Raw genomic sequence first — 71,562 nt, 5'->3', positions numbered from 1 at the left:
GTGCCGCCTCCTGGACATCACCAGCACCTGGGTCGTGTCTGCGTGCTGCGCCCACCACTCCGCCAGCATCCTCGTCCTCCTCCTCCTCCTCCTCCTCCTCCTCCTCCTCCTCTGTGCTAGCACCACTGCCACTAGCTTCTCCCTCCGCCTCCTGCAACAGGTCATCTCCCCTCTGCATTGCGATGTTGTGCAGCGCACAGCAGACCACTACAATGCGAGCGACCCTGTCGGCCTGGTACTGCAGGGCCCCTCCGGAGCGGTCCATGCACCTGAATCTCATCTTCAGGAGGCCAAGGCAGCGCTCCACCACACCCCTGGTTGCTGCATGGGCCTCGTTGTATCGTGTTTCCGCATTGGTCTGAGGCCTCCGTATAGGCGTCATCAGCCAAGACCTCAGCGGATAACCCCTGTCACCTAGCAACCAGCCCCTCAGCCGGGGGGGGACGTCCCTCAAACATCGCAGGTATGAACGACTGCGCTAGTATGTAGGAGTCATGCACACTCCCTGGGAACCTTGCACAGACGTTCATGAACCTCATGTGGGGGTCGCATACCACCTGGACATTAATGGAGTATGTCCCCCTCCTGTTTGTGAACACTTCCTTGTCCACAGCAGGCGGGCGCATGGGGACGTGAACACAGTCGATTGACCCCTGAACCCTCGGTATCCCGGCCACACTGGCAAATCCACGGGCTCGTGAGTCTTGACTTGCTTGGTCCTCGGGGAAGGTGATGTAGCGGTCCGCGATGGCATAGAGGGCGTCGGTCACATCCCGGATGCACCTGTGCACCGATGACTGGGAGATCCCAGAGATGTCCCCGCTCGGAGACTGGAAGGAGCCGGTAGCATAGAAGTTCAGAGCGGCCGTCACCTTGATGGCTACCGGGATCGCGTGTCCTCCCCCCGTTCCACGTGGGGCGAGGTGCGACAGGAGTTCGCAGATATGTATCACCGTCTGCCTACTCAGCCGGAGTCTTCTCCTGCAGGTGATGTCCGGCATTGTTAGGAAAGAGACCCGGACACGGTACACCCTCGGCTTTGGTCGTCGCCTCTGACGCCGTGGCTGCACCCTCACTCTCTCCTCTTCCTCTTCCTCCTCCTCCTCCTCCCCCTCCTCCTCCTCCCCATGCTGCTCGACGACTGGCAACTCCTCGGCCCTTCCCTCTGCTGCTGCAGCTGGCCCTGCAGCCACTGCGGGTTGTGGGTGTGGATGCTGCTGCATCTCCAAATCCAGTAGAGCGGCCCCAACCACTGCGCAGAACATAGGCGTTCTGTTCACAGACATTGTGCTAACCTACAGAAGGGTGGTGGGAGGCAGAGAAACGGAACATGTTAGACGGACGTTAGTCGACACCTCGGCAGCCGCCAGCCATGGGATACCAGTGTGTCCCGGTGGCCTAGCCGCGCTGCTGACACGCGGTCATCCTAACCCCTGGTCACTTTCTGCATCCAAAGGCCAGTAAACTATGGCCTCCTCACGGGTGCGTCAGTGGCCTGTGGCCGGAAGCCACAGGGGAACCAGCGGCCGTGTCCTCGTCACCTGCACACCATGGCATGCTGGCAGACATATTGTTACGGGGTTGGACGGCTCACTCTCTACCTAACCCCCCCCTCCGTCGCCCCCCACTGCCCCCTCCGTCTCCCCCACTGCCCCCTCCGTCTCCCCCACTGCCCCCTCCGTCTCCCCCACTGCCCCCTCCGTCGCCCCCCACTGCCCCCTCCGTCTCCCCCACTGCCCCCTCCGTCCCCCCCACTGCCCCCGTTCTGGACCCCCTCCCGTTCCCAGGGATGCCTTCCCCGTTGCGGCCAGTCTCGAGCGGTGCGCTGAACGGTGCGCTGAGCGGTGCGCTGAGTGGTGCCCTGACCTCCTCCAAGCAGTCGTCAGCCAGGCCGACTGGTTGACGAATTTAAAAAGCAGGTGTGTTTCACGACGTCCAAACAGGGCGCCATGACGTCGGGACTTCGGCCCATCCGGGCCGGTGAATAGCGGGGGGGCTCTCAGTGGCGATTCTGGTCGTGTCAGGGGCGGGAAGGAGGCGTTTGTCGGGAAACGCGACTCCGACAATTTGCGGGGTTCGGAGAATAGCGGGAGGGCGTCGGAACAGCGTCGCCGTAAAAATTTCCGACGCCCGCTATTCTCCGAACCATCGTGAGTCCGGAGAATCGCGCCCTGTATGTTTTCAAGAAGGAGTTAGATAAAGCGCTTGGGGATCAAAACTCTGACGGAACCAAATGATATGGAGGATAATGGGAACAGGTTATTGAGGTGGATGATCAGCCATGATCAGAATGAATAGAGGAGCAGGCTCGAAGGGCAGAATGGTCCACTCCTGCTCTATTTTCTATGCACTGTATTACATCAAATCTGTTTATTCTCATGTTAAATGAGACCCTGTCTTTATTTCTATTAAAGTAATCCCTGTCCCTGTCTATACTACACTACTGTTTGTGCTACACTCAGTTAATAATACGCTAGAATATGCATAGGATTATATTACATTAAGTTCCGTCTCTATTATATTCCACAGAAATTTGTTTCTTTACATCACACCAGGGCCTGTCCCTGTTGATATTACACCGGACCATGTTCCTGTTGTCTCTCGATATTACAAATGATTGTACATGTTCGCTTGTTTCTCCAAGTACAATCATCGTTGATTTTGAGATTATGTTAATTCCTGTTAATATCTATAAGTAGTTGTATTAAATGTGCATTTGCTCTGCTATCATGTGGGCAATATTGAGTTGAATATTTTACCAACACCCCAGGAATGAACTGGTCTTGGTAGACATGTCTACATGTGAACACCGGTGCACAACAATTTCCAAAATTTAGAGGAAATCTCTGTTTTGTTCAAAATTCTGAATTTACTCTTGTGTTATGCTCTATCGATTGGAAAGTTTTTTTTCACGATGGTGATTATTTTCATGCCTCGATTTATATTAACCAATCACCTGTTCGAATCCCGGGCCTGGGTCACTGTCCGTGTGGATTTTGCACATTCTCCCCGTGTCTGCGTGGGTTTCACCCCCACAACCCAAAGACGTGCAGGGTAGGAGGATTGGCCACGCTAAATTGCCCCTTAACTGGAAAAAATAATTGGATACTCTAAATTTATTTTTAAAATATATTAACCCATCACCTAATGCACTGGCAGAGTTAGACATAACCGTGTTCTCACAGTATCGCCACGATGGTAATGGTGGGCACTCATAGGAGAAATGCCCACCCAATCATACAACACTCATCTGGTTAAGAAGAAAAACTAAAATCGCTGCAAAAACATATTGACCGTTCGTGTAGGTGTGCATATGAAACATTTTTCTTATTTTTTGCAACTCCAATCGATCAAGATGTAATGTTATCTTCTGGATTATTTGGTTCACTTTTCGATGTCTTCATATGTCTCTGTCCTCAGCTCTGGTATTCATTCCCTACTTGTTGAAGAAATTAATAGTCAGCACGTCGAGTTTTCGCCACAGGTCTTTATTTAACACAAAGTTCGTGGGGGGATTAGATAGACCACAGTCATTCCAAATGTCCCCGCTTTACAGAGGTAAGGCAAGCAAGTTACAGTAAGCAATATCTAGGACAGGCCTTGAGTTCCTTGCCTAAGAAAAAAAAGTTGTCTGCTGTCAGCAAAACAGTGTGCAGCTGTATGCTTGTTTAAACTGACTGTTTCATACAGAATTTCTTGACTAAAAATAAGGCTAAATATCCATCATGCTTTGCCAAGTGCCTATTTCCATGAAATATAGTGAAGCAGCCAGTTAAAATGAATACAGAGTATTCAGGCAACTAATCCGCAAACTAAAGTCCCTTCTACACTACTCCTCTTTACGTCAACTCCCTTATTAAAATCATCCCATAACCGGCCTCGTCGACCACGTTTTTAATCGTCTGGCCTATTAACTGTTTACACATATATTAATCCAGACCCTGAGCAGGAATGACTGCAATAGACCCTGCCTCAGTTTATAATATTCTAGATACTGTATGAATAATCACCGCTTTAGATGCTATCTCATTTAAGGTTAATCAAACTTTGTATCAGTAATCGCTGCACTACAACGTGTCTCGGTTTATGTTAATCTAGACCCTGTATCAGTAATCACTGCACGAGATTCAATCTCAATTTAGGTTAATCTACACCCTGCATTAGTGATCATTGCTTTAGACCCTGTCATAGAGTCATGGAGTCTGAGAGTTTCACAGTATAGAAAGATGCCCTTCCACCCACCATATCTGTGATGGCAATCAAGCCGTCCATAGATGGTCTTCCTACCATAAAATCATAAGACATAGGAGTGGAAACCAGCCTTTCAGTCGATTGAGTCTGCTCCGCATTCAATCATGACTGTTATGTTTATAATCCCCATTCTCCTGCCTTCTCTCCACAATCCCTGATCCCCTTATTAATCAAGTACCTGTCTATCTATATCTTAAAGACACTCAGTGATTTGGCCTCCACAACCTTCTGCGGGAATGAGTTCCACAGATTCAAGACCCTCTTGCTGAATAAATTGCTCCTCTTCTCAGTTTCGGAGGATCATCCCTTAAATCTGAGGCTGTACCCTCGGGTTCTAGTTTCACCTAATAGGCCTCTCGCTGTTCTGTAAGTTTCAATGTGACCCCCCCCCCGCTCCCCCCCCCCCCCGCCAATCCCACACTCCGCGTCCCCTCCCCCCACATCACTTCATCCTTCTAAACTCTATCCAGCACAGATACAGAGCCCTCAACCGCTCCTTTTATGAAAAGTCTGTCATTCCGAGGGTCAGTCTTGTAAATCTTCTCTGGAGCTTCTCCAAGGCCTTCTTTAGAAAAGGGGACCAAAACTGCTCACAATATTTCAAATAGAGTCTGACCAGAGCCTCGTGGAGCCTCAACAGTTGCATCCCTGTTCCTGTAATCTAGCCCTCGCAACATGAATGCTAAAATTGCATTTGCCTACCTTGCTGCCAACCGATCCTGCAAGTTAACCTTAAAATAATCCTCAACTAGAATTCCTAAATCCAATTGAGCTTCTGATTTCCTCAGCCCTACCCCAATTAGAAAATACTCTGGGCGAAATTCTCCGACCCCCACGACGGGTCGGAGAATAGAGGGAGGGCCTTCCCAACATTTTTGCCGCCCTCCCGCTATTCTCCCCCCCCCCCCCCCCCCGCCGAAGTCCCGACCCGAATCGCTGCCGCCGTTTTTTTACGGCCGGCAGCGATTCTCAGCTGTTAGATGGGCCGAAGTCCCAGCCCTTTCCGCCGTTTTTACGAACGGCAAAGACACCTGGGGCGAGATTCTCCCAAAACGGGAGAAATCGTAAAGCTGCCGTAAAACCCGGGCGGGTTTTACGGCAGCGCGCCCCTTCCCGACCAGGGACCGATTCTGGTCCCCGGTCGGGGCTAGCAGCCCGACGCCGTAGGCTCCGGCAAGACGGGCTTAACGAAAATCGTTAAGCCCGCTTGCTGGAGTTAGCGCCGGCTGACGCATCATATGACGTCAGCCGCGCATGCGCAGTTTGGAAGACTCCAACCCGTGCATGCGCGGGTGACGTCATCGCGTTTTTGCGCGAAACCCGCGCATGCGCGGGCCGGGTTGCCCCTCAGCCGCCCCGCGAATGGATACTGCGGGGCGGCGGAAGGACAAGTAGTGCGCGGGCATCGGGCCCACTGCCCGCGATCGGTGCCCACCGATTGCGGGCCCATGGCACCCTTGGCACGGCCGTGGTACTGCCGTGCCAATCGGTGCCATGGTTATAAAAAGCGAGTTTGTGACGCCGTTTTTACGAACGGCAAGACCAGGTGTGTTTGCCGGCGGAAAGGGCTGGGACGTCGGCCCATCTAACAGCTGAGAATCGCTGCCGGCTGTAAAAAAACGGCGGCAGCGATTCGGGTCGGGACTTCGGCGGGGGGGGGGGGGGGGAGAATAGCGGTAGGGCGGCAAAAATGTCGGGAAGGCCCTCCCGCTATTCTCCCACCCGTCGTGGGGGTCGGAGAATTTCGCCCCTGGTCTTGCCGTTCGTAAAAACGGCGTCACAAACTCGCTTTTTATAACCATGGCACCGATTGGCACGGCAGTACCACGGCCGTGCCAAGGGTGCCATGGGCCCGCGATCGGTGGGCACCGATTGCGGGCAGCGGGCCCGATGCCTGCGCACTACTTGTCCTTCCGCCGCCCCGCAGTATCCATTCGCGGGGCGGCTGAGGGGCAACCCGGCCCGCGCATGCGCGGGTTTCGCGCAAAAACGCGATGACGTCACCCGCGCATGCACGGGTTGGAGTCTTCCAAACTGCGCATGCGCGGCTGACGTCATATGACGCGTCAGCCGGCGCTAACTCCAGCAAGCGGGCTTAACGATTTTCGTTAAGCCCGTCTTTCCGGAGCCTACGGCGTCGGGCTGCTAGCCCCGACCGGGGACCAGAATCGGTCCCCGGTCGGGAAGGGGCGCGCTGCCGTAAAACCCGCCCGGGTTTTACGGCAGCTTTACGATTTCTCCCGTTTTGGGAGAATCTCGCCCTCTATGTTTCCTCCAAAGTGCGGAACCTCAAACATTTCTACATTGTATTCCATCTGCTACTTCTTTGCCCACTCTCTTGGCCTGACCAGGTCTTTCTACAGCCTCTCTGCTTCCTCAGCACAACCTATTCCTCTACGTATCTTTGCATTGTCTGAAAACGTAGAAGCAGTACCCCCAGTTCAAAAGTAATAATAAAAATCTCTATTAGCTTTTACATTACATCAGCTTTTAAAGGCTTCTGTATGCTCTGGCATCCCATTAATATTCGCCACATTGTCTGCTTATTCCTTTGCTTTTATGTTGTCCTTGACTTCCCTTGTCAACCATGGATGCCCTGTCCTCCCCTTAGCATGGTTCCTCCTCCTTGGGATTAATTTGTGTAGTGCCTCGCGAATAATCCCCATAACGTCCTGCCACTGCTGTCCCACTATCTTGCCTGCTTCCCATCAACTCTGGCCAGCTCCTCTCTTTATCTTTGTAGTTACCTTTATTCAATTGTAATACCGTTACATTTGACTCCAGATTCTACCTCCAAATTGCAGGATGAATTTAATCATATTGTGGTCACTGCCCCGTGAGGGTTCCTTCACCTTAAGTTCCCTATTCATGTCTAGCTCATTACACATCAGCAAATGCAGAATTGCCTGTTCTCGACTGACCTCGATCACAAGCTGCTCCAAAAAACTTCTCATCGAAATTCCACAAATTCAATTTCTTGGAATCTACTACCAACCTGACGTTTCCTGCCCTCCTGAATATTGAAGTCCCCCATGATTATTGTAATATTGCCTCTCTTATATGCGTTTTTATATCTCCTGATTTATTTTGTGCCCCACATTCTCACAACGGCTAGGGGGCTGTACGTAACTCTCATCAGCGTCTTTTTTCCTTTGCGATTCGTCAACTCTGCCCACAGGGATCCTATGCCTTCTGATCTTAAACTGCTTCTTGCTGTCGAGTTAATTTCATTAACACACAATGCAACCCCGCCCTCTTTTCCCATCTGCCTGTCCTTTCGATAGGACACATATCCTTAGATATTTAGATTCCAGCCCTGGTCCCCTCGCAGCCACGTCTCTGTGATGTCCACAACACCGTACCGGCCAATTACAACGCACGCAATGAGTTCATTTACCTTGTTCCGTATACTGCGCACATTCAGGTACAACACCCGCAGCTCTGCGTTGACAACCCCTTCTCATCGTTCTCCACTTTTCTGCTGTGCCTGAAGTTGTATACCTGCCACTTTCCATACTCCCTCCTCTAGTACGTGTTCTGTAAACTTTACTACCCTCCCCTGAGCTCACGGCCCGTTTTACTCGGTCAATATCCTGATAATTAACCTGCACTCTCGCCTTCTCTTTGAACTTTGGTTTTCTAATTTTTGATACAAACGACCCCCCCCCCCTCAAAAATTTAGTTTTAATGCATCACTTCTCAGCATTGAATTTTATCTGCCACCTATCTGCCTGTGTACATGAAGCAGTCAGCGATTGTTCTCGCTGGTGTTCAGAAGAATGAGCGGGGATCTAATAGAGTTATAAAATTCTAACAGGACTAGACAAGGTAGATGCAGGGAAGATGTTACAGATGATGGGTGTGTCCAGAACCAGGCCATAGTCTGAGGATTCAGTATTCATTTCGGACAGAGATGAGGAGTTATTTGTTCACCCAAAGAGTGGTGAGCCTGTGGAATTTATTAGCACAGGAAATAGTTAATCCTAAAACATTGAATATGTTCAAGAGGCGGCTGGATATAGCACTTGGGGAGAATGGGATCAAAGGCTGTGGGGAGAAAGCAGGATTAGGCTATTGAGATTGATGATCAGCCATGATCGTGATAAATGACGGAGCAGGCTCGAAGGGCCAAAAGGCCTCCTCCTGCTCCTAACTTCTATGTATCTATGTGTGTAATCCTCTTCCCTGTTTACTACATTGTCAATTTGGGAGACAAATGCAACTTTTCAATTCATATCCTGTGAACCCGAGTCCCGAGTCCTGTCTATTAATATATAACAGAAAAAGCAGTGCTGCTAATATTACCCACTGGAGAATAACACTCTGTACCCCACCCAATCTGAAACAATTGTTACCAGCTACACTGTATTCTGTCCCTTAGTCACTGTTGTACACATTCTGCTCCTGCCCCTTTAATCACCTGAGCATCAATTTTCCCCACTTTTCAAATATGACACAGACATTAAGATAGTTGTCCCAGACCTTTCCATTCCTCGTGTCCCATCAGAATTCCAAGGACAGCTTTAGTAACGCTCTGCTTGCCTAAACTATTCCGTCAAATTCTCGCAGGCCAGGTACAGAACGGGGTTATATACAGAGTAAAGCTTCCTGCACACTGATCCACTAAACACTCTCAGGCCAAATGCATCACAGGTTTCGATAAAGAATAACATTTCCGAAAACCTGTCCCATTATATACTCCCAGAGCCCCAACAGTAAAGATTTAGTTACTGAATAAACTTCGCTTTACAATCTCCCCTCAAATACTCGAAGGACAGGTACAGTACAGATCAAAGCCCCCTCCACAACATCCGCCATCTAACATGTGAAGGACAGGTAAAGTGCATGTGAGGAACAGAGTAAAGCTTCCTCTTTGCCGTACCACCAGATACCTGCAGAGCAGGAGAAACGCAGGGTATGTGGAGAGTAAAGTTCCCCATACTCCGTCCCATTAATTGGTGTATAAAACAAAGGAATTATTTGTGCAGGAGTTTGGTGTGAAAATGTCCACATACACTAACACTCAGAAAAAAACGCACATATGTCTTAATGTATATAATCTCGAACGTGTAACGGCGAACATCACACTCGGCCCTACATTGATTAACATTAATCTTGGGCCGACCCTGCAATTGACCCTGTCTCGCTTTGTACGAATGTATGCCCTCAGTTAGTAATCTCTGCATTAGACCTTATCTCAGTTTTCGTTAATCTAGACCCTGCATCAATAATTACGGCCGTAGAATCTGTCTCACTTTATATTAATCCCGACCCTCTAACAGCAATTAGTGCCCTAGAACCCTGTCAAAATTCACATTACTGAAGACCCCTCCCCCCCCCCATCAGAAATCACTGCACTCAACCTTGTCTCGGTTTATATTAATCTAGACCCTGTATCAGAAATTACTGTACTAGACCCTGTTTCAGATTATATTTAATTTAGGCTTTTTTGCATTACATAGAACAATAGAAGTATAGAAGCACAGACAATAGGTGGAGGAATAGGCCGTTCGGCCCCTTGAACTTGCTCTTCCATTCATTCTGATCGTTGCTGATCATCCAACTCAGTAAACTGTTCTCGCTTTCCCTCCATATCTTATGATCCCTATAGCCACAATAACTATATATAATTCCTTCCAGTAAACATACAATGTTTTGGCCCCGACTGTTTCGTTAGGTAGAGAATTCCACAGGCTCACCACTCTAGGTCAATAAATTTATCCTCATCTGTATCCTTAGACTGTGTCCCTGATTCTGGACTCCCCTCCATTAATCATTGCTGCACACACTGTCTCCGTTATTATGAATATTTAGCCTGTAACAGTAACCAATGCATTAGAACACTGCCCAGCTATTGTGAATCCCGGTCTTTTCAAAGAATCATAGAATCCCGACAGTGCAGAAGGAGGCCAGTCGGCCCATCGAGTCTGCACCCGCCCTCCAAAACGGCAGTCCACTGAGGACCAATCCTCCACCCTATCCCCATAAACCCACCTAACCTTTGCACACTCAGGGGAAATCTTTTAGAATGGCCAATCCACCTAACCTGCACTGCACTGTCTCCACTTGTATTAACCAAGGCTCTGTTTTAGTAATTCCGGTACACCGCCGGCTCTGTTTATTTAATGCCAGTTTCTGTACCTGTAAATGATGCGCTTCTCCCTGTTTTAGTTATTACTGTGCGAGACCATACCAATGTTAATCGTGATGTGGAGATGCCGGCTTTCGACTGGGGTGAGCACAGTAATAAGTCTTACAACACCAGGGTAAAGTCCAACAGGTTTGCTTCAAACACTAGCTTTCGGAGCACTGCTCCTTCCTCAGGTGAATGAAGAGGTAGGTTCCAGAAACATATATATTGATGAATTCAAAAGATGCCAGACAATGCTTAGAATGCGAGCATTTGTAGGTAATTTCGTTTTTACAGATCCAGAGATAGGGGTAACCCCAGGTTAAAGAGGTGTCTCAAACCAGGACAGTTGGTCGGATTTTGCAAACCCAGGCCAGATGCTGGGGGATGAATGTAATGCGACATGAATCCCAGCTCATGTGTGCGGAACTTGGCTATAAATTTCTGCTCGGCGATTCTGCGCTTTTCTGCATCCTGAAGACGGCCTTGGAGAACGCTTACCTGGAGATCAGAGGCTGAATGCCCTTGGTGCTGAAGTGTTCCCCGACTGGAAGGGAACATTCCTGCCCGGGAACCCCCCCCCCCCCCCCCCACCCCCCCCCCCCCCCAACCATCTGGCCAGGGCTTGCGAAATCCGACCAACTGTCCTGGCTTGAGACAATTCACACCTCATACCCTGGGGTTACCCCTATCTTTGGATCTGTAAAGACTTAATTACCTGCAAATGATCGCATTCGAAGCATTGTCTTGCACCTTTGATTTTGTCTATATATATATATGTTTCTGGAACATACCTCTTCATTCACCTGAGGAAGGAGCAGTGCTCCGAAAGCTAGTGTTTGAAGCAAACTTGTTGGACTTTAACCTGGTGTTGTAAGACTTCTTATAATATTAATCGGGCAATGGGTTACCTCTCATTTATTACTACACTCCTCCATATCTCTGTTTAAAATAAAATAAGTCCTTTCTCAGTTCTCTCTAAATTAGATCCTCTCAGTGTTTATATCGTTTGATATTATTCCAGTTACTAATGCATTAGTTCATGCTTCTGTGGCCTCTATAATTTACTCTAGTTGAGTTTTTACTTGTAGTTAGACGATATATTTATTTTAATTTTACGGCACATTGTGTTTCGTAGTATTACATTCATCCCTGCTTCAGTTATCACTGTACTTAACCGTATAACAAGTATTGTTACCCTGGGTCTTGTCTCTGGAATGATTGAACAGGACGATGTTTCGTTTTATCTTTCCCTCAGCATTGTACCTGTGTAGAGAATGCTTTCGACAGTTAAACATTTCAATAGTAGGGCCATGTTTCTATACATGCCACAATACACCCTTTCTCAGTTATGACTGCACGAGACTGTGTTTACTGCTTTAGCAAATAGTTGCAGTCTAATTCAGAAATGCACTGAGCAACACCTCTCCCTACTGCAATTGACTCTTTTTAATCATTGCATTGATATGTTAATATTACATTATGTGCGGATTAATTAATTGATGCATGAATCCATGCTGCTGTACATGTTAGAAGTTGCCATTTCGGAGCAGTTGTTCAACTGAACCAAGTCTCCATTTATATTATGTTAAGCCTACTCTCTGATATTATTTTGTTAGACTCTGTTTCATTCACGGCTGAAGTCTTGCCCCACAGAATAATGCAACAGATTTATTTTCATTGATTACCGCACAATCAACATCCTGGGGGTTGTCATTGACCGGAAACTGAACTGGACAAGCCAGACGAATGCTGTGGCTGCCAGAGCAGTTCAAAGGGTAGAAATCCGGTGGTGGGTAACTCACATCCTGATTTCCCAAAGCCTGTCCATCATCTGCTAGGCAAAAGTCTGAAGTGTAATGGAATACTCTCCACTTGTCTGGAGTGCAGCTTCAACAAATCTCAAGAAGCTTTACACCATCCAGGACAAATCAGTCGCTTGATTGTTGCCAGCAACAAGATTTACTGTTGGAACTAATGAAGGTTTCATATTCAGCACCTATCAGACCCACGGCTACAACCATCAACAAGGACAAGAACAGCAGATACTTTGGAACACCAACACCTGGAGGTTCCTCTCCAAGTCACCCAACACTTTGACTTGGAAATATATCGCCGTTCCTTCACTGTGGCTGGGTGAAAATACTGGATTTCTCTCGCTAATACAGTATGGGTGCAACTGCACAATAGATAGATAGATAGACAGACAGCTAGACAGACAGACAGAGAGACAGACAGAGAGACAGACAGACTGACAGACAGACAGACAGACAGATAGATAGATAGACAGACAGACAGACAGACAGACAGACAGACAGACAGACAGATCGATAGATAGATAGATAGATAGATAGATAGATAGATAGATAGATAGACAGACAGACAGACAGACAGACAGACAGACAGACAGACAGACAGACAGGCAGACAGACAGACAGATAGATAGATAGATAGATAGATAGATAGATAGATAGATAGATAGATAGATAGATAGATAGATAGATAGATAGATAGATAGACAGACAGACAGATAGACAGATAGACAGATAGATAGACAGATAGATAGACAGATAGATAGATAGATGAAATTGTATTTTCAATATACTAATTGCTTTTTATTCGTTCATGGGATGTGGATGTCGCTGGCTGATCCTGCAGTTCTTACCCATCCCTGAAGGCATTTAAGAATCAACGACATTGCTGTGGAGTCATCTGGAGTCATATGTAGGCCAGACTAGTTAAGGGTGACAGATGTCCTTCCCTGAAGGACATCAGTGAACCAGATGGGTTTTGATTACACAGAACAGTGGTTTCATGGTCATCATTAGACTTTTAATTCCAGATCATTCTTGATTCAAATTTCACCACCTGCCGTGGTGGAAGCCCGGGTCCCCAGAGCTTGACTCTGGGTCTCTGGATTACTAGTCCAGCGACAATACCAGTGCAACACTGCCTTGTGCGTGGAAAGGGGAACTCACTTGTGTTTGGAAGAATACATTTTGTCGTGTCAATAACTATTAGCTGTTATGGAAGTTCGTTACAAAGGCAAATACATCTTGAAACCTCCTGAAGATCTGTTCTCATATCTTTGTTTAAGACTACACCTAGATTAATTAATGTCTCTGTTCTCTCTCAGACTTAATTCACTTACAAAAGCACAATGAATAACTATTTGGTGTTGTGTGATTGGTCTGGTAATGGGTGTGTAATATTTTGCTGTAAGGTTGAAGCAAATCTTGTGACATTCACTTCATCACCAGGCTGAGGAACAGAAACACAGGAGTCATATTGAACTTCACATTGCACAACACAGTCACAAACTCCATTGTGTTGGATATGACTAATTCAGACTTGTGTTCATCTGTGGCAATTACCCACTGTTCCTTTAATGGTCCGAATTGTCCTTCGCCCTTTTGGCTGAATGGATGTCTGTTTGCTTTTGGTGTGGCCACTGATTGTGAGAGACAGAGTCTGAAACTGTGAGTGTATGAAATGAAATTAAATGAAAATCGCATATTGTCACGAGTAGGTTTCAATTAAGTTACTGTGAAAAGCCCCTAGTCGCCTCATTTCTGCGCCTGTCCGGGGATGCTGGTACGGGAATCAAACCGTGCCGCTGGCCTGCATTAAAAGCCAGCAATTTAGCTCAGTGAGCTAAACCAGCCCCTATGTGTCTGTATGTGTGTATGGATGTGTGTGTGTTTGTATGTGGATAGGTGTGTCTATGTACGCGCCTGTATGTCTATATCGGCCGGTTAATCTGGAACACATCATTATTCATTATTTGCAAAATGGCGTTGCCAATAATTGCAATTATTTTTCAGCGCAGGACAACTTTTTATTGAGATTACCTTCCACATCCTGGGCTGAACTCAATGTGTACTTGTAATGTATTGTCCTGTGTGATCTAGACAGTAATATCATGCTGCCCATTCCATTGAAAAGGCAAATATATCTTTCAAATTACTTACATATCGGTTCAGCTCGCTTTCTCTGTCTCAGGCTGCACCTAAATCAGTTGAACCCTCTTCTCTCTCTCAGACTTAACTCACTCACACAGGCACACAGCAGCCGAGTCTGGAACCTAGTGTTTAACTGGCACCTAGTGTTTAAATCTGTTTTGTTGAAGGCACTTCTGACAATAATTAAGCACCAAAACGGCATCAGAGGAAAATTCTGTGCCAGAAAGGCACCAGCTCATTCACTTAACCGCGCTCTCCCCCCCCCCGCCCCCTCCCCTCCCCGCCCCTCTCTCCCCCCCCCCTCTCTCTCTCCCCCCCCCCCTCTCTCTCGCTCTGACATCAAGTGACTTTAAACTTTCTACATTAGTATAACCTCTGTTAACAGATTGTTGTTTTAATTTCCCTTCATCTCTCCAGATTATTATTTGTATTATGACCAGTGAAGATCATCTGTGCACCTCCCGATCGGTTACTGTGTTTTTAAACAAATAATCTAACTGTTTAAAGGGAATGGGAATGGATGTGAATGTAATGCTGAGACCGGCAGCAATCTGTGTGGGTGTTCTTGATGCTGTCAGAGTGAGTTCACCCTCACAGGCAGGAAGACTGTTCACGGTGATAACATGAAACTGACGCCTGCTGTTTCATTCTCAGGTAACACAACTTCCTGTTTCTATGCTGCCGGTTCCAAACCGCGCATCTCACTTCTGAACAGAAAATAAATCCAGGGACCACAATCTGGTGAGAACATCTGTTAATGCGCTTATCGCTGCGCACAGAGTCAGTGCAGAGTCACACAGATCACTTTGCGGTGACATTTACAAATGAACCTGTTGTGATCTGTTCAAAGCTTCCATTCCAGGACATAACTGGATGGTCAGTGGATCAGTCACTGAGTTTCCCCGGTTCTCTGAAGCCAGGAAATAATATCTTGTTCCATTTCACTATTTTTCATTCTCCCTCTCCCTGTGTAATTTGACTTTACTGTTTCTCAGTTTTTATCTCTCAACCCCGCTTCTCTCTTTCTCATTTCTTCGCTCAGTTTCACTCTCTCTCTCTGTATCTTTCTCCATCTTTATGTGTGTCTATTTAATTAAACTTCTAAAACAAAACCATCAAGGTTTGAATAGAGTAATTAAAGAGAGACTATTACAACTGGCTGGAGGGTCTGTAACCAGAGGACACAGATTTACTGTATTGAACAGGAGGATTATTTTTACACAGCCAGTTGTTATAAACTGGAACACACAAGGGGAAATTATGATGGAATCAGATTTAATAGCAACTTTGGAAAATGATGGATAAATATTTGAAGGTATTAAGATTTGAAGGATGAGAGGGAATGGGACCAGTTGGATGGTTCAACTCTAATCATTGTCCCAGCACCTTTTCTGTATCTACCTCTGTCCTTCATTGAGGCCGAATATAATACAACCATTACACAGCTTTGCTCTTGTGCTAATCCTGTCTTTCGGCAGAACCTGGGTGTGTGTCGATAATTGCCACGAATCTTTCAGAGGGTCGTTGCTGTTTGCAATCCACTACTTTGGACAAAATAACAGTGAATAGCACTTGTTTCGAAAAAGAACAATAATCGTTAACATTTGTGGCACTAATTCTTCCTGTGGTGAGGCTTTGGCTTTTAGTCTTTGTATCATAATCTGATGATTTAAACCTAAATGCCCATAAACTGGGACGGTAGGTTGGTGCAGTGGTTAGCACTGCGGCCTGCGCTTCTGAGGACCCGAGTTCGATCCCGGTCCTGGGTCGCTGTCCGTGTGGAGGTTGCATGTTTTGCGTGTGATTCACCCCCACAACCCAAAAGTGTGAAGAGGAGGTGGATTGGCCACGCTAAATTACCCTTTAACTGAAAATATAAATAAATGCGTACTCTAAATTTACAAAAGAAATGTAGTGCTCATAAGCTGCCGGAACCGGCTCTCGCGTGTCTGTGTAAATGGAGAACTGTTCGTAACAATAAAAAGAAACAGATGTTTTTGTTTCCCCCGACAGATGCACCATTATAGGGTCTGCCATAATTGTCCTCCCATTGGGTGTAAAGATCCTAGCTGAAGTCAATCACACGCACCTCACTCAATGAAGTTTCCAATCCGCTTTTCCCACACACATCCCTGTCACTCAGCATGATGCCTGGGCTCGGGCCCGGAGCATCATTGCTTTCTGATAGTTTCACTTCCTATTAAAATCAGCTGTTCATGGGATCCCCCGCCTCCCTTCACCGAAAATTCTCACTAGTCTTTGTTATTGATACACTGGAGCCGTTCTCTGTGATTATTATTATACCAGACCCCAGCCTGACCCCGCGCCGGCAGTCTCTGTTACTGATACACTGGAGCTAGTCTCTGTGATTATTATTATACCAGACCCCAGTCTGACCCCGGGCCCGGCAGTCTCTGTTATTGATACACTGGAGCCGGCCTCTGTGATTATTATTATACCAGACCCCAGTCTGACCCCGGGCCCGGCAGTCTCTGTTATTGATACACTGGAGCCGGTCTCTGTGATTATTATTAGACCGGACCCCAGTCTGACCCCGGACCCGGCAGCCTCTGTTATTGATACATTGGAGCCGGTCTCTGTGATTATTATTATACCAGACCCCAGTCTGACCCCGGGCCCGGCAGTCTCTGTTATTGATGCACTGGAGCCGGCCTCTGTGATTATTATTATACCAGACCCCAGTCTGACCCCGGGCCCGGCAGTCTCTGTTATTGATACACTGGAGCCGGTCTCTGTGATTATTATTATACCAGACCCCAGTCTGACCCCGGGCCCGGCAGTCTCTGTTATTGATACACTGGAGCCGGCCTCTGTGATTATTATTATACCAGACCCCAGTCTGACCCCGGGCCCGGCAGTCTCTGTTATTGATACACTGGAGCCGGTCTCTGTGATTATTATTAGACCGGACCCCAGTCTGACCCCGGGCCCGGCAGCCTCTGTTATTGATACATTGGAGCCGGTCTCTGATTATTATTATACCAGACCCCAGTCTAACCCCGGGCCCGGCAGTCTCTGTTATTGATACACTGGAGCCGGTCTCTGTGATTATTATTATACCTGACCCCAGTCTGACCCGGGGCCCGGCAGTCTCTGTTATTGATACACTGGAGCTAGTCTCTGTGATTATTATTATACCAGACCGCAGTCTGACCCCGGGCCCGGCGGTCTCTGTTACTGATACACTGGAGCCGGTCTCTGTGATTATTATTATATCTGACCCCGCCCAGCAGTTGGAAATCACTTGACAAATCCAATGAGATTGAAGTTGTTTGTTTTTTTCGATGTTGGCAGTAACGTAAACTTTAATGATGTTCCAGGAGAGCGTCAGGGTGGTGCGGTGCTTAGCACTACTGCCTCACCGCGCTGAGGACCCGGGTTCGATCCCGTCCCCGGGTCATGTCTGTGTGGAGTTTGCACATTCTGCCCGAGTCTCATTCCACAACCTAAAGACATGAAGGATGGTGGATTGGCCTGGCCAAATGCCCCTCAATTGGAAAGAGAAAAATTGTTATTTTAAAGTAATTAAAGAATGATGTCCCAGGAACCCGTCTTTCGCTGGATGCAGAGATTGTTCAGAGTTGTTCTGTCCTTCACCCAGTAGATTCTGAGGCGGGTAGACGGGGTACATCGAGGGAGGATGTTTCCACTCATGGGATGGTGTAGGACCAGAGGGCAGGGACACAGAATAAGCCGGATTTGAGGAAGGTTTTGTTCTCTGAAAGAGTGGTGAATCTTGTGAATTCGTCACCCCAGGAAGCTGTGGAGACCGAGTCCTTGACCATTTGCGAGGCTGAGATCGAAAGGTTTTAACCAGTAAGGAATAAAGGTTCATGGAATTTATGCTGGAATGCGGATTTAGTGAGTGTTCGATTAGCCATGAATGGGAACCGATTAAATGGTGAAGCGGGCTCGAAGGGCTGAATGGCCGACTTTTGTGCCTATTTCTTCTGGTCTTCTTGTCCCCTCAATGCAGTTGAGTCGACGAAAATAATGGATACAAGTAAACAGAAGGATTTTGATCCAAACTATCACCGTGAGAATTGAGAGTCAGGGGTGAGAGTATCACTAACGAATTAATGGCAACAAAACCTGTTTGCATTTCCCATTACATTAGTACAAAGGTAACACACCACACATACGAGAAATCTAAAATGAACACATAAAGTGCTGGAAAGTCTCAACAGGTCAGAAAGCGGATGGAAATCCGTTTGTTTTTCATACATTCATTTTATTTCCGCTCTCACAATAAGGTGTAGAGAGGGTGAAGGATTTTGGAGGCTGATTAATAACCCGTTTCAGTTGCACGAACACTCCTTCCATGGTCACCAAACCCTGGAGTGGAATTTGAACCCAGGTCAAACAGCTCAGAAACAGAAGTTCGGCAAAATGTGCTGCTCTGGCGGGTCGTATTTTCGGAGAGAAATACAGTTAGTTTCAGGTGGATGAACCTGGTGCTGATATTCTGTCAGTGACATGGAACGTGAACTCTGTTTCTCTCCTCACATTCTGACTGACATACAGAGAAATTCCAGCAATTCCGGGTGTTTTTTTTGCCATTACACTAACTTCATCCAGTCCATATTGAAATGGTGCTTGATTCTGTAATTAAGCATTTGCGGAAAAATCTGATATATCAATAGGCGCTGAAACATTGGCGACGATGCAATGGGCGCTGTCTCTCTCACATACACATGGTTATTTTATACCTAACTTTGATTGGCTGTACTTCATCATCAGACCGGGGCCAGTGATGTGTTCAATAATGTACTGCAGGTTGTAACTTTTAAAATTGCATTAATCTCTTTATTGTTTGCATTTAAAGCAAGTATGCAACAAGGGTGGACACAAAGACACTATCTATGTGATGGTTAAACTAATAGCCTATCTGCCATTCAGGTTTTAATGCGTTGATTCTCTATCATTAGTCCCATTATTATTAACGTCCCCGAAGACGTGTTTGTTAGGTGAATTGGACATTCTGAATTCTCCCTCAGTGTGCCCGAACAGGCGCCATTGTGTTACGACTAGGGGATTTTCACAGTAATTTAACTGCACTGTTAATTTAAGCCTACCTTTGACAATAATACAGGTTATTATTATTCTTATTATCATTTCCGAGATCATTGTCCCTGTCGGCTCTAACAGGCTGTTTCCTGTATTACTATTTTGACCTATTCCAATTATTATTGTACAAAGTATTTTTACGATTATGACCACCCAAATACACGCTTATTCCAATGCTAGATCAGGTGCCATCTTTCTTATGCCTACGTAATCCATATATCAATAATGTTTATTACTCTCACGACAAGTTCATGTGATCACTACTTTAGCATATATATCTGTCTATATTGGACCAGCCCCTGTCTCTGCACTGTATTATCAATTCATTGATGGGATGGGAGCGTGTCTGGTTAGGTCAACATTGCTTTTCCATCCCTAATTGCCCTTCAGAAGGTGGTGGTGAGTTGCCTTCTTAAATCACTGTAGTTTCTAACGTATAGGTACAGCCACAGAACTGTTAGGGAGGGAATTCCAGCCTATTGACCCAGCGAAAGTGACGTAACGGCGATATATTTCCAAGTCAGGATGGTGAGTGGCTTGAAGGTGATCCCAGGTATCTGCTGCCTTTGTCCTTCCAGGTGGTAGTGGTCATGGGTTTGGAAGATGCTGCCGAAGGAACCTTGTTGAGTTGCTCTAGTGCATCTTTTAGGTGGGACAGAAAACTGCCATTATTCGTCGGTTGGAGGGAAATAACGTTTTTGGAAGGGTTAGCAATCAAGCGGCCTCTTTTCTCCTGGATGGTGTCTTGCTTCTCGAATGTTGTTGGAGCTGCACTCATCCACACAAGTGGAGAGTATTCCATTACACTCCTGACTTGCACCCTGATGATGTTGGACGGGCTTTGTGGACAGGAAGTGAGTGACTCGCGGCAGGATTCCTCGTCTTTAACCTGTTCAGATCGCAACAGTATTTATATGGCGAGTCAATTTCAGTTTCCAGGCAACAGCAGCCCCCTGAATGTTCATAATGGGGATTCGGTGATGGTAATGCCATTGAATGTCAAGGGAAGATGGTTAGATCTTCTCGTGTTAGAGCGGGACATTGCCCGCACTTGCCACTTGCCAAGCCTGAATATAGTCCAGATCATGTTGCATTCTGACATGGATTGCATCTAATGAATCGCAAAAGGTGTTGAACATTGTGCAGTCATCTGCAAACACGCTCACTTTTGTCCTTGTGATGGACGATAGGCCATTCACGAAGTAGCTGGATATGGTTGAGCCCAGACCACTACACTGAGGAACGTGGCAGCTTCAGGCAAAGCAATAATTGAGACAGTGGCTCAGGTAATACAAACAGTAACATGTTCTGGTTTAGTATCCGTGGAGATTGAATCTAGTGAAGTAACAATTGAGACATAGACTATGACACTGGTTAGCACTATTCCTTCACAGCGTCAGGGCCCAGGTTCGATTCCCGGCTGGGGTCAATGACTGCGTGGAGTCTGCGTGTTCTCCCCACATATGCGTGGGTTTCCCCCGGGTGGAGCACCGGAGCGGTTTCCTCGCACAGGTCCTGAAAGACGTGCTGTGACATGAATTGGGCATTCTGAATTCTCCCTCTGTGTAAGAACATAAGAACTAGGAGCAGGAGTAGGCCATCTGGCCCCTCGAGCCTGCTCCGCCATTCAATTAGATCATGGCTGATCTTTTGTGGACTCAGCTCCACTTTCCGGCCCGAACACCATAACCCTTAATCCCTTTATTCTTCAAAAAACTATCTATCTTTACCTTAAAAACATGTAATGAAGGAGCCTCAACTGCTTCACTGGGCAAGGAATTCCATAGATTCACAACCCTTTGGGTGTACTCGAACTGCTGCCGGAGTGTTGCGACTAGGGGCTTTTCACAGTAACTTCATTGCAGTGTTAATGTAAGCCTACTTATGACAATAAAGATTGTAATTTTAATAATAATTGAGATATGATCCAATGCTATACTAACTTCCTAAGTACTTAGTGTAATATAAAGTGGCCCTTGCTTCAGCATATTAACAGCTGGGATTGAGACGAGTACAGTAACAACTGTAACCTGCTGTCATAAAATCAGAAAGCTGACCTAACTTAATAGAATCAGAGACGGTGTCTGGTTAGATATGAATAGGGAGAGGGTCCTTGGCAGTAACAATGGAGACAATCTCTGCTTCATGTAATGTCAGCAATCGCGGTGTCACTGCCATCAACTGGCCAAACGTTGCTATTGCAGTTATTGATTTATAAAATATATTTCATGAGATGTGGCCTCATTCGCATTTGTTGACCATCACTAACCTCACGAACTGCTAAGTTACAGGGCCTCTATTTGCATTTTTAAAGCACACTATCAGCTGCAGCAGGATTTGAACACGACCTCAGTGAATGAAGCTGGGCATCTCAATTACTGACCCAGTGATATTACAGTTAACACACTGCAGTCTCTTTAAACATAGTCGGGGGTGTTTTCAGTGCAGAAGAAGGCTGTTTGGACAGATATGTATGTGTTGGCCCTCTATAGGTGCGATTTGCTGAATACCATTCTTTTCCCGCAGTCTAGCATTGTTTTTCCCTTTGAGATAATAATCCAAAACCGCTTTAAAAGCATCAAGTGACCCTGCCACCGCTACACAAATGTCCAGTCCACCCTAATCACTCACTGGGTGAAAAGGTTTCTCCTTATGTCTCCGTGCTTATTTTCCCAATTCCTTCAATCAGGTACTCGGCCCTCCCGCCAGTGGGATAGGTTCCTCCATATCTACTCTGTATAGAACCCTCATGGTTTTGAATATCTCCGTCAGATCACGTCGTAACCTGCTCAAGAGAAATAGTCGCAACTTGTCCAATCTATCTTCGGAGATGAAGTTGCTCATCTCTGGAACTATTCCCGTGAGCATTTTCTGCACCCACCCTAATGACTCACATTGCCCCGTACTGTGATACCCACAATGCTTCAGTTCTGTCGGTTCAGGATTTAGTACAAGTTTAACATAACGTCCATTCCTCTGTATTTTATATACCCATTGATAATTTCCTTTATTAATTATTTTAATGACCGCGCTCTCAACTGTCCTATCCCCATCAGTAATTTATCTACATATAAACAGGCCCCTCGGGTAAAAGCAAATTACTGCGAATGCTGGAATCTGAAACCAAAAGAGAAAATGCTGGAAAATCGCAGCAGGTCTGGCAGCATCTGTAAGGAGAGAAAATACCTGACATTTTGAGTCCAGATGACCCTTTGTAAAAAGCTCCCTCTGATCCTGCATTGCCTTTTGAATTATTCCCTTTATTTTCTTTTGTCTTTCTGCGGTCTGCAAGACACATGAATTACTTCAATCTTTACAGCACTAACTTTAATCTGCCAATTTCCCACCCATTCCTGTGTTTGCTGTTTGGAAGTTGTACATTATCCTACCGATGGTTCGCAACACCGTCACATTGTGTACCATTCGCAGATGTTGAAAATCTCCCCTATCAAACAAGGTCCAGGTCATTAATGTGTCATATATAAGGCCGCAATACAGATCCCTGGAAACTTCACCACAACGTCCCTCCACTCCGAGAAACAGCTGATCCCTACAGCTAGTTGTTTGCTGGAAAGTTCGTGTCCACGTTGCTACTGTCCATTTTACCTCAGGAGCTCCATTATTGCTCACAAGGTGGCGCTGCAGCACGTTATCAAATGGCATTTGGAAGTTTATCAACAGCAATACTCAGATCAACCATCTTTGCTATTCATCAGAAAATTCAAGCAACTTAATTAAACATGATTTTCCCTTAAAAAATCGTCGCACAGCTTAATTTATCAACAAAGCACTGATGTACCAGCTCATAGTCTTCGCTGATGGTCCCAAAATGTAAACTGCAGATTAATGTGAGTTAAGGTCAGCGAAATTGCAAAGTGCCTCAATTGCTGTTAATTTATTTTTTTGATTATCTTATTTGAAAGGAGGAATGTGGAGCCATGGGAACCGCACGTTGCAATGTGATGATTTGTGCAAGTGAGTGGACCTAACAACCTAAACCTGACGTGAGATTAATCAAATTTACAATGCTGATGAATTATTCCGCTTGCTGAAAAGGAAATGAACATTTACTGCTCTGCAACGTGTTTCACATTCATTTCCGATCCACAATATCCAATCTTAACGCTTGAGCTTCATTTCCTCCCAACGCCTTCCAACCTCATAGAATCATCGGATCTTTATAATGCAGAAGGCCATTCAGTGCATCGAATCATCACCGACCCTCTGATAGAGAAGTAAAAAAAATCCTTGGGTGACATCTGGTGCAGGAATAATAGAGAAATTGTTGAACATAAAATAAAACCTGTGGTGTTCCTGCGTAATATAACAAAACCAGAATCTTAGAAATATATAAAGTATGAGCCGGAATCGGATATTCGGTCCTTCGAGCCTGCTTCGCCATTCAATAGTGTATCGGGTGGTCCTCTATCTCGATCCCAGACTCCAGCTCTGTCCCATACCCCTTGTCGGCTTTAGAGACGAGGACTTTATTCATTTCCTTCAGAAATATATTCGGTAATTTGTCCTCTGCACCAACCTGTCGTAGATAATTCTGCGTGTTCAAAACCTTTGAGTGAAACCTTTCTCCTCATCTCTGTCCTAAATGGCTCACCCTGAGACCGTGACCTCTTGTTGGCCACTCCCAGAGGAAACATCTTCCCTGCATCCAGTCTGTCCAACCCTATCAGAATGTTATACTTCAACGAGATCGCCTCTCATTCTGCTAAACTCCAGGGAAATCAGGCCTGGTTCATCCAATCTGTCCTCACACGATAATCGTGCCATCCCAGGCATCATTCTGATGAACAGTCACTGCACTGCCTCCATGGAAAGCATTTCCATTCTGAGGTAAGGAGTCTGAATCTGCTCCCAATATTCCAGGTGACGCCCATCAATACCCTGCATATCTGTTATAAGACAGCCTTGCTCCTGTTCGCAAGTCCTCTTGCAATTAAGGGCAACATACCACTTGCCCGCCAAACTGTTTGATGGACCTGCATTCTTGTTTTCAGTGATACATTCCGCCAAAGATCAAGTTAATTTAAAACATTCTGCAACTTTTGTCTGCAGAATTGTTCATAACAGTGAGCTAAGTTTCTGAACGAAGAAGCTGTGAGACGACGTTCATTGTTACGTCTGAATTGTACCAGTTGTTACATTGAGAACGCGTCAGTCAGTATTGGTTCCTGCAACGTGACAGGCGGTGGGATGCGCCACCTGGTGGTAGGTTTGAACGAATCTCTCTTCAAATTACGTCACAGACAGGGTAACGGTCCCAGTTGTCCCGGGTCCTTTGTGTGTTGACCTCAGCAGACAGCGCTGTCAGTCAGCTGCAGCCCATTCAATGTGAAAATTGTGATATTCTTTGGCGTATTCAGCAGAAAAGGAAACGGCAGCACGGTAGCATGGTGGTTAGCATAAATGCTTCACGGCTCCAGGGTCCCAGGTTCGATTCCCGGCTGGGTCACTGTCTGTGTGGAGTCTGCACGTTCTCCCCGTGTCTGCGTGGGTTTCCTCCGGGTGCTCCGGTTTCCTCCCACAGTCCAAAGATGTGCCGGTTAGGTGGGTTGGCCATGCTAAATTGCCCGTAGTGTCCTAATAGTAAGGTTAAGGGGGGGAGTTGTTGGGTTACGGGTATAGGGTGGATATGTGGGTTTGAGTAGGGTGATCATTGCTCGGCACAACATCGAGGGCCGAAGGGCCTGTTCTGTGCTGTACTGTTCTATCTAAGAATGTTAACCTCTTTCGTTCCATAGAAATGTATATGAAGTACGAACGTGGAAGCATTGTTCTGGGTCTGACAATAAAAGTAGAACAGAAAAGTTCACATTTGGAGGTTGAACAGATACAATATAAACTCAGCAAATTGAGCTTATGTTACTCACTGCCCGACCCGATCTCCAGGAACCACTCCTATTTGTGGTTAACCCACACAGCAGAATGAAGAATTAATAGAAAGTTGATGGTTGCGTCGATATATTAGATTGATATATCAATCGATTGCTCGATAGATAGATACGTAGATAGACAGACAGATGGAATTAATATTAAAGCTGATAGCATTTTATCATTTTCAAGAACCCGTCGGACGGGTGGACTAATGGAGAGACAGGGTGAACCAACTTAATACAACCTATAACGTAATACAAAGGATAGTCGCTTTTATAAATCGATCCTCACGGTTAATGGGAAACAAGTTCCGGGTTGTGCAGTTTGATCGCTATGAATATCCAACATGATATTATCGCACTGACACAAACTCGGGGATTTCCATCCCAGAAAGCTCGCTCGGACAAGTCCAAGGTTTTTGAAAGTGTCTCTAACGGAATTTCTCCTTTGTGTTTCTATGGCTGTGTTAATCTGGCTGCTTATTTACTTTAATGGTTGTCTGTGTGTCTGTTTGAGAGATCAATTTGTGGGTCGATCACTGTGTTTACCTGTCTCCGTGTCTATGTTTGTGCTGATTCTGTGCTGTAAACGAGGCGGCTGGGAGGTGGACATATTCACTTACTTTCATCATTAGCAACTCAGACTAATGTGCACTCAAAAATCATGTCAACGAATGTTGGAATTTATTGCAGTGTCTGTGCATGTCTGGATGACGTTTTCTTACATGTCGTTGCACGTGGCCGTGTGTGTTTCCAATAGGCGGTTGCGCTGTCCACAGGAGGGCGCTCTCTGGTCACATATCAAACATCACCGACCGGTTCCAGAGGAAGCGACCGCTTTAAGACGTGAAGGTGGTCGGAGCGAAGAAATCGGATTCGAACTCATAACATCTCGCTAATTGTTTCATCTCCGCCAATTACAGGGCTGGTCCAGTGAGTGATACCTGTCTCTGTATCTGGAGTTCAGATTCGAACCATGGGGCTGATACTCTGCCTGTCTCTGGTTATTGTCCTGATGACAGGTTGGTTATATTGAACTTCTGTACTGAATCCTCCAATTCCCAAATGTGTTCTTATTTCCATCTTCGGGTGCTCATCCGCTTCACGTTTCTCCTTCTAACCAGCTTTTTCTTTTCAGGGATGAGTAAGGGAGACTCGGTGTCTCAGGAAGAACAACGAGTCGACGCAGAAGAGGGTGATGATTCAGCCATACCCTGCAGTTATTCGGTATCGAGTTCAGCTGCAAGCTATTACCACTTCTGGTATCGCCAGTATCCACACCGAGCTCCGCGATATCTACTCAGAGCCGATAGTTATGGGTTCAACGAGACGGCTCCCGGCTTTGAACGCTTCAGCGGGAAACTCAACCCGACACAAAGCACTTTTCACTTGTCCCTGACAGATTTGAAGATGACAGACAGCGCCGTGTATTACTGCGCGCTGAGACCCACAGTGGATAAGGGCCCGGCGGGGCTCATACACAAACTGGCGCAATTTCCGTATCAAGTAAGCACAAGGAGTTGCATTGGTACAGATAATAAACGGGACAATCCAGCTCCATCTGAATGGGTTTCCCTCAATGAGGTCAATGGTTCTCACTATTGGGCCATTGGACAGTTGACGGTCAGAATTTCCAGACAGCTCGCGATACTTACATTGTGATCCACCCTTAACTGTAATATATACAATTCCATGATTGCATGATTTCTAACAAAGTAATACAAAGTTTAAGCTCGGATTTCTATTTTTTGCAGGTATTATCGGTGCAGATATGGTTTCACAGGAACCTGTTACAGCGACAAAGTTTGAAGGAGAATTGATTACTATTGATTTCAGCTATTCGACCACAGCTGGTACATATTATTTGCAATTGTACCGTCAGGACCGGGACGAAGCCCCCATATTCTTGATGTACATTCCTAATTACGGAGATGTTTCCAGAGCAGTGGGCGTGGGGAGTCGATTTTCTGCATCTTTAGACAGTTCGAGGAGTGAGGGTAATTTCAACATCCGGGAACTGTTGCTGTCTGACAGCGCGGTGTAGTACTGCGGACTGAGAGACAGTGACAGCAACCAGAGGGAGTCTGGTACAAAATCACTGTCGCAGTGTGACACTGTGAATGGAACTGGGTACAGATTGGGAGATAAACCTGCAGATTGTTGTAATTTGAAAATATTGAAATAAGTATGACGCCGAAAGTAATAGTGCTGCATTGGGAAAGTTCTGTTCCATTCCATTCACATTAAATACATTCTAGACAGAATGAAAAGAAATGTTTGGAGCATTTGTATCATTTTGTAATTGAACAATGTCGCGAAAGAAATGTTGAAAACAACACTTAACGATGTGATGTAGCGGTTACAGGAAGTAACACAACAAGTAAATGCAGCCGCAATAGCAGGTATACAAGCTGGATTCAAAATAGCTTCTTCCCCGCTATTACCAGACTTCTGAATGACCCTCTTATGAACTGAACTGTGCTTGTGTGGCGACATGGGGATTTTCACAGTAACTCCATTGCATTGTTAATGTAAGCCTACTTGTGACACTAATAAAGATTATTAATATTATTATTATACTACACTGCGTATGCTCACCCGATGTCTGTGCCTATAGATTTATATTGTGTATCTATCGTATATCCTGTTTTTCATTAATGCAACGATCTGACTGGACTGTACGCAGAACAATATTTTTCATTCTACCTCGGCACTTGTGACACTAAAATCCAAATCCAAAGCTGCAGAACATGTAGTGAAGAAAATGTTTTGATTATTCTTCCATTTACTCCTTTTCCCGACCATTCGGTGACCATTCCGCTACCGAAAACGCACAACGCCTGACCTCACAGTTTACTATATTATTTTCATTGGCCTCTAATCATGTCCTGAAAATGCCCCTTTATAACTCTTCATGTGACTGTTCATTCTTAGTTTTAATATTCGTTAGTGTATTTAACATTGAGAGGAATGTTATCGGCCTATTCTATTGATTAGGAGTTTCCTCACCATGCTGCATTCGGTTTCCATTACAGCCTGGTGTCACAAACATAAAAGTCTTTGCTCTCACTCGGAGTTTTTTTTTCCTCATCAGAGGTGCACGGATGTAAATAGTTCCAGACCCACGGGTGGCAGTACTCGCAATGGTAATAGCGAGTTCTCCGAGACTCGAAATGAACAGCAGCAAGTTCCTCCCTCTCACAGTTAATGCAACAATCAGACTGAATCAGTATTCAATGCGAACCATTTTAGGCGGTGTTGCTATGGCTTGTGCTGTAGTTTATGTGCACGAGAATCTATTAACTTGTCAGTAGCCGATCTGCTGTTTAAAAACTCTTCAACAGACAGCAGCTGTGACCCAGAAACTTGCGGCAGTTTTTGCTCGAGACTTTCACTCGCTCTCATCACTGTTACACTCTGTGCACAGTATCAGACCGCTGTGTTAGACAGCCGCAGCTCCGAGATGGGCAATGGGTACAACTTGTCCGACTGTTGCACTGAATTGAAAAATAATTTCTGCGCGAAATCCGCCTTAAGTGAATCCCTGCCGTTCTCGTGCCTCCAGGCAGCAACCCCAGGCTGTCTGTCAGGGTACTGACGGTGACAAGAATAAGTAAAATGCATCGTCGGTATAAGTGCAGGTTAAAGTGACATCTTGCCCTCTACGTGTGCGAGTGAGGATTCCCGCTGAGTAACAGAATCTCCATTGCTTAGAGCTGGAATACACGGTTATAGAAAGCGGAAATCATTGCTTAAAAATTCAACTGAACTGACAGTAAAAACTCGCAGACTGTGTTCTATAAAATTAAATAGAATTTATACCCATGAAAAGAACATCTGACTCAGTACCGAGATGCTCACACGTCCTACCAATATCCTCTAACCAGTTTCATCTCACTCGAGGATATCCTTCCAAACCATCCTGCCTCCTTGGTCCCTTAAATGCATCAATTCGCCTCTGTCAGTACTTGTAATGGACATTTCCATATTCTAACCTCTACTGGGTGAAGACATTTCTCGTGAATTCCCGGATCTGCAATTGATCCGAGAGGCAGCTTGATTTCTAATTGAGTGTCTCAGAGTTCCGGGGAGCATATTTTGCCTGATGCTTCTGCTCCCTCCTTCCTGGAACACGTGGTTTGGTGAAGTTGTTGACATGGCAGACTGGGAGAAAATGAATGTTCCACATTCTGCACTTTCCTTTGTTTTAATAAATTTAAAGTACACAATTCATTTTGATTTCAATCCAGGGGCAAATTAGCGTGGCCAATCCACCTACCCTGTACACCTTTGTGTTCGTCGGGGTGAGATCCTCACAGACACGGAGAGAACGTGCAAATTCCACATGGACAGTGACCCGAGACCGAGGATCAAACCCGGCAGCCCAGCACCGTGAGGTAGCAGTGCTAACCAGTGCGCCACCGTGTCGCCCCATTCTGCGCTTTCCTGACACAGGGTAGAAGGAGAGAGAGGTTCCGAGACACAGAGGAAAGAGATTGGCACACAGATATACTTAACGATTGAAAGAGCCAGACAAACATCGAGAAGAACAAAGGACGCAGAAAAAGACACAGTGCGATCTAGAGAAAGAGTAAGTCACTGAGCTGACACTAATACTGAGTGTTAGCCAATTGCTGACAGGGAGCACATGTGTTCACTTGCGTGATCAGCAGCAATGAGAAGCCAACCAATCCTACCATTGGGCCACGCCCCTTAGTTGCCCAATAAATGAAATCTGCCTTTGAATTTCCTTTTTCATGTCAGACTATAAGAGTTAACATGTTTTAACAATTCTGTGACTTCTGTGAAATTCTAAAGCAGCAGCCATGTTCTCTCGATGTTCTTTTCTAATACTGTTGGTCTTGCTGCCCGGTGAGTCTATGTTCAAATGGTCATTGTCTGTTCCCAGCGTTCGCTCCCAGGTATTTAATAGATTCTGTAATTTGTTGCAGGCACAAATGGCAAAGATGAAGTGTTCCAGGATCCCGCTGAATTAACAGTTCTGGAAGGACGGGCAATAACACTGGGCTGCAGCTACTCGACAACTGGTACTCTAACTCTGTTCTGGTACATCCAGTCTCCCGGGGAAGCTCCGAAATATTTATTCAAGATATATAGCTCAGGAGCTACGTCTCAAGATTTGCCAGCCAGGTTCTCGGCTATTTTAAACAATGAAAACAAAACGGTTCCTTTAAATATCGCCGCGGCGCTTCTCTCCGACACCGCCGTGTATTTCTGTGCCATGGAGCCCACACTGATGCAGAGAAATAGTGGAGCCTGTACAAAAACCCCAGCGTGAGAGTTCCAGTTATTGTCAGCAGAGGGCGCGCTCGCACTGAAAACATAAACAATAACTGAGCCTGTGAGGGTCATGATTAAGATATGAGAACAAAACACAACACCCAACAATAACGTAAGCAGCAGCTGAGGAATGTTATTAGTTCGATTTTTAACTTGCAGCTATACTGTAAATTAATTTCAAAAATTAATTTGTGGTGCGTTCACACACTTTCTGCCTTTTTGTGATCTTGTCCTGTCTTTCGGAATCAGTGAAATCCTTTCCCCATTCACGCTCAGTTTCTGGGTCTCTTCGACCACAGCCGGCACATAGTGTCTATTTGGCTCGACTAATTTGCTGGTAACAAGCCAAAAGCTCAGAATTACCTCAATGTTTATTTACAAATGTTTATTTGAATGTTTTCTGACACAATTCACAGCCTAATTCTTCCGCCTGACAATAACCAGATGACCGGGGCCATTCCTACCCCGTGCCTAACGGTGAAACCTGTATTCTTATAAGGATACTGACTAGATCTCTGTTCGGGTTGTTTAGATTCACTGACAGCCTGTTCCCCAAGTCCAGATGCTAAAGCACCATTGGGCTGCGGTGGAACAGCGGTTAGCTCTGCAAAAAGCAGCTGAGACGGACCTACAGTTTATAACACTGTCGCTGGAAAACGTCCCTCAGTCGCCAGATAAGTGAAATCTGTTTCTGATCTGCGTTTAATAACAAGGATTCTTTTTCCGCTGAAGTCTACATTAGACACCGTGTTCTCTCCAGGGCCGTTTCTGATAATGGCCGTGCTGCTTGGTAAGACTATGTTCAAAGGGACATTGTTTATTCCATGTGTTAGTATCCATCCCAGACTCTGACACAGCCTGTGTTCTTTTGCCGCAACAAGTAACACAGACTCACTACTCCTGGGTCGCCTCTGTTGGAACATCAATATTCAGGGTAAGCTCCGAAATAATTGCTGTGGTGATATAACTCGGACCATGCAGATAAGTCTCAGGGTTTCCTAGACCGGCTTTCTGTTCAGGTGGACAAGGATAAAGACATCAATGCAAATGTGTCTTACATAAACCTGTCAGTTTTGTTCACTGCGAGCACGCAAATAGACTTTCGCAGTTAGAGGCATCAAAAACCCTCAGCCGAGAAGAAAGGAGGTCTTTGTACGACTTCTTGTCTTGTATCAGACACTGTGCCTCACTGAACAGTAATAAACCGCTCCGTCTCCACATTCAGGGCGCTTATGTTCAGGTAACCAGACTTTGTAGACTAATCATCAGTCGCCAGATATCGTCCTGAGATTTTATCTTTCTTCAGTACTGCTACTTTGTAAATTATGCAAATTGGAGGATGTGCCTGTTTCTGCCGATACCACTGCATGGTGTTTATACCCTGATCTGTATACTCGCAAATTAACTGCGCCGAACGCTCTTCTAACACAGTTAATGTCACTGGAGACTGAGTCAATGCACATAATCCGCCTGTGAAAGTCGATGAACAAAAGAGCCCGAGATTAAATAGAGTCAAGCGAAACGTGTGTCTATCGAGACGTAAGTGTGTAAACTCTCATTTGCCAAGCTACACATAACATGTATATATCTTATCGTCAACGATATTAATGTTGAGTGCAAACTATTTGCAATCAATATGCTAAACTGTCACGATGAACCTAATCGTATACTGACCGTCCCAGAGCGTCGCCAGTATTATTAGAAACATGTCTCATTAAATTTCTCAGTGAATGGGAATGAAATGAGTCAGAGAATGAGAAAGAGAGAGGGATCCCAGGCTCTGTTCAACTCATTGTTCCAGCCACACACCGCAGGGGGCCAGGCCTATTGTGACATCACTCAGGATACCATCATGATTGGACTTTAACCAGGTTGTTGTCAGACTTCTTACTGCTCGCCCAGTCCGACGCCAGCATCTCACGTCACTATTGGCTTTGGCATTGATCTCACGTGACTTTCTAATTAGCATACCGCTGCCTGCCTCCCTCTGCTGACGGATTCTCTTCAATCCAATGTATAACTACTGAGTGGGTTTATTGAAATACACATCAAAACACAAATGTCAAATATTGTCGAGAAACCTAAATAGAAGGTAACTAAACGCAATCTTCATTTTTCTGCACAAAGAATCAGCTGTCCCACCCACTGAGTTAAAGCGCACACCAAAACTCTGAATTCCGAGCCAGCCAGAAGTGGAACCTGGAATTCGTAGTCAGACGCGTTATCCTTTGCGACACTGGGCCACAGCGGTGCACGTCATTGGCTATTCCTCGTTGATGGAGACCAGTTATGAGATTGAGGTAATATTCAGCAAAATACAAAATTGGAAGCACGAGATGTTTCTGCCTGGTTTTGAAAAGGGGACCTTTCGCGTGTGAGGCGAATGTGATAACCACTACAGTACAGAAACCGCTGACAAGCAATGGACGTGTACAATGTACAACGTCACTGTGTTGCTGCAGATTGTAATAGTGAGGCTGAGAGGCCACGTCACTTATTCCAAGGCGACAGCTGTTTCTTTAAAAAACAGATGTTTCAACATATAAAACCATGAGTTGCAGAAATTATATCGAATTTAACATGAGTTATATTTTACTGAAGCTCCGTCTGAAACTTGTGTTCTTTGGTCCCGAGGTGTGGTTCTCGTTTAGGGATTTTCAATCAATGCCCAAGGGAGCGGTCCTGGGTTAAATCCGGGGCAAGCCCTTTACTCCAGGTCAGACATTATGAATTGTTTGCGATGCTGACGGCGGGGTTGATTTACATTGGCCCACTCTGAAAAAGATTTCTCAGGACTCGCGATGTTTACGTCGTTTCTCTCCCCACAGCTGATGCTCGAGAGAGACAGTGTCTGAGCTGGAGTGAGTTTGGATAAAATTGATGCTCCAGATCTGTGTTAACCACAGGGACGTGACCCATCTAATCCACAGAGCCAAAGTGGAGAATTGAACTGACTGGGGAGCTGGATCTTAACGCTGACCTCCCGGACCTCGGCGTCGTGAAATGTTCCAAAGAAGCTCAACAGACACTCGAGGAACAGCAGCGCATCTTTCAAACATGTCTAAATGTACGATAAAAGCAATTTACTGCGGATGCGTCAATGGGAAACAAAAACGGAAAACACAGGACAGCCTCAGCAGATCTGACAGGCTCTGTGGAGAGAGATGGCAAGTGTCGTTTAGAGTCTGGGTGACTCTTTGTCGAAGCTGGACAACTGGATCTTTGGTTAGGTTTAGATTGGCGGTGGGGGTGGGGGTGGGGGTGGGGGGGGAGGGGAGCGTGAAGCATTGGGCCTGGGGCCTGGAGGGGGGGGGGGGGGGGGAGCGTGAAGCATTGGGCCTCGACAGACGGCCAGCGATGGGTGGAGAATAACAAAAATGTGTTGGGCCGAAAGAAAAAGGGAATGTAAATGTTTCTAATCAAAGTTAAGAACGGTGCTGACAGAGACGATTAGAAGATTAGAATGTGTTAATGGCAGAGGACAGTGAGGAACAAAGGGCGGATTTCCCAAGAGGGATGGGATTGGCTAGGGGAATGGGGAGGGGGAGACAATGGGAGAGGAAGACATATCAATGGCAGCAATGAAAATAAGTTGATGGAAAAAAACATGTGGTGAAGTGGGAAGAGTGATTTCACGGTGCGAAGTTGTTGAGCCTACTGTAAAATCCGCAAGGCTGTACCGTGCCTATTCGGAGGATGGGGGCTCTTCCTCGGCGTTGTGCTGAGCTACATGGGAACATTGCAGCAGGCCAAGATCGGACATGTGGACATGAGAGCAGGACAGTGAGTTCAAGTAGCAAGCGACAGGAGAGTCTGCCACCAGTTTGTCGATGGAGCGAAGGTGTTTTCCAAAGCGGTTACCGAGTCGGCATTTAGTCTCTCCAATGCAGAGTAGATGGCATTGGGATCAGCAAATGCAACAGGCCAGATTGAAGGATGTCTTATAGTAATGTGTACTCAAAACACATAATTATCAATTCTTAAACTCAACTCACGCATTGAATAAGGAAACAAATATTGTTTAAAGTCGGTTGCTTTTTTCTGTAGGATTTAAGAATGCTGCATTAATAATAGAGAGCATTTCGCCGTTAGAGATTTGCTGAACAAATGCTTCAGTTCAATATAGATTCTTCTTCTGGCTTGTAAGTTAAGACATCTGGTTTGACGAAACAGACGTATTCTTATAAGAAGCGACATGGCCTCTCAGCCGAACCATGCGAAGCTGCAACAAGGTAGTTGAGTTGAAGGTTCGCAGGTTCGTTGGAGTCTGTGCTGCCAGCTGTTTCTGTAGTGTAGTGGTTATCACATTCGCTTTGCACGCGAATGGTCCCCGGTTCGAAACCGGGCCGAAACATCTGGTGTTTCCAGTTTAGACTGTTGCTAATATTACCTCAATCTCGTAACTGGTCTTCATCATCCGAGGAATAGCAAGGACCTGCAGTGGCGCAATGGATAAAGCGTCTGACTACGAATCAGGAGATTCCAAGTTCGACTGCTGGCTGGCTCGCAGTTCCGAGTTTTGGCGTCCCCTTTAGTTGGATGGGTTGGACAGCTATGAATGCCGCCGTCTACGCCGCAAAGAAAAGAAGAAAACATGTTGCTTGACCAACGGAAAAGCTCATCGAAGGGCTCATTCAGGATTTGAACCCGGAACTTCTCGCAAATTCCGACAGCGAGACACACATATCATACCCCTAAACCATCGAGCCCCGCGGAAAGAGCCAACGCATACTGTCATTGCCATCGAAAATCGATCTAACATCTGCGGAGAACGCCAAAAGTACTGCAACATCTCAGGTAGTCAGTCGGCATTTGTCGACAGGACAACAAGTTCGTCTTTCACCATCACCTTTCAATAAAACCGGGACAGGTTAGAAATGTGGTACGTCTTAACCAAGTGAACTCCCGGAGGGAGGGAACAGAACAACAGGAAAGGGCTCTAATAGGGGGAAAGTCAGGAGAGATTAAATGAGAAGAGGCCTTGGGTCCTTGGCCACAGAGTTAGGTTAGCATCGAATCAGAGAATAATGACACCACAGTATGAGGCCATTCCGGCCGCCGTGTCTGTGCCAGCTCTCTGTTAGCGCAATGGAAGAAACAAAGAAACAAAAGATTTGTCTGGAGGAGCTATCGATGGCAGATCAACAACTACCGCCCAGACACAAAGAACAAGTGGAAACAAGATTGAAACCCAAATCTGCGATGTAAGGACACACAAAATGGTTGCAGCATTTACAGTGTGAAACTGCTGAACACACACTGAGTGTGAAAGCTGTATTGAGCCCAGTGGAAAGATGCGCTGCTGTTCCTCGAGTGTCTGTTGAGCTTCTTTGGAACATTTCACGACGCCGAGGTCCGAGAGGTCAGCGTTAAGATCCAGCTCTCCAGTCAGTTCAATTCTCCACTTTGGCTCTGTGGATTAGATGGGTCATGTCCCTGTGGTTAACACAGATCTGGAGCATCAATTTTATCCAAACGCACTCCAGCTCAGACACTGTCTCTCTCTCTCTCGAGCATCATCTGTAGGGAGAGAAACGGCGTAAACATCGCGAGTCCTGAGAAATCTTTTTCAGAGTGGGCCAATGTAAATCAACCCCGCCGTCAGCATCGCAAACAATTCATAATCTCGGACCTGGAGTAAAGGCTTGTCCTGGATTTAAACCAACGACCACTCCCATAGGCATTGATTGAAAATCCCTATACGAGAACCATACCTCGAGACCAAAGAGCACAAATTTAAGACCGACATTAAGCAAAATATAACTTATGTTAATTTCAATATAAGTTCTACATCTCACAGCTTTATATGTTGAGACATCTGTTAATGTAAGAAACTGTCGTCTATAACAAGGGACCTGGCCTCTCAAACAGACCATCAGAATCTGCAGCAACACAGTGAGGTTGTACATTCCGCACCTCCATTGATTGCCAGCGGTTTCTGTAGTGTAGTGGTTATCACATTCGCCTCACACGCGAAAGATCTCCGGTTCGAAACCGGGCAGAAACATCGAACATTTAGCATCTCGTGTGAGAAAAGTTTGCACAATTATTGGGCATAAAATAATTCTGTTCATGAATGTTGCCGGAATCTCATGTGTTCCAGGACTATGAGATTTCGTCTCACATGAGCCACTAAACTGAATTGAACATTAAAGCACTGAATTTTCGGCAGGCAATGAGAGGTGAAGAATTTTCATACCTTGGCACAGCTCGGATATTAGCAGCTAGTTCATCCACAACAGAATTTCAGCGATTTACAAATGAACATATTTTTTTTTAATGTAATTTTTATTAGAATTTTTTACAGAAAATATAAAACATAACAAATGAACATATTTAATCACCATGTCAAACATGTCTAAATGTATGACAAATGCAACTTACTGCGGAGACTTCAGACGGAAACAAAAATAGAAGATACTGGATAATCTCAGCAGGTCAGACAGCCTCTGGGGAGCGAAATGGCAGCTGTCGTTTCCAGTCAAGTGGACACTTTGTCAAAGCTGGAGAACTGGAACAGGAGATTCAGACGATTGTGGGTGGGGGGTGGGGGTGGTGGCGTGCTGTATTGGGCCTCGATAGAGGGCTAGCAATAGGTGGGAAATGACGAAATTGTCTCGGACAGAAAGAAAATGGGAATGTAAATGAGGCTAATCAAGGCTATGAAAGGTGCTGATGGCGCATCAAGCGGTCAGAATGTGTTAATGGCAGAACAAAGGTAAGCAATGTGTCAGAGAACAATTACAAACAGGGATCAGATTGCTGAAGTAGGATGGTATGGGCTGGGGGAGGGGGGCAATGCTGAGGGTAAAACATATCAATGGAAGGGATGATAAGTTGATGGAAAAAACATGTGGTGGAGGGGGAAGTGAGAGTTCACAGTCTGAAGTTGTTGAACTGATAAAATGAAAGGGACAAAGAGCTGTCTGAGTCCACCAGAAATAGTCAATAGAAATGTGAATGCCCACACATAGACAAGCTTCTCGGGAACGTACTGGATCCATGCAGTTTGAGCTCAGCTTCTCAAAGCAAACCCAATGTGAATGAATCCCGCCGTCTCCGCTGCAAAGAAGTGAAGGAAACATGCAGCTTGACCAACGGAAAACCTCATTGAAGCGCTTATTGAGGATTTGAACACGGGGCCTCTCGCAAACTCCGACAAAGACAAACCCAAAGCGAGAATCATACCCCTAGACCAACGAGCCCCACGGAAAGAGCCAAACCATACTGTCATTGCCATCGAAAATCAATCTAACATCTGCGGAGAACGCCAAAAGTACTGCAACATCTCAGGTAGTCAGGCGGCATTTGTCGACAGGACAACTAAGTTCGTCTTTCACCATCACCTTTCATTAAAACCGGGACAGGTTAGAAATCAGAAGGGGGTTCAGTGCAGTTAGATTGCGAATATACAGACCGGACGATGTACCACATGCTATGGTATCAGCAAAAGCCGGCACAGCCGCCGAGATTGGTCATCATTAACATATTGACGATGAAGAAAGAGGAGATCTCAGGACGATATCTGGCGGCTGCCAACAAGTCTAAAAAGAATGGTTACCTCAATATAAACGCGCTCAGTGTGGAGGACGGGGCGGTCTATTACTGTGCAATGAGCACAGTGTCACAAAGCAGCTACAACCACGTACGAAAGCCTCAGAGAGTATTTTCAATTCCAGTAAATTTGCGTTCCTGCCCTTGTACCGGAGGATGGTTTGATCTGGATTCAGAAAAATACTCAGGTCTATTTCTCCACAATTGCATTGCCGTCTCTGTCCTTGTATAGGTCAATAGAGGATCCGTTTCGGATTCGTGAGATTAATCAGCATGTCGCGATGCACAGTAAATTTAAGCTTGGAATATCCACTTCCGAGCAGCAGTAATGAAAGTTCTCAGATGTGGGGATAATAAAATCTTCCAGGACCGTTAACTTAGGTCGACCTTATGCCAACGAGTCTGAGCCCCAGTAGTCTTCAGTAGAACATCGACTTTCCGATCGAAAATACATCAAATCTATGTTGACACTTCCTGCTTTCTGTTATGGAGGTTCCCAGATAAGGGACGTGTTTCAAAGAAAGTGTGGTGCTGTCCAAGTGAGTTCTGTAAAATCCACGGGCCTGTGATGATTCCACGTCTCACAAATGTCCATGCCCGCGGGACCATGTGTACGCTCCTTCCAGATATTTTCCGCACTGCCTCAGGGGACCAATATTACCAGCATTCTCATTCGGTCCCTGGCAATCAGAGGATTGGCCGTCACTGTTGAAATGCACAGAGTTGTGATCCTGTTGTCGTCTCCGTGGCGCAATCGGTTAGCGCGTTCGGCTGTTAACCGAAAGGTTGGTGGTTCGATCCCACCCAGAGACGAATTGTTGTTCCACTCCTGGATGATATGTTTTTAGGGGCTGTTTAGGACAGGGCTAAATCGCTGGCTTTGAAAGCAGACCAAGCAGGCCAGCAGCACGGTTCGATTCCCGTAACAGCCTCCCCGAGCAGGCGCCGGAATGTGACGACTGGGGATTTTCAGAGTAACTTAATTTGAAGCCGACTCGTGACAATAAGCGATTTTCCTGTTCTGATAACACGTACCGTGCACCGGCTGCGGCATGGAGTTGCCTCTATCGCTGTAATATCCTTCATTGCTCCGAGCTGGGGAATAGCTCAACGATGCTGTGTCTCCCTCGATAACTCAGGAGATTGTGACACCTCCTCACGGACCTGCTAACAGACGAACGTTGAGCAGGAGTTGGCTATTCATCCCCTTGAGCCTTCTCCAACATTCAATAAGCTCGTGACAGATGCGAACATGACCTCAGATTCACATTTCACCGACCCCGGATAACCTTTGATTACCTTTTCAGTTGAGAATCCAACCACATCTGTCTTAAAATCTTCAACGGGCCTATCTCAGCGGTCTCTGGAGAAGAATCCCTCAGAAAAAAAGCCCAAAGATCTACATAACCGGACCGGGTCGAGCAGTATCTCTGGCCATGATGTGGAGATGCCGGCGTTGGACTGCGGTGAGCACAGTAAGAAGTCTTACAACACCAGGTTAAATGATTCTGTTTTGTGATTCACCTGAGGAAGGAGCTGCGCTCCGAAAGCTCGTGTTTGAAACAAACCTGCTGGACTTTAACCTGGTGTTGTAAGACTTCTTACTGTATCTCTGGCAGCAGCGCATCCCTTCCCGACGAACTTAATGCATTCTATGCTCGGTTTGAGCAGGTAACCAACAATCCGCTGTCGAGTGCCCCAGCAGCTCTTAATTCACCCATACCCACCATCATGTTTCCGAAGTCAGATCGGCCTTCCTGAAAGTGAACCCACGGAAGGCGACGGGCCCGGACGGGATCCCTGGTCATGCACTCAGAGCCTGCGCATACCAGCTGGCAGAGGTATTCACAGACATCTTTAACCTATCCCTACTCCACACCGAGGTCCCCACCTGCTTCAAGAAGACCACCATCATACCGGTACCAAAGAAGAACGAGGCAACATGCCTCAATGACTACCCTCCGGCGGCCCTGACGTCAGTTGTAATGAAGTGCTTCGAGAGGCTGATCATGAAGCGCATCACCTCCATACTCCTGGAACGCCTTGACCCACTTCAATTCGCATACCATCGCAACTGGTCCACATCAGACGCCATTTCCCTGGCCCTACACTCATCCCTAGAGCATCTCGAAAACAAGGACTCCTACATCAGACTCCAAGGGCTGGTGAAGCTCACCAGGCTAAATCGCTGGCTTTTAAAGCAGACCAAGCAGGCCAGCAGCACGGTTCGATTCCTGTACCAGGTGCCGGAATGTGGTGACTCGGGGCTTTTCACAGTAACTTCATTGAAGCCTACTCGTGACAATAAGTGATTTTCATTTTTCATTCATTTATTTATTGACTACAGCTCCGCCTTCAACACCATAATCCCAGCCAAGCTCATATCAAAGCTCCAAAACCTAGGACTTGGCTCTCCACTCTGCAACTGGATCCTTGACTTTCTGACCAACAGACCACAATCAGTAAGAATGAACACCAACACCTCCTCCACAATAGTCCTCAATACCGATGCCCCACAAGGCTGGGTACTTAGCCCCCTACTCTACTCCCTGTACACATACGACTGCGTGGCAAAACTTGGTTCCAACTCCATCTACAAGTTGGCTGACTATACGACCAGAGTGGGTCGGATCTTGAATAACGACGAGTCCGAATACAGGAGGGAGATAGAGAACCTAGTGGAGTGGTGTAACGACAACAATCTCTCCCTCAATGCCAGCAAAACTAAAGAGCTGGTCATCGACTTCAGGAAGCAAAGTACTGTACACACCCCTGTCAGCATCAACGTGGACGAGGTGGAGATGGTTAGCAGTTTCAAATTCCTAGGGGTGCACATCACCAAAACTCTGTCCTGGTCCACTCACGTCGACGCTATCACTAAGAAAGCACAACAGCGCCTACACTTCCTCAGGAAACTAAGGAAATTCGGCATGTCCACATTAACCCTTACCAACTGTTACACGTGCACTACAGAAAGCATCCTATCGGGCTGCATCACAGCCTGGTATGGCAACTGCTCGGCCCAGGACCGCAAGTAACTTCAGAGAGTCGTGAATATCGCCCAGTCCATCACACGAACCTGCCTCCCATCCATGGACTCCATCTACACCTCCCGCTGCGGGGGAAAGAGGGCAGCATAATCAAGGATCCCTCCCACCCGCCTTACTCACTTTTCCAACTTCTTCCATCGGGCAGGAGATACAGAAGTTTGGGAACACGCACGAACAGACTCAAAAACAGCTTCTTCCCGACTGTCACCAGACTCCTAAATGACTCTCTTATTGACTGACCTCATTAACACTACACCCTGTGTGCTTCAACCGATGCCAATGCATATGTAGTTACATTGTATATCTTGTGTTGCCCTATTACGTAGTCCCATGTATTTTCTTGTATTTTGTTGAATTTTGTTTAATTCCCTCTTCTTCCATGTACTGAATGATCTGTTGAGCTGCTTGCAGGAAATACTTTTCACTGTACCTCGATAATAAGCAAATCCAACCCAATAACCCGTCTTGCTCCATTTTCACATAATAATCAATGGCAATGGTCTTTCTGACCGCCCTCTCGCATCCACCTTGAGAGATGAATATCACCCCCCCACCCCCCCCCCCCCCCCCCACACACACACACACACATATACCCCTACCCCTCTCGGTGTCGGTTTGTTTCTGGGACCCACTGTCTTTCTGCTATAATGTGATTGACGGCACAGACACATATAGCGATCTCTATATTTGTGTGCTGGTATTTCTCTATATATGTGTCATATTGCGATCACTTCTACATTTGCTGCTACGCAGATTCTCTCCAATCAGACGGAATATGAACCGTGGAGGCTGCCCGGATGCTGACTGTGTATCAGGATCGTCAGTATCGATTGTACTGCTGTGTGGCGTCAGTATCCTCTTCAACCCTCATTTCAGCGTCCAGATGTTCCACTGGGTCTTGGTGGCTCCAGTCTGATAGAAACGAACAGAAAACAATAATAATCTCAAAATTCAGAATCAGCCTCATATTGACCAACGTAACGGTCACCTGAACCATACTCATTATTATTTAATTAACAATAATATCTGGTTACTCAGTAAGGGGAGAATGGGGGTTTTGCAGTGAAGGAAATACTGAGTAGCGAGATCATAACGAAGAGGGTGAAGAGGCAGTTCCCCGTGACAGTTCCTGAATCAATCGCTCTTTAGCGCAGGCAATTATCTGTCAGAGCAGCAATCCAGATTCAGGTCCCACTGCATTGCTGATCCAACCAATGACAGGAATCGAGCAGCGGCAGCAATGTCTAAAATATCCCAATGGTGTTGGAGCGAGGCCATCAAACGGAAACTGTGACCGGCGCACCGCAGACTCAAAGCTGAAAATTGTGCGGCGGTTATCAGCTGCAGTCACAAGTGATGGAGCGGAAATAGCGACAGTTGAGCACCCAGCATCCCGTGACCATCCTGCACCTGCTCAACTCACTGAGAACAATATAGTGTCGGAGGGGTGGGGGCAGATTGAACTGACGCTACCTGCGCCGATTTGAAATAACTTTTTCTATTGCCCTTTTCACCCTGCATTTAAATCCCGCGGTGTTTTCCGTTCTCAAGTTCTGACAATACTTTTTGAAATGTTCTATTGATTCCTCATCTCTCATCAATTGTTGCGCCAGACTCCAAATGATAACAACTCACAGTGCAATCAACATCATTTACTTGCATAAGGTGCGGTGGCCAAGAGGAAAAGCGCTGGTTTCGTAAACAAAAAATCGCGGGTTCGAATCCCGCCCGTGCCTCGGTGCTGATCCATCCAAAGTCCTCTATAACGTTTCTTTGTCTCGCAAACACTTGCAGCATGAAATATCATTCACCTATTTTCTTCATAGGACATTTCACCTTCAGCTAATGAAAATAATTCCAGACAATTTGGTCTCTGAAAAAAGCGATGTTCAGAGCAGTTCCCCTTTTGTACCTTCTTCGTCAGAACCAAAATAAAGAAAACTAGTCTGTTGAGCCCTGCTATTATTCTGAGTTCTAACCTCCGCATGTCCACCAAAGTCTTGGCATTCTTTCGACTTCGTCCTAAGGTGTGAACCGAGAACTCCAGGGATGATTTGCACAGATTAAGCATAGTTTTTTGATTAGAAACACCTATAGTGACAAAGATAGTGTATAAACAGCTGAAATTTAGATTTCTGTCTAGGTTTCCCGTCCTGATATGCATTGCAGTCAACACCGAATCCACTGAACAGCCGAATTCCAACACGGAGTAAACCGAATCCGGCAGCAGAGGGCGCCAAATTCAAGCACGGGCGTCAGAAACTCACCTGATGGTGTCGGCCAAGCCGATAGGATGGGAGGCGAGTGATGTCACAATAGACCCTCTCCCTGCACTGCACTAAATTCCCTCTCTCCTACACAATCCCTGACTCAGTCTCGTCCAGTTCACTGGGAGAGATTCAGTCAGACATGGTTGTGATAATACTGGCGGCGCTTTGGCACAGTAAGTAGTAATAGTGTTAATTAAACCAGATTAGCATATTAATACACGTAGGCTCTGTGTAATTAACGATCGGGAATGTCTATGAAGTGCCTGCATCAGAGATCCCAAAAAATGCCGCAGATACAAGTAGATTTATATCAACTCTGTTTAAACTCAGGGCGGCACGGTGGCGCAATGGTTGGCACTGCTACCTCATTGCACTGAGAACACGGGTTCGATCCCGGTCCCAGGTCACTGCCCGTGTGGTGTTTGAACATTCTCACTCCCACAACCTAGATGTACAGGCTAAGTGGACTAGCCACGCTAAAAAACACCTCTTAATTGAAAAAACTCTAACTGTGTAAAGGAACAACAATCTGTTCATTTCATTCCTTCACTTTCGCAGGCCGGCAATGTTCAATCCAGTAGCCCAGTCAGCAATGACAATAACAGTCCCACAAGGGGGTTCGGTGAAGTTAAATTGCCAATATAAAGGCCCCAACATGTACAAAATGCAATGATATCAGGAGAAACCAGCACAGCCACCGAGATGGATTATCACCAACAACTCAGCAATGAAGAAAGATGTGGGTTCAGGACGATATCTGGCGTTTGCTGACAAATCTAAACAGAACGGTTACCTCAGTATAAGCGCATTCGACGTGGAGGATGGGGAGGTCTATTACTGCGCACTGAGAAACAGCGTTCGAGAAAACCTAAAGCCCCGTACACAACCCTGAGTGAGTGTTTACAGCATCACTGAGGTTCCTTTCCGAGAAGGAATTGATCCCAGACTCAGGCAAGCAATCATGTCTATTTACCGGGCATGTCTCTGTCCTTGTGTCTATCAAGAGAGGAATAGTTTGGGAAATCTTGAGAGCTATGGTTGAAAACATCAGCCATGATTGAATGGCAGAGCGGACTCGATGGGCCAAGTGACCTAATTCTGCTCCTATGTCTAATAGTCTTATGGTCTCATTATGGTCTATCATACCGCAAATTGTATTGTAACTTTAAAACCAGAATATCTACCTACCGGCAGAGGGTGGCACTCAACTGAGGAGATGGACGAAAATCATGGCCTGCTCTTGCAGAAAGTCCAAGGACAAAGACTCCTCGTTATCTGTTCTTTTAACGCAAAGCAGAATGGATCAATACGTTCTGCGGTACAAAATGTACAAGGTACTTAATGGGCGGCACTGTGGCTCAGTGGGTTGCTCTGCTGCCACATGCTCCTAGGACCCGCGTTTGATTCCCGGCTTGGTTCTCTATCTGTGCGAAGTCTGCACGTCCTCCCCGTGTCTACGTGGGTTTCCTCCGGGTGCTCCGGTTTCCTCCCTCAAATCCCGAAAGGACGTGCTGTTAGGCGAATTGGACATTCTGCATTCTCCCTCTGTGTACCTGAACAGGGGCCGGAGTGTGGTGACTCGGGAATTTTCACAGTAACTTCATTGCAGTGTTAATGGAAGCCTACTTATGACACTAGTGAAGATTATTATTACGACAATGTACGCTTAATGTATAATAACCGCCGAGCAACATGAGAATTACTATCAGTTGGGACATGGGAAGCACATGGTGCCAGGTTTAGACTTTAATAGAAATCAATTTTTCGATCGAAAATACCTGAAATTTCTGTTGACACGACATGTCTTCTGTTCGATTCCCACGCAGATCAGGGACATACTTCGCCCATTTATGTTATGAAGAGACGTTGCATAGTTTTGGGTGTACAAGATTATGAGGGGCATGGCAGGGTGGATAGGGAGCAGTTGTTCCCCTTAGTTGAAGGGTCAGTTACGGGAGGACACAAGTTCAAGGTGAGGGGCAGGAGGTTATGGTGAATTTGAGGAAAATCTTATTTGGCCAGAGGATGGTGACTGTTTGGAGTAAACTACGTGGGAGGGTGGTAGAGGCAGTGTGCTTCACATCCATTAAATAGTACCTGGCTGAACACATGGCACGTCTTCACATTCAAGGCTATGGAACACGTGCTGACAAATGAGGTCCTGTAGTTAGTCCTGTATTTTTCACATGTTGGTGCAGACTCGATTGACCGGAAGGCCTCATCTGAATTGCTTGGTTCTGTGCATCTGTGATTCTGAGTGCTATAACATTCCTGGCACTATAATAATTCCGCGAGTGACAAACTTCCAGGATTTCTACGTACATATTTATGTCCAGGTATTGGCTGCCCAATTTTACTGGCCTTGTCTTTCACTGGGGTGTCGCTGGCAATCAGAGGAATGCATTTCTCTGCTGCAATAAAGCAAGATGTGATAATGTTGTGATAACAAGTACCGTGAGCCGGCTGCGGTATTGGGATCGCCGCACCATTGAAGGATACGGCCTGCTGGACCTCCCGCAAATTCCGACAGCGAGACACCCAAAGCGAGAATCATACCCCTAGACCAACGCCCTTCTAATCCACAGAGCCCAAGTGGAGAATTGAACTGACTGGAGAACTGGATCTCAACGCTGACCTCCCGGACCTCGGACTTTGAATTGTTCCAAAGAAGCTCAACAGACATTTGTTGCTTCCATTGATCTGACAGAGAGCTGGCACAGACACGGCGGGCGGAATGGCCTCAATCTGTGGTGTAATCATTCTCTGATTTGATGCAAACCTCCCCTTGTGGGCAGGAACCCAAGGCCTCTTCTCATTGAATCTCTCTTGACTTGTCCCCTATTAGAGCCCTTTCCTGTTGTTCTGTTTGCTGCCTCCGGGATTTCACTTGGTTAAGACGCCCTACATTTCTAACCTGTCCCAGTTTTAATGAAAGGTGATGGTGAAAGCCGAGCTTTATTGTCCTTTGGACAAATGCCGCCTGACTCCCTGAGTTGTTCCAGTATTTTCCGCTTTCTCCGCAGATGCTAGAGTCACAGACAGACTCTCGGCGGTTGTGGCAAGGACTAAACAACATAACGGGCTACAAAGCAAAGCCGAGCAGTATCTCTGGCAGCAGCGCACCCCTCCCCGATAAACTAAATGCATTCTATGCTCGGTTTGAGCAGGTAACCAGCAATCCGCGGTCGAGTGCCCCAGCAGCCCATAATTCACCCATATCCACGATCAAGTTTCCGAAGTCAGATCGGCCTTCCTGAAAGTGAACCCACGGAAGGCGATGGGCTGGGACAGGATCCCTGGTCGTGCACTCAGAGCCTGTGCATACCAGCTAGCAGAGGTATTCACAGACATCTTTAACCTATCCCTACTCCACTCCGAGGTCCCCACCTGCTTCAAGAAGACCACCATCATACCGGTACCAAAGAAGAACCAGGCAACATGCCTCAATGAATACCGCCCGGTGGCCCTGACGTCAGTTGTAATGAAGTGCTTCGAGAGGCTGATCATGAAGCGCAGCACCTCCATACTCCCGCAACGCCTTGACCCACTTCAATTCGCATACCGTCCTAACCAGTGCACATCAGACGCCATTTCCCTGGCCCTACACTCATCCCGAGAGCATCTCGAAAACAAGGACTCCGACATCAGACTCCTATTTATTGACTACAACTTCGCAACGTAAAATCACTCCTCCCACTTCACCACATGTTTATTTACATCAACTTAATTTCATTGCTTCCATTGATATGTCTTCCTCTCCCATGGTCTCCCCCTCCCCATTCCCCTAGCCAATCGCATCCCTCTTGGGAAATCCGCCCCTTGTTCCTCATTGTCATCTGCCATTAACACATTCTAATCTTCTAATCGCCACTATCAGCACCGTTCTTAACACTGATTTGAAACATTTACATTCCCTTTTTTTTCCAACCCACACATTTTTGTTATTCTCCACCCATGGCTGGCCGTCGGTCGAGGCCCAATGTCCAGTTCGACAAAGAGTCACCCAGACTCGAAACGACACTTGCCATCTCTCTCCACAGAGGCTGTCAGACCTGATGAGACTGTCCTGTGTTTTCTGTTTGTGTTTCCCATTGACGCATACGCAGTAAGTTGCTTTTATCGTACATTTAGACATGTTTGAAATGGTGATTAAATATGTTCATCTGCATCTGTAAACCCAACAGATTCTGTGGTGGATGAACAAACTGCTAATATCCGAATCGTGGCAAAATAGGGGAGGCTTTTCTTCCCCTGGCGTCTTGTAAATTCAGTATTTCTGACTTTGTTGCAGGAATTTTAATATATCATGCGGGACCAAATTTCATGTTCCTCGAACGTGCGAGATTGAGGAAGAAAGTTATTTTGTGCAAACATTCGTCACACAAAATGAGAAGCACGCAATGTTGTTGCCCGGTTTCGAACTGGGGACCTTTCACGTGTTAGGCGAATGTGATAACCACTACACTACAGAGACTGCTGGGAGCATCACAATCAGCGGCCGTGTGCAATGTTGAACCTCAATGCATTGTTACAGCTTCTAACGGTTCCGCTGAGAGACCATGTCACTTATTGGAAGAAGCCGTTTCTTTAAAACTTTAAAACTCAACTTTTCAAAGGATCAACTTTGCTGAACTGCACATAAGTTATGTTTTCCTTGTAGTTAAATTGAGAGGGCAGGGGTTTCAAAAGGAACCACAGCTGAAACGAGAATTGATGATGTCCTGCTCACTTTGCTCTGCATCGGGAACCAGCTGTCCAACCCACTGAACTAAAGGGGACGCCAAAATTGGGAACTGCGAGCCAGCCAGGAGTCGAACCTGGAATCTCCTGATTCGTAGTCATACGCGTTATCCATTGCGCCACTGGCCCACAGTAGTTCCAGCCTTTTGCAATTCCTCGATGATGAAGACCAGTTACGAGATAATATTTAACAACAGACTAAATTGGAAGCACCAGATGTTTCTGCCTGGTTTCGATCCGGGACCATTCGCGTGTAAAGCGAATGTGATAACCGCTACACTACAGAAACAACTTGCAATACAGACGCCAACGGACCTGTGTCACCTTCAACTCAACTGCCTTGTTGCAGCTTCGCATGGTTCGGCTGAGAGGCCATGTCACTTCTTACAAGAACACGTCTATTTCTTTAAAACAGATGTCTAAACTTACAAGCCAGTAGAAGAACCTATATTGAACTGAAGAATTTGTTCAGCAAATCTCTAACGGCGAAATGCTCTCTTCTATTATTAATGCAACATTCTGAAATCCCACAGAAAAAAGCAACCGACTTTACACAATATTTGTTTCGTTATTCAATGCTTGAGTTGAGTTGAAGAATTGACAATTTTGTGTTTCTTATATTTGACCTCTTTGTGTTTTGGTGTGTAAAATGCTGCAGCCTAAATACCGTTCATGTAGACGAAAGGTGGGGTAATTGCAAATCAACTTTGAGCCTGGATTCCCACACTGGCTTTTCCCGTTTCTCCATCAGGAAAACCGTTTTTTCTTTCCCAAAGCTGGTTCAGTTAAGTCTCTGGCGTCTTGAATATTCCGTATTTCTGACTTATTACAGGAATTTTAATATCTCATGAGACCAAATCAGATGTTCCTCGAACGTGCGAGATTGAGGAAGAAATGTATTTTGTGCAAACATTCGTCTCACAAAATGAGAAGCAAAATGTTTCTGCCCGGCTTTGAACCGGGGACCTTTCGCGTGTTAGGCAAATGTGATAACCACTACACTACAGAAACTGCTGGGAGCATCGCAATCAGTGGCCCTGTGCAATGTTGAACCTCAATGTACTGTTGCAGCTTCTAACGGTTCTGCTGAGTGGCCATGCAACTTATTGGAAGAAGCCGTTTCTTTAAAACTGATGTCTCAACTTATCAAAGGATCAGATATTGAACTTTGCTGAACTGGAGATAAGTTATGTTTTGCTTGAAGTTAAATTGAGAGGGCAGGGCTTTCATAAGTAATCACAGCTGAAACGAGAATTGATGATGCCCTGCTCAATTTGCTCTGCATCGGGATTTTGTTCAGCAAATCTCTAACGGCGAAATGTTCTCTTCTATTATTAATGCAGCATTCTGAAATCCTACGGAAAAAAGCAACCGACTTTACACAATATTTGTTTCGTTATTCAATGCTTGAGTTGAGTTTAAGAATTGACAATTATGTGTTTCTTATATTTGACGTCTTTGTGTTTTGGTGTGTAAAATGTTGCAGCCTAAATACCGTTCATGTATAAGAAAGGAGGGATAATTCGAAATCAACATTGAGCCTGGATTCCCACACTGGCTTTTCCCGTTTCTCCATCAGGAAAACCGTTTTTTCTTTCCCAAAGCTGGTTCAGTTAAGTCTCTGGCATTTCCTCTAAGTCAGTTACAGTATCGTTTGTGTCTGTCCTTTTGAGTACACATTACTATAAGACATCCTTCAATCTGGCCTGTTGCATTTGCTGATCCCAATGCCATCTTCTCTGCATTGGAGAGACTAAATGCTGACTGGATGACCACTTTGCAAAACACCTTCGCTCCATCGACAAACTGGTGGCAGACTCTCCTGTCGCTTGCTATTTGAACTCACTGTCCTGCTCTCATGTCCACATGTCCGATCTTGGCCTGCTTCAATGTTCCCATGTAGCTCAGTACAACACCGATGAAGAGCACCCCATCCTCCGAAAAGGCACGGTACAGCCTTGCGGATTTTACAGTAGGCTCAAGAACTTCGCACCGTGAAATCACTCTTCCCACTTCACCACTTGTTTAGTTCCATCAACTTATTTTCATTGCTTGCATTGATATGTCTTTCTCTCCCATTGTCTCCCCCTCCCCATTCCCCTAGCCAATCGCATCCCTCATTGGAAATCCGCCCCTTGTTCCTCATTTTCATCTGCCATTAACACATTCTAAACTTCTAATCGCCTCTGTCAGCACAGTTCTTAACACTGATTAGAAACATTTATATTCCCTTTTTCTTTCGACCCAACACATTTTTGTTGTTCTCCACCCATGGCTGGCCGTCTGTCGAGGCCCAATGCTTCACGCTCCCCTCTCCCCCCACCCACCCCCACTTCCCCCACACACTCCGCCAGTCTACACCTGACCAAAGATCCAGTTGTCCAGTTCGACAAAGAGTCACCCAGACTCGAAACGACACTTGCCATCTCTCTCCACAGAGGCTGTCAGACCTGATGAGACTGTCCTGTGTTTTCTGTTTTTCTTTCCCATTGACGCATAAGCAGTAAGTTGCGTTTATCGTACATTTAGACACGTTTGAAATGGTGATTAAATATGTTCATCTGCATCTGTAAACCCAAAAGATTCTGTGGTGGATGAACAAACTGCTAATATCCGAATCGTGGCAAAATAGGGAAGGCTTTTCTTCCCCTGGCGTCTTGAATATTCCGTATTTCTGACTTTGTTGCAGGAATTTTAATATCTCATGAGAGACCAAATCTCATGTTCCTCGAACGTGCGAGATTGAGGAAGAAAGGCATATTGTGCAAACATTCGTCACACAAAATGAGAAGCACGCGATGTTTCTGCCCGGTTTCGAACCGGGAACCTTTCGCGTGGTAGGCGAATGTGATAACCACTACACCACAGAAACTGCTGGGAGCATCGCAATCAGTGGCTCTGTGCAATGTTGAACCTCAATGTATTGTTGCAGCTTCGAACGGTTCCGCTGAGAGGCCATGTAACCTATTGGAAGGAGCCGTTTCTTTAAAACTGATGTCTCAACTTATCAAAGGATCAGATATTGAACTTTGCTGAAGTTTTGTTTTGCTTGAAGTTGAATTGAGAGGGCAGGGCTTTCATAAGTAACCACAGCTGAAACGAGAATTGATGATGCCCTGCTCAATTTGCTCTGCATCGGGAACCAGCTGTCCAACCCACTGAACTGAAGGTGACGCCAAAACTGTGAGCCAGCCAGGAGTCGAACCTGGAATCTCCTATTTCGTAGTCAGACGCGTTATCCATTGCGCCACTGGCCCTCAGCAGGTGTTGGATTTTGCTATTCCTAGATGATGAAGACCAGTTACGAGATTGAGGTAATATTTTGCGATAGACTAAACTGGAAACACCAGATGATTCTGCCCGGTTTCGAACCGGGACCATTCGCGTGTAAAGCGAATGTGATAACCACTACACTACAGAAACAGCTGGCAGCGCAGACTCCAGCGGACCTGTGTCACCTTCAACTCAACTGCCTTGTTGCAGCTTCGCATGGTTCGGCTGAGAGGCCATGTCACTTCTCACAAGAACACGTCTATTTCTTTAAAACAGATGTCTAAATTTACAAGCCAGTAGAAGAACCTATATTGAACTGAAGGATTTGTTCAGCAAATCTCTAACGACGAAATGCTCTCTTCTATTATTATTGCAGCAATCTGAAATCCTACAGAAAATAGCAACCGAATTTACACAATATTTGTTTCGTTATTCAATGCTTGAGTTGAGTTTAAGAATTGACAATTATGTGTTTCTTATATTTGACCTCTTTGTGTTTTGGTGTGTAAAATGCTGCAGCCTAAATACCGTTCATGTATAAGAAAGGAGGGGTAATTCGAAATCAACATTGAGACTGGATTCCCACACTGGCTTTTCCTGTTTCTCCATCAGGAAAACCGTTTTTTCTTTCCCAACCTGGTTCAGTTAAGTCTCTGTCATTTCCTCTAAGTCAGTTACAGTATCGTTTGTGTCTGTCCTTTTGAGTACACATTACGATAGGACATCCTTCAATCTGGCCTGTTGCATTTGCTGATCCCAATGCCATCTTCTCTGCATTGGAGAGACTAAATGCCGACTGGGTGACCACTTTGCAAAACACCTTCGCTCCATCGACAAACTGGTGGCAGACTCTCCTGTCGCTTGCTATTTGAACTCACTGTCCTGCTCTCATGTCCACATGTCCGAGCTTGGCTTGCTGCAATGTTCCCATGTCGCTCAGCACAACGCCGAGGAACAGCACCCATCCTCTGAATAGGCACGTGTGAGAAACGTTTGCACAATTATTGGGCACAAAATAATTCTGTTTCCTGAATGCTGCCGGAATCTCGTGTGTTCCAGGACTATGAGATTTCGTCTCACATGAGCCACTACACTGAATTGAACGTTAAGGCCCAAGCACTGAATTTTCGGCAGGCAATGAGAGGTGAAGAGTTTCCATATCTTGGCACAGCTCGGATATTAGCAACTTGTTCATCCACAACAGAATTTCAGCGATTTACAAATGAACACATTTAATCACCATCTCAAACATGTCTAAATGTATGACAAATGCAACTGACTGCGGATGCTTCAAAACGGAAACAAAAACAGAAAATACTGGATAATCTCAGCAGGTCTGACAGCCTCTGGGGAGCGAAATGGCAGCTGTTGTTTCCAGTCAAGTGGACTCTTTGTCAAATCTGGAGAACTGGAACTGGAGATTCACACGGTGGGGGGTGGGGAGTGGGGGTGGGGCTGGTGGCGTGCTCTGTTGGGCCTCGATAGAGGGCTAGCAGTAGGTGGGAAATGACGAAAATGTATCGGGCAGAAAGAAAAAGGGAATGTAAATGAGGCTAATCAAGGCTATGAAAGGTGCTGATGGCGCATCAAGCGGTCAGAATGTGTTAAGGGCAGAACAAAGGGAAGCAGTGCGTCAGAGAACAATTACAAACAGGGATCAGATTGCTGAAGTGGGATGGTATGGGCTGGTGGGAGGGGGGCAATGCTGAGGGTAAAACATATCAATGGAAGGGATGATAAGTTGATGGAAAAAAACATGTGGTGGAGGGGGAAGTGAGAGTTCACAGTCTGAAGTTGTTGAACTGATAAAATGAAAGGGACAAAGAGCTGTCTGAGCCCACCAGAATTAGTCAATAGAAATGTGAATGCCCACACATAGACGAGCTTCTCGGGAACGTATTGGTTCCATGCAGTTTGAGCTCAGCTTCTCAAAGCAAACCCAATGTGAATGAATCCCGCCGTCGACGCCGCCAGGAAATGAAAAAAACATGCGGTTTGACCAACGGAAAACCTCATCGAAGGGCTCGTCCGGGATTTGAACCCGGGACCTCTCGCAAATTCCGACAGCGACACACCCGAAGCGAGAATCATACCCCTAGACCAACGAGCCCCGCAAAAAGAGTCAAACCATACTTTCATTGCCATCGAAAATCAATCTAACATCTGCGGAGAACGCAAAAAGTACTGCAACATCTCAGGGACTCAGGCGGCATTTGTCGACAGGACAGCAAAGTTCGTCTTTCACCATCACCTTTCATTAGAAATGTGGTACGTCTTAACCAAGTGAACTCCCGGAGGGAGGAAACAGAACAACAGGAAAGGGATCTAATAGGGGGCACGTCAGGAGAGATTAAATGAGAAGACGCCTTGGGACCCTGGCCACAGAGTTAGGTTAGCATCAAATCAGAGAATAATGACACCACAGTATGAGGCCATTCCGGGCGCCGTGTCTGTGCCAGCTCTCTGTCAGCGCAATGGAAGAAACAATGAAACAAAATATATGTCTGGAGGAGCTATCGATGGCAGATTGATCAACAACTACCGCCCGGACACAAAGAACAAGTGGAAACAAGATTGAAATCCAAATCTGCGATGGAACGACACACAAAATGGGTGCAGCATTTACAGTGTGAAACTACTGAATACACACTGAGTGTGAAAGCTGTATTGAGCCCAGTGGAAAGATGCGCTGCTGTTCCTCGAGTGGCTGTTGAGCTTCTTTGGAACATTTCACGACGCCGTGGTCCGGGAGGTCAGCGTTAGAACCCAGCTCTCCAGTCAGTTTAATTCTCCACTTTGGCTCTGTGGATTAGATGGGTCACGTCCCTGTGGTTAACACAGATCTGGAGCATCAATTTTATCCAAACGCACTCCAGCTCAGACACTGTCTCTCTCTCTCTCTCTCTCTCTCTCTCGAGCATCATCTGTGGGGAGAGAAACGACGTAAACATTCCGAGTCCTGAGAAATCTTTTTCAGAGGGGGCCAATGTAAATCAACCCCGCCGTCAGCATCGTAAACAATTCGTAATCTCTGACCTGGAGTAAAGAGCCTGTCCTGGATTTAAACCCACGACCACTCCCATAGGCATTGATTGAAAAACCTTAAACGAGAACCAGATCTCGAGACCAAAGAGCACAAATTTGAGACCGACATTCAGCAAAATATAACTTATGTTAATTTCGATATAATTTCTACATCTCACGGCTTTATATGTTGAGATATCTGTTAATTTAAGAAACAGCTGTCGCTTGCAACAAGGGACCTGGCCTCTCAAACAGACCATCAGAATCTGCAGCAACACAGTGAGGTTGTACATTCCGCACGTCCTTTGCTTGCCAGCGGTTTCTTTAGTGTAGTGGTTATCACATTCGCCTTACACGCGCAAGGTCCCGGGTTCGAAACCGGGCAGGAACATCGAACATTTAGCATTTCGTGTGAGAAAAGTTTGCACAATTATTGGGCACAAAATAATTCTGTTTCCTGAATGTTGCCGGAATCTCGTGTGTTCCAGGACTATGAAATTTCGTCTCACATGAGCCACTAAACTGAATTGAACATTAAGGCCCAAGCATTGAATTTTCGGCAGGCAATGAGAGGTGAAGAATTTTCATATCTTGGCACACCTCGGATATTAGCAGCTCGTTCATCCACAACAGAGTTTCACCGATTTACAAATGAACATATTTAATCACCATCTCAAACATGCCTAAATGTGTGACAAATGCAACTTACTGCGGATGCTTCAAACGGAAACAAAAACAGAAAATACTAGACAATCTCAGCAGGTCTGACAGCCTCTGGGGAGCGAAATGGCAGCTGTCGTTTCCAGTCAAGTGGACACTTTGTCAAAGCTGGAGAACTGGAATTGGAGATTCAGACGATTGTGGGTGGGGGGTGGGGGTGGTGGAGTGCTGTATTGGGCCTCGATAGACGGCTAGCAATAGGTGGGAAATGACGAAACTGTCTCGGGCAGAAAGAAAAAGGGAATGTAAATGAGGCTAATCAAGGCTATGAAAGGTGCTGATGGCGCATCAAGCGGTCAGAATGTGTTAATGGCAGAACAAAGGTAAGCAGTGCGTCAGAGAACAATGACAAACAGGGATCAGATTGCTGAAGTAGGATGGTATGGGCTGGGGGGAGGTGAGCAATGCTTAGGGTAAAACATATCAATGTAAGGGATGATAAGTTGATGGAAAAAACATGTGGTGAAGGGGGAAGTGAGAGATCACAGTCTGAAGTTGTTGAACTGATAAAATGAAAGGGACAAAGAGCTGTCTGAGTCCACCAGAATTAGTCAATAGAAATGTGAATGCCCACACATTGACAAACTTCTCGGGAACGTATTGGTTCCATGCAGTTTGAGCTCAGCTTCTCAAAGCAAACACAATGTGAATGAATCCCGCCGCCTGCGCCGCAAAGAAATGAAGAAAACATGCGGTTTGACCAACGGAAAACCTCATCGAAGGGCTCGTCCGGGATTTGAACCCGGGACCTCTCGCAAATTCCGACAGCGACACACCCAAAGCGAGAATCATACCCCTAGACCAACGAGCCCCGCAAAAATAGTCAAAGCATACTGTCATTGCCATCGAAAATCAATCTAACATCTGCGGAGAACGCCAAAAGTACTGCAACATCTCAGGGACTCAGGCGGCATTTGTCGACAGGACAGCAAAGTTCGTCTTTCACCGTCACCTTTCATTAAAACCACCGGGACAGGTTAGAAATGTGGTACGTCTTAACCAAGTGAACTCCCGGAGGGAGGAAACAGAACAACAGGAAAGGGATCTAATAGGGGGCACGTCAGGAGAGATTAAATGAGAAGACGCCTTGGGACCCTGGCCACAGAGTTAGGTTAGCATCAAATCAGAGAATAATGACACCACAGTATGAGGCCATTCCGGCCGCCGTGTCTGTGCCAGCTCTCTGTCAGCGCAATGGAAGAAACAATGAAACAAAATATATGTCTGGAGGAGCTATCGATGGCAGATTGATCAACAACTACCGCCCGGACACAAAGAACAAGTGGAAACAAGATTGAAATCCAAATCTGCGATGGAACGACACACAAAATGGGTGCAGCATTTACAGTGTGAAACTACTGAATACACACTGAGTGTGAAAGCTGTATTGAGCCCAGTGGAAAGATGCGCTGCTGTTCCTCGAGTGGCTGTTGAGCTTCTTTGGAACATTTCACGACGCCGTGGTCCGGGAGGTCAGCGTTAGAACCCAGCTCTCCAGTCAGTTTAATTCTCCACTTTGGCTCTGTGGATTAGATGGGTCACGTCCCTGTGGTTAACACAGATCTGGAGCATCAATTTTATCCAAACGCACTCCAGCTCAGACACTGTCTCTCTCTCTCTCTCTCTCTCTCTCTCGAGCATCATCTGTGGGGAGAGAAACGACGTAAACATTCCGAGTCCTGAGAAATCTTTTTCAGAGGGGGCCAATGTAAATCAACCCCGCCGTCAGCATCGTAAACAATTCGTAATCTCTGACCTGGAGTAAAGAGCCTGTCCTGGATTTAAACCCACGACCACTCCCATAGGCATTGATTGAAAACCTTAAACGAGAACCAGATCTCGAGACCAAAGAGCACAAATTTGAGACCGACATTCAGCAAAATATAACTTATGTTAATTTCGATATAATTTCTACATCTCACGGCTTTATATGTTGAGATATCTGTTAATTTAAGAAACAGCTGTCGCTTGCAACAAGGGACCTGGCCTCTCAAACAGACCATCAGAATCTGCAGCAACACAGTGAGGTTGTACATTCCGCACGTCCTTTGCTTGCCAGCGGTTTCTTTAGTGTAGTGGTTATCACATTCGCCTTACACGCGCAAGGTCCCCGGTTCGAAACCGGGCAGGAACATCGAACATTTAGCATTTCGTGTGAGAAAAGTTTGCACAATTATTGGGCACAAAATAATTCTGTTTCCTGAATGTTGCCGGAACCTCGTGTGTTCCAGGACTATGAAATTTCGTCTCACATGAGCCACTAAACTGAATTGAACATTAAGGCCCAAGCATTGAATTTTCGGCAGGCAATGAGAGGTGAAGAATTTTCATATCTTGGCACACCTCGGATATTAGCAGCTCGTTCATCCACAACAGAGTTTCACCGATTTACAAATGAACATATTTAATCACCATCTCAAACATGCCTAAATGTGTGACAAATGCAACTTACTGCGGATGCTTCAAACGGAAACAAAAACAGAAAATACTAGACAATCTCAGCAGGTCTGACAGCCTCTGGGGAGCGAAATGGCAGCTGTCGTTTCCAGTCAAGTGGACACTTTGTCAAAGCTGGAGAACTGGAATTGGAGATTCAGACGATTGTGGGTGGGGGGTGGGGATGGTGGAGTGCTGTATTGGGCCTCGATAGACGGCTAGCAATAGGTGGGAAATGACGAAACTGTCTCGGGCAGAAAGAAAAAGGGAATGTAAATGAGGCTAATCAAGGCTATGAAAGGTGCTGATGGCGCATCAAGCGGTCAGAATGTGTTAATGGCAGAACAAAGGTAAGCAGTGCGTCAGAGAACAATGACAAACAGGGATCAGATTGCTGAAGTAGGATGGTATGGGCTGGGGGGAGGTGAGCAATGCTTAGGGTAAAACATATCAATGTAAGGGATGATAAGTTGATGGAAAAAACATGTGGTGAAGGGGGAAGTGAGAGATCACAGTCTGAAGTTGTTGAACTGATAAAATGAAAGGGACAAAGAGCTGTCTGAGTCCACCAGAATTAGTCAATAGAAATGTGAATGCCCACACATTGACAAACTTCTCGGGAACGTATTGGTTCCATGCAGTTTGAGCTCAGCTTCTCAAAGCAAACACAATGTGAATGAATCCCGCCGCCTGCGCCGCAAAGAAATGAAGAAAACATGCGGTTTGACCAACGGAAAACCTCATCGAAGGGCTCGTCCGGGATTTGAACCCGGGACCTTTCGCAAATTCCGACAGCGACACACCCAAAGCGAGAATCATACCCCTAGACCAACGAGCCCCGCAAAAATAGTCAAAGCATACTGTCATTGCCATCGAAAATCAATCTAACATCTGCGGAGAACGCCAAAAGTACTGCAACATCTCAGGGACTCAGGCGGCATTTGTCGACAGGACAGCAAAGTTCGTCTTTCACCGTCACCTTTCATTAAAACCGGGACAGGTTAGAAATGTGGTACGTCTTAACCAAGTGAACTCCCGGAGGGAGGAAACAGAACAACAGGAAAGGGATCTAATAGGGGGCAAGTCAGGAGAGATTAAATGAGAAGACGCCTTGGGACCCTGGCCACAGAGTTAGGTTAGCATCAAATCAGAGAATAATGACACCACAGTATGAGGCCATTCCGGCCGCCGTGTCTGTGCCAGCTCTCTGTCAGCGCAATGGAAGAAACAATGAAACAAAATATATGTCTGGAGGAGCTATCGATGGCAGATTGATCAACAACTACCGCCCGGACACAAAGAACAAGTGGAAACAAGATTGAAATCCAAATCTGCGATGGAACGACACACAAAATGGGTGCAGCATTTACAGTGTGAAACTACTGAATACACACTGAGTGTGAAAGCTGTATTGAGCCCAGTGGAAAGATGCGCTGCTGTTCCTCGAGTGGCTGTTGAGCTTCTTTGGAACATTTCACGACGCCGTGGTCCGGGAGGTCAGCGTTAAGACCCAGCTCTCCAGTCAGTTTAATTCTCCACTTTGGCTCTGTGGATTAGATGGGTCACGTCCCTGTGGCTAACACAGATCTGGAGCATCAATTTTATCCAAACGCACTCCAGCTCAGACACTGTCTCTCTCTCTCTCTCTCTCTCTCTCGAGCATCATCTGTGGGGAGAGAAACGACGTAAACATTCCGAGTCCTGAGAAATCTTTTTCAGAGGGTGCCAATGTAAATCAACCCCGCCGTCAGCATCGTAAACAATTCGTAATCTCTGACCTGGAGTAAAGAGCCTGTCCTGGATTTAAACCCACGACCACTCCCATAGGCATTGATTGAAAATCCTTAAACGAGAACCAGATCTCGAGACCAAAGAGCACAAATTTGAGACCGACATTCAGCAAAATATAACTTATGTTAATTTCGATATAATTTCTACATCTCACGGCTTTATATGTTGAGACATCTGTTAATTTAAGAAACAGCTGTCGCTTGCAACAAGGGACCTGGCCTCTCAAACAGACCATCAGAATCTGCAGCAACACAGTGAGGTTGTACATTCCGCACGTCCTTTGCTTGCCAGCGGTTTCTTTAGTGTAGTGGTTATCACATTCGCCTTACACGCGCAAGGTCCCCGGTTCGAAACCGGGCAGAAACATCGAACATTTAGCATTTCGTGTGAGAAAAGTTTGCACAATTATTGGGCACAAAATAATTCTGTTTCCTGAATGTTGCCGGAATCTCGTGTGTTCCAGGACTATGAAATTTCGTCTCACATGAGCCACTAAACTGAATTGAACATTAAGGCCCAAGCATTGAATTTTCGGCAGGCAATGAGAGGTGAAGAATTTTCATATCTTGGCACACCTCGGATATTAGCAGCTCGTTCATCCACAACAGAGTTTCACCGATTTACAAATGAACATATTTAATCACCATCTCAAACATGCCTAAATGTGTGACAAATGCAACTTACTGCGGATGCTTCAAACGGAAACAAAAACAGAAAATACTGGACAATCTCAGCAGGTCTGACAGCCTCTGGGGAGCGAAATGGCAGCTGTCGTTTCCAGTCAAGTGGACACTTTGTCAAAGCTGGAGAACTGGAATTGGAGATTCAGACGAATGTGGGTGGGGGGTGGGGGTGGTGGAGTGCTGTATTGGGCCTCGATAGACGGCTAGCAATAGGTGGGAAATGACGAAACTGTCTCGGGCAGAAAGAAAAAGGGAATGTAAATGAACCTAATCAAGGCTATGAAAGGTGCTGATGGCGCATCAAGCGGTCAGAATGTGTTAGTGGCAGAACAAAGGTAAGCAGTGCGTCAGAGAACAATTACAAACAGGGATCAGATTGCTGAAGTAGGATGGTATGGGCTGGGGTGAGGTGAGCAATGCTTAGGGTAAAACATATCAATGTAAGGGATGATAAGTTGATGGAAAAAACATGTGGTGAAGGGAGAAGTGAGAGATCACAGTCTGAAGTTGTTGAACTGATAAAATGAAAGGGACAAAGAGCTGTCTGAGTCCACCAGAATTAGTCAATAGAAATGTGAATGCCCACACATTGACAAGCTTCTCGGGAACGTATTGGTTCCATGCAGTTTGAGCTCAGCTTCTCAAAGCAAACACAATGTGAATGAATCCCGCCGCCTGCGCCGCAAAGAAATGAAGAAAACATGCGGTTTGACCAACGGAAAACCTCATCGAAGGGCTCGTCCGGGATTTGAACCCGGGACCTCTCGCAAATTCCGACAGCGACACACCCAAAGCGAGAATCATACCCCTAGACCAACGAGCCCCGCAAAAATAGTCAAAGCATACTGTCATTGCCATCGAAAATCAATCTAACATCTGCGGAGAACGCCAAAAGTACTGCAACATCTCAGGGACTCAGGCGGCATTTGTCGACAGGACAGCAAAGTTCGTCTTTCACCGTCACCTTTCATTAAAACCGGGATAGGTTAGAAATGTGGTACGTCTTAACCAAGTGAACACCCGGAGGGAGGAAACAGAACAACAGGAAAGGGATCTAATAGGGGGCACGTCAGGAGAGATTAAATGAGAAGACGCCTTGGGACCCTGGCCACAGAGTTAGGTTAGCATCAAACCAGAGAATAATGACACCACAGTATGAGGCCATTCCGGCCGCCGTGTCTGTGCCAGCTCTCTGTCAGCGCAATGGAAGAAACAATGAAACAAAATATATGTCTGGAGGAGCTATCGATGGCAGATTGATCAACAACTACCGCCCGGACACAAAGAACAAGTGGAAACAAGATTGAAATCCAAATCTGCGATGGAACGACACACAAAATGGGTGCAGCATTTACAGTGTGAAACTACTGAATACACACTGAGTGTGAAAGCTGTATTGAGCCCAGTGGAAAGATGCGCTGCTGTTCCTCGAGTGGCTGTTGAGCTTCTTTGGAACATTTCACGACGCCGTGGTCCGGGAAGTCAGCGTTAGGACCCAGCTCTCCAGTCAGTTTAATTCTCCACTTTGGCTCTGTGGATTAGATGGGTCACGTCCCTGTGGTTAACACAGATCTGGAGCATCAATTTTATCCAAACGCACTCCAGCTCAGACACTGTCTCTCTCTCTCTCTCTCTCTCTCTCTCTCGAGCATCATCTGTGGGGAGAGAAACGACGTAAACATTCCGAGTCCTGAGAAATCTTTTTCAGAGGGGGCCAATGTAAATCAACCCCGCCGTCAGCATCGTAAACAATTCGTAATCTCTGACCTGGAGTAAAGAGCCTGTCCTGGATTTAAACCCACGACCACTCCCATAGGCATTGATTGAAAATCCTTAAACGAGAACCAGATCTCGAGACCAAAGAGCACAAATTTGAGACCGACATTCAGCAAAATATAACTTATGTTAATTTCGATATAATTTCTACATCTCACGGCTTTATATGTTGAGACATCTGTTAATTTAAGAAACAGCTGTCGCTTGCAACAAGGGACCTGGCCTCTCAAACAGACCATCAGAATCTGCAGCAACACAGTGAGGTTGTACATTCCGCACGTCCTTTGCTTGCCAGCGGTTTCTTTAGTGTAGTGGTTATCACATTCGCCTTACACGCGCAAGGTCCCCGGTGTGAAACCGGGCAGAAACATCGAACATTTAGCATTTCGTGTGAGAAAAGTTTGCACAATTATTGGGCACAAAATAATTCTGTTTCCTGAATGTTGCCGGAATCTCGTGTGTTCCAGGACTATGAAATTTCGTCTCACATGAGCCACTAAACTGAATTGAACATTAAGGCCCAAGCATTGAATTTTCGGCAGGCAATGAGAGGTGAAGAATTTTCATATCTTGGCACACCTCGGATATTGGCAGCTCGTTCTTCCACAACAGAGTTTCACCGATTTACAAATGAACATATTTAATCACCATCTCAAACATGCCTAAATGTGTGACAAATGCAACTTACTGCGGATGCTTCAAACGGAAACAAAAACAGAAAATACTGGACAATCTCAGCAGGTCTGACAGCCTCTGGGGAGCGAAATGGCAGCTGTCGTTTCCAGTCAAGTGGACACTTTGTCAAAGCTGGAGAACTGGAATTGGAGATTCAGACGATTGTGGGTGGGGGGTGGGGGTGGTGGAGTGCTGTATTGGGCCTCGATAGACGGCTAGCAATAGGTGGGAAATGACGAAACTGTCTCGGGCAGAAAGAAAAAGGGAATATAAATGAGGCTAATCAAGGCTATGAAAGGTGCTGATGGCGCATCAAGCGGTCAGAATGTGTTAATGGCAGAACAAAGGTAAGCAGTGCGTCAGAGAACAATTACAAACAGGGATCAGATTGCTGAAGTAGGATGGTATGGGCTGGGGGGAGGTGAGCAATGCTTAGGGTAAAACATATCAATGTAAGGGATGATAAGTTGATGGAAAAAACATGTGGTGAAGGGAGAAGTGAGAGATCACAGTCTGAAGTTGTTGAACTGATAAAATGAAAGGGACAAAGAGCTGTCTGAGTCCACCAGAATTAGTCAATAGAAATGTGAATGCCCACACATTGACAAGCTTCTCGGGAACGTATTGGTTCCATGCAGTTTGAGCTCAGCTTCTCAAAGCAAACACAATGTGAATGAATCCCGCCGCCTGCGCCGCAAAGAAATGAAGAAAACATGCGGTTTGACCAACGGAAAAAATCATCGAAGGGCTCGTCCGGGATTTGAACCCGGGACCGCTCGCAAATTCCGACAGCGACACACCCAAAGCGAGAATCATACCCCTAGACCAACGAGCCCCGCAAAAATAGTCAAAGCATACTGTCATTGCCATCGAAAATCAATCTAACATCTGCGGAGAACGCCAAAAGTACTGCAACATCTCAGGGACTCAGGCGGCATTTGTCGACAGGACAGCAAAGTTCGTCTTTCACCGTCACCTTTCATTAAAACCGGGACAGGTTAGAAATGTGGTACGTCTTAACCAAGTGAACTCCCGGAGGGAGGAAACAGAACAACAGGAAAGGGATCTAATAGGGGGCACGTCAGGAGAGATTAAATGAGAAGACGCCTTGGGACCCTGGCCACAGAGTTAGGTTAGCATCAAATCAGAGAATAATGACACCACAGTATGAGGCCATTCCGGCCGCCGTGTCTGTGCCAGCTCTCTGTCAGCGCAATGGAAGAAACAATGAAACAAAATATATGTCTGGAGGAGCTATCGATGGCAGATTGATCAACAACTACCGCCCGGACACAAAGAACAAGTGGAAACAATTTGAAATCCAAATCTGCGATGGAACGACACACAAAATGGGTGCAGCATTTACAGTGTGAAACTACTGAATACACACTGAGTGTGAAAGCTGTATTGAGCCCAGTGGAAAGATGCGCTGCTGTTCCTCGAGTGGCTGTTGAGCTTCTTTGGAACATTTCACGACGCCGTGGTCCGGGAGGTCAGCGTTAGGACCCAGCTCTCCAGTCAGTTTAATTCTCCACTTTGGCTCTGTGGATTAGATGGGTCACGTCCCTGTGGTTAACACAGATCTGGAGCATCAATTTTATCCAAACGCACTCCAGCTCAGACACTGTCTCCTTCTCTCTCTCTCTCTCTCTCTCTCTCTCGAGCATCATCTGTGGGGAGAGAAACGACGTAAACATTCCGAGTCCTGAGAAATCTTTTTCAAAGGGGGCCAATGTAAATCAACCCCGCCGTCAGCATCGTAAACAATTCGTAATCTCGGACCTGGATTAAAGAGCCTGTCCTGGATTTAAACCCACGACCACTCCCATAGGCATTGATTGAAAATCCTTAAACGAGAACCAGATCTCGAGACCAAAGAGCACAAATTTGAGACCGACATTCAGCAAAATATAACTTATGTTAATTTCGATATAATTTCTACATCTCACGGCTTTATATGTTGAGACATCTGTTAATTTAAGAAACAGCTGTCGCTTGCAACAAGGGACCTGGCCTCTCAAACAGACCATCAGAATCTGCAGCAACACAGTGAGGTTGTACATTCCGCACGTCCTTTGCTTGCCAGCGGTTTCTGTAGTGTAGTGGTTATCACATTCGCCTTACACGCGCAATGTCCCCGGTTCGAAACCGGGCAGAAACATCGAACATTTAGCATTTCGTGTGAGAAAAGTTTGCACAATTATTGGGCACAAAATAATTCTGTTTCCTGAATGTTGCCGGAATCTCGTGTGTTCCAGGACTATGAAATTTCGTCTCACATGAGCCACTAAACTGAATTGAACATTAAGGCCCAAGCATTGAATTTTCGGCAGGCAATGAGAGGTGAAGAATTTTCATATCTTGGCACACCTCGGATATTAGCAGCTCGTTCGTCCACAACAGAGTTTCACCGATTTACAAATGAACATATTTAATCACCATCTCAAACATGACTAAATGTGTGACAAATGCAACTTACTGCGGATGCTTCAAACGGAAACAAAAACAGAAAATACTGGACAATCTCAGCAGGTCTGACAGCCTCTGGGGAGCGAAATGGCAGCTGTCGTTTCCAGTCAAGTGGACACTTTGTCAAAGCTGGAGAACTGGAATTGGAGATTCAGACGATTGTGGGTGGGGGGTGGGGGTGGTGGAGTGCTGTATTGGGCCTCGATAGACGGCTAGCAATAGGTGGGAAATGACGAAACTGTCTCGGGCAGAAAGAAAAAGGGAATGTAAATGAGGCTAATCAAGGCTATGAAAGGTGCTGATGGCGCATCAAGCGGTCAGAATGTGTTAATGGCAGAACAAAGGTAAGCAGTGCGTCAGAGAACAATTACAAACAGGGATCAGATTGCTGAAGTAGGATGGTATGGGCTGGGGGGAGGTGAGCAATGCTTAGGGTAAAACATATCAATGTAAGGAATGATAAGTTGATGGAAAAAACATGTGGTGGAGGGGGAAGTGAGAGATCACAGTCTGAAGTTGTTGAACTGATAAAATGAAAGGGACAAAGAGCTGTCTGAGTCCACCAGAATTAGTCAATAGAAATGTGAATGCCCACACATTGACAAACTTCTCGGGAACGTATTGGTTCCATGCAGTTTGAGCTCAGCTTCTCAAAGCAAACACAATGTGAATGAATCCCGCCGCCTGCGCCGCAAAGAAATGAGAAAACATGCGGTTTGACCAACGGAAAACCTCATCGAAGGGCTCGTCCGGGATTTGAACCCGGGACCTCTCGCAAATTCCGACAGCGACACACCCAAAGCGAGAATCATACCCCTAGACCAACGAGCCCCGCAAAAATAGTCAAAGCATACTGTCATTGCCATCGAAAATCAATCTAACATCTGCGGAGAACGCCAAAAGTACTGCAACATCTCAGGGACTCAGGCGGCATTTGTCGACAGGACAGCAAAGTTCGTCTTTCACCGTCACCTTTCATTAAAACCGGGACAGGTTAGAAATGTGGTACGTCTTAACCAAGTGAACTCCCGGAGGGAGGAAACAGAACAACAGGAAAGGGATCTAATAGGGGGCACGCCAGGAGAGATTAAATGAGAAGACGCCTTGGGACCCTGGCCACAGAGTTAGGTTAGCATCAAATCAGAGAATAATGACACCACAGTATGAGGCCATTCCGGCCGCCGTGTCTGTGCCAGCTCTCTGTCAGCGCAATGGAAGAAACAATGAAACAAAATATATGTCTGGAGGAGCTATCGATGGCAGATTGATCAACAACTACCGCCCGGACACAAAGAACAAGTGGAAACAATTTTGAAATCCAAATCTGCGATGGAACGACACACAAAATGGGTGCAGCATTTACAGTGTGAAACTACTGAATACACACTGAGTGTGAAAGCTGTATTGAGCCCAGTGGAAAGATGCGCTGCTGTTCCTCGAGTGGCTGTTGAGCTTCTTTGGAACATTTCACGACGCCGTGGTCCGGGAGGTCAGCGTTAGGACCCAGCTCTCCAGTCAGTTTAATTCTCCACTTTGGCTCTGTGGATTAGATGGGTCACGTCCCTGTGGTTAACACAGATCTGGAGCATCAATTTTATCCAAACGCACTCCAGCTCAGACACTGTCTCCTTCTCTCTCTCTCTCTCTCTCTCTCTCGAGCATCATCTGTGGGGAGAGAAACGACGTAAACATTCCGAGTCCTGAGAAATCTTTTTCAAAGGGGGCCAATGTAAATCAACCCCGCCGTCAGCATCGTAAACAATTCGTAATCTCGGACCTGGATTAAAGAGCCTGTCCTGGATTTAAACCCACGACCACTCCCATAGGCATTGATTGAAAATCCTTAAACGAGAACCAGATCTCGAGACCAAAGAGCACAAATTTGAGACCGACATTCAGCAAAATATAACTTATGTTAATTTCGATATAATTTCTACATCTCACGGCTTTATATGTTGAGACATCTGTTAATTTAAGAAACAGCTGTCGCTTGCAACAAGGGACCTGGCCTCTCAAACAGACCATCAGAATCTGCAGCAACACAGTGAGGTTGTACATTCCGCACGTCCTTTGCTTGCCAGCGGTTTCTGTAGTGTAGTGGTTATCACATTCGCCTTACACGCGCAATGTCCCCGGTTCGAAACCGGGCAGAAGCATCGACCAATTAGCATTTCGTGTGAGAAAAGTTTGCACAATTATTGGGCACAAAATAATTCTGTTTCCTGAATGTTGCCGGAATCTCGTGTGTTCCAGGACTATGAAATTTCGTCTCACATGAGCCACTAAACTGAATTGAACATTAAGGCCCAAGCATTGAATTTTCGGCAGGCAATGAGAGGTGAAGAATTTTCATATCTTGGCACACCTCGGATATTGGCAGCTCGTTCATCCACAACAGAGTTTCACCGATTTACAAATGAACATATTTAATCACCATCTCAAACATGTCTAAATGTATGACAAATGCAACTTACTGCGGATGCTTCAAACGGAAACAAAAACAGAAAATACTGGACAATCTCAGCCGGTCTGACAGCCTCTGGGGAGCGAAATGGCAGCTGTCGTTTCCAGTCAAGTGGACACTTTGTCAAAGCTGGAGAACTGGAATTGGAGATTCAGACGATTGTGGGTGGGAGGTGGGGGTGGGGGTGTGCTGTATTGGGCCTCGATCGAGGGCTAGCAATAGGTGGGAAATGACGAAAATGTCTCGGGCAGAAAGAAAAAGGGAATGTAAATGAGGCTAATCAAGGCTATGAAAGGTGCTGATGGCGCATCAGGCGGTCAGAATGTGTTAATGGCAGAACAAAGGTAAGCAGTACGTCAGAGAACAATTACAAACAGGGATCTGACTGATCAAGTAGGATGGTATGGGCTGGGGGGAGGGGGGCAATGCTTAGGGTAAAACATATCAATGGAAGGACTGATAAGTTGATGGAAAAAACATGTGGTGGAGGGGAAAGTGAGAGTTCACAGTCTGAAGTTGTTGAACTGATAAAATGAAAGGCACGGTAGCCTTGTGGTTAGCATAGATGCTTCACAGCTCCAGGGTCCCAGGTTCGAATCCCGGCTGGGTCACTGTCTGTGCGGAGTCTGCACGTCCTCCCCGTGTGTGCGTGGGTTTCCTCCGGGTGCTCCGGTTTCCTCCCACAGTCCAAAGATGTGCGGGTTAGGTGGATTGGCCATGCTAAATTGCCCTGAGTGTCCTAAAAATAAGGTTAATTGGGGGGAGGGTGGTTGTTGGGTTACTGGTATAGGGTGACTACGTTGGTTAGAGTAGTATGATCATTGTTCGGCACAACATCGAGGGCCGAAGGGCCTGTTCTGTGCTGTACTGTTCTATATCTATAGCTGTCTGAGTCCACCAGAATTAGTCAATAGAAATGTGAATGCCCACACATTGACAAACTTCTCGGGAACGTATTGGTTCCATGCAGTTTGAGCTCAGCTTCTCAAAGCAAACACAATGTGAATGAATCCCGCTGTCTCCGCCGCAAAGAAATGAAGAAAACATGCGGCTTGACCAACGGAAAACCTCATCGAAGGGCTCGTCGGGGATTTGAACCCGGGACATCTCGCAAATTCCGACAGCGACACACCCAAAGCGAGAATCATACCCCTAGACCAACGAGCCCCGCGAAAAAAGCGAAAGCATACTGTCATTGCCATCGAAAATCAATCTAACATCTGCGGAGAACGCTAGAATAACTGCAACATCTCAGGTAGTCAGGCGGCATTTGTCGACAGGACAACAAAGTTCGTCTTTCACCATCACCTTTCATTAAAACCGGGACAGGTTAGAAATGTGGTACGTCTTAACCAAGTAAACTCCCGGAGGGAGGAAACAGAACAACAGGAAAGGGCTCTAATAGAGGGCAAGTCAGGAGAGATTAAATGAGAAGTGGCCTTGGGACCCTGGCCACAGAGTTAGGTTAGCATCAAATCAGAGAATAAAGACACCACAGTATGAGGCCATTCCGGCCCCCGTTTCTGTGCCAGCTCTCTGTTAGCGCAATGGAAGAAACAAATAAAAAAAAGATATTTGTGGAGGAGCTATCGATGGCAGATTGATCAACAACTACGCCCGGACACAAAGAATAAGTGGAAACAAGATTGAAATACAAATCTGCGATGTAAGGACACACAAAATGGGTGCAGCATTTACAGTGTGAAACTGCTGAACACACACTGAGTGTGAAAGCTGTATTGAGCACAGTGGAAAGATGCGCTGCTGCTCCTCGACTGTCTGTTGAGCTTCTTTGGAACATTTCACGACGCCGAGGACCGGGAGGTCAGCGTTAAAATCCAGCTCTCCAGTCTGTTCAATTCTCCACTTTGGCTCTGTGGATTAGATGGGTCACGTCCCTGTGGTTAACACAGATCTGGAGCATCAATTTTATCCAAACGCACTCCAGCTCAGACACTGTCTCTCTGTCTCGAGCATCATCTGTGGGGAGAGAAACGACGTAAACATTCCGAGTCCTGAGAAATCTTTTTCAGAGTGGGCCAATGTAAATCAACCCCGCCGTCAGCATCGCAAACAATTCATAATCTCTGACCTGGAGTAAAGGGCTTGTCCTGGATTTAAACCCACGACCACTCCCATAGGCGTTGATTGAAAATCCCTAAACGAGAACCAGACCTCGAGACCAAAGAGCACAAATTTAAGACCGACATTAAGCAAAATATAACTTATGTTAATTTCGATATAATTTCTGCAACTCATGGTTTTATATGTTGAAACATCTGTTTTTTTTAAAGAAACAGCTGTCGTCTTGGAATAAGTGACGTGGCCGCTCAGCCTCACTATTACAATCTGCAGCAACACAGTGACGTTGTACATTGTACACTTCCGTTGCCTGCCAGCTGTTTCTGTAGTGTAGTGGTTATCACATTCGCCTCACACGCGAAAGGTCCCCTTTTCAAAACCAGGCAGAAACATCTCGTGCTTTAAAGTTTGCATTTTGCTGAATATTACCTCAATCTCGTAATTGGTCTCAATCAACGAGGAATAGCCAATGACGCGCATCGATGTGGCCCAGTGGCGCAATGGATAACGCTTCTGACAACATATTCCAGGTTCCACTCCTGGCTGGTTTACAGTTCAGAGCTTTTGCGTGCGCTTTAACTCAGTGGGTGGGACAGCTGATTCTTTGTGCAGAAAAATGAAGATTACGTTTCGTCATCTATTTAGTTTTTTGGGAGACAATATTTAACATTTGTGTTTTGATGTGTATTTCAATAAACCCACTCAGTAGTTATACATTGGATTGAAGAGAATCCGTCAGCAGAGGGAGGCAGGCAGCAGTATGCTAATTAGAAAGTCACGAGAGATCAATGCCAAAGCCAATAGGGACGTGGAGATGCCGGCGTCGGCCTGGGCGAGCAGTAAGAAGTCTGACAACACCAGGTTAAAGTTCAATCACGATGGAATCCTGAGTGATGTCACAATAGGCCTGGCCCCCTGCGGTGTGTGGCTGGAACAATGAGTTGAACAGAGCCCGGGATCCCTCTCTCTTTCTCATTCTCTGACTCGTTTCATTCCCATTCACTGAGAAATTTAATGAGACATGTTTCTAATAATACTGGCGACGCTCTGGGACGGTCAGTATACGATTAGGTTCATCGTGACAGTTTAGCATATTGATTGCAAATAGTTTGCACTCAACATTAATATCGTTAACGATAAGATATATACATGTTATGTGTAGCTTGGCAAATGAGAGTTTACACACTTACGTCTCGATAGACACACGTCTCGGGCTCTTTTGTTCATCGACTTTCACAGGCGGATTATGTGCATTGACTCAGTCTCCAGTGACATTAACTGTGTTAGAAGACCGTTCGGCGCAGTTAATTTGCGAGTATACAGATCAGGGTATAAACACCATGCAGTGGTATCGGCAGAAACAGGCACATCCTCCAATTTGCATAATTTACAAAGTAGCAGTACTGAAGAAAGATAAAATCTCAGGACGATATCTGGCGACTGATGATTAGTCTACAAAGTCTGGTTACCTGAACATAAGCGCCCTGAATGTGGAGACGGAGCGGTTTATTACTGTTCAGTGAGGCACAGTGTCTGATACAAGACAAGAAGTCGTACAAAGACCTCCTTTCTTCTCGGCTGAGGGTTTTTGATGCCTCTAACTGCGAAAGTCTATTTCCGTGCTCGCAGTGAACAAAACTGACAGGTTTATGTAAGACACATTTGCATTGATGTCTTTATCCTTGTCCACCTGAACAGAAAGCCGGTCTAGGAAACCCTGAGACTTATCTCCATGATCCGAGTTATATCACCACAGCAATTATTTCGGAGCCTACCCTGAATATTGATGTTCCAACAGAGGCGACCCAGGAGTAGTGAGTCTGTGTTACTTGTTGCGGCAAAAGAACACAGGCTGTGTCAGAGTCTGGGATGGATACTAACACATGGAATAAACAATGTCCCTTTGAACATAGTCTTCCCAAGCAGCACGGCCAT

At 46.0% G+C, this 71,562-nt stretch overlaps 18 non-coding genes across 18 annotated transcripts; 7 read left to right on the top strand and 11 right to left on the bottom strand.

The window, feature by feature from the left end:
• Window positions 1-34,901: 34,901 nt before the first annotated feature.
• Window positions 34,902-34,974, top strand: trnaa-ugc. Its single transcript has one exon. It is a non-coding gene; the product is annotated as a tRNA-Ala (tRNA).
• A 1,580-nt stretch (window positions 34,975-36,554) lies between these two features.
• Window positions 36,555-36,627, top strand: trnav-cac. The gene has a single exon. It is a non-coding gene; the product is annotated as a tRNA-Val (tRNA).
• Window positions 36,628-38,913: 2,286 nt separating this feature from the next.
• trnan-guu lies at window positions 38,914-38,987 on the top strand. Its single transcript has one exon. It is a non-coding gene; the product is annotated as a tRNA-Asn (tRNA).
• Window positions 38,988-48,290: 9,303 nt separating this feature from the next.
• Window positions 48,291-48,363, bottom strand: trnar-acg. The gene has a single exon. It is a non-coding gene; the product is annotated as a tRNA-Arg (tRNA).
• An 88-nt stretch (window positions 48,364-48,451) lies between these two features.
• Window positions 48,452-48,523, bottom strand: trnav-uac. The gene has a single exon. It is a non-coding gene; the product is annotated as a tRNA-Val (tRNA).
• Window positions 48,524-49,172: 649 nt separating this feature from the next.
• On the bottom strand, window positions 49,173-49,245 carry trnav-aac. The gene has a single exon. It is a non-coding gene; the product is annotated as a tRNA-Val (tRNA).
• A 1,788-nt stretch (window positions 49,246-51,033) lies between these two features.
• On the bottom strand, window positions 51,034-51,106 carry trnag-acc. The gene has a single exon. It is a non-coding gene; the product is annotated as a tRNA-Gly (tRNA).
• A 479-nt stretch (window positions 51,107-51,585) lies between these two features.
• trnav-uac lies at window positions 51,586-51,657 on the bottom strand. Its single transcript has one exon. It is a non-coding gene; the product is annotated as a tRNA-Val (tRNA).
• A 1,870-nt stretch (window positions 51,658-53,527) lies between these two features.
• On the bottom strand, window positions 53,528-53,617 carry trnap-cgg. The gene is given in 2 exon segments: window positions 53,528-53,563; window positions 53,582-53,617. It is a non-coding gene; the product is annotated as a tRNA-Pro (tRNA).
• A 2,355-nt stretch (window positions 53,618-55,972) lies between these two features.
• On the bottom strand, window positions 55,973-56,062 carry trnap-ugg. Its single transcript is given in 2 exon segments — window positions 55,973-56,008; window positions 56,027-56,062. It is a non-coding gene; the product is annotated as a tRNA-Pro (tRNA).
• Window positions 56,063-57,312: 1,250 nt separating this feature from the next.
• On the top strand, window positions 57,313-57,385 carry trnav-uac. The gene has a single exon. It is a non-coding gene; the product is annotated as a tRNA-Val (tRNA).
• Window positions 57,386-58,435: 1,050 nt separating this feature from the next.
• On the bottom strand, window positions 58,436-58,525 carry trnap-ugg. The gene is given in 2 exon segments: window positions 58,436-58,471; window positions 58,490-58,525. It is a non-coding gene; the product is annotated as a tRNA-Pro (tRNA).
• A 1,246-nt stretch (window positions 58,526-59,771) lies between these two features.
• On the top strand, window positions 59,772-59,844 carry trnav-uac. The gene has a single exon. It is a non-coding gene; the product is annotated as a tRNA-Val (tRNA).
• Window positions 59,845-60,894: 1,050 nt separating this feature from the next.
• On the bottom strand, window positions 60,895-60,984 carry trnap-ugg. The gene is given in 2 exon segments: window positions 60,895-60,930; window positions 60,949-60,984. It is a non-coding gene; the product is annotated as a tRNA-Pro (tRNA).
• A 2,373-nt stretch (window positions 60,985-63,357) lies between these two features.
• Window positions 63,358-63,447, bottom strand: trnap-ugg. Its single transcript is given in 2 exon segments — window positions 63,358-63,393; window positions 63,412-63,447. It is a non-coding gene; the product is annotated as a tRNA-Pro (tRNA).
• A 1,253-nt stretch (window positions 63,448-64,700) lies between these two features.
• Window positions 64,701-64,773, top strand: trnav-uac. The gene has a single exon. It is a non-coding gene; the product is annotated as a tRNA-Val (tRNA).
• Window positions 64,774-65,822: 1,049 nt separating this feature from the next.
• On the bottom strand, window positions 65,823-65,912 carry trnap-ugg. Its single transcript is given in 2 exon segments — window positions 65,823-65,858; window positions 65,877-65,912. It is a non-coding gene; the product is annotated as a tRNA-Pro (tRNA).
• Window positions 65,913-67,164: 1,252 nt separating this feature from the next.
• On the top strand, window positions 67,165-67,237 carry trnav-uac. The gene has a single exon. It is a non-coding gene; the product is annotated as a tRNA-Val (tRNA).
• Window positions 67,238-71,562: the final 4,325 nt, after the last annotated feature.

This window comes from Scyliorhinus canicula, unplaced genomic scaffold, assembly GCF_902713615.1.
Source record: "Scyliorhinus canicula unplaced genomic scaffold, sScyCan1.1, whole genome shotgun sequence".
Classification (NCBI taxonomy): Eukaryota; Metazoa; Chordata; class Chondrichthyes; order Carcharhiniformes; family Scyliorhinidae; genus Scyliorhinus; species Scyliorhinus canicula.
This window is presented reverse-complemented; position numbering and strand designations above follow the sequence as displayed.